Source organism: Stylophora pistillata, chromosome 13, assembly GCF_964205215.1.
Source record: "Stylophora pistillata chromosome 13, jaStyPist1.2, whole genome shotgun sequence".
Taxonomy (NCBI): domain Eukaryota; kingdom Metazoa; phylum Cnidaria; class Anthozoa; order Scleractinia; family Pocilloporidae; genus Stylophora; species Stylophora pistillata.
This window is the reverse complement of record NC_142531.1, coordinates 24,841,143-24,910,508: the sequence shown is the minus strand read 5'-3', so window position 1 is coordinate 24,910,508 and position 69,366 is coordinate 24,841,143. Positions and strand designations below refer to the sequence as shown.

The 69,366-nt window shown below is 39.2% G+C and overlaps 9 protein-coding genes, 1 long non-coding RNA gene and 2 pseudogenes across 12 annotated transcripts in view; 4 read left to right on the top strand and 8 right to left on the bottom strand.

The window, feature by feature from the left end:
- LOC148718273 (interferon-inducible GTPase 5-like) overlaps positions 1 to 1,906 on the bottom strand; it is a 3,789-nt gene extending 1,883 nt beyond the window's left edge. Inside the window, exon 1 of the mRNA XM_088743755.1 lies at positions 1,507 to 1,906. Within this exon, the coding sequence (XP_088599881.1) occupies positions 1,507 to 1,709 (203 nt within the window). The 5' untranslated portion in view covers positions 1,710 to 1,906. The remainder of the gene's footprint in view (positions 1 to 1,506) is intronic.
- Positions 1,907 to 7,871: 5,965 nt separating this feature from the next.
- Positions 7,872 to 9,628, top strand: LOC148718272 (uncharacterized; annotated as a pseudogene).
- A 17-nt stretch (positions 9,629 to 9,645) lies between these two features.
- On the bottom strand, positions 9,646 to 12,407 carry LOC148718271 (uncharacterized). Its single transcript, XM_088743840.1, has one exon. The coding sequence runs from the start codon at positions 12,283 to 12,285 to the stop codon at positions 10,678 to 10,680; it is 1,608 nt and encodes a 535-aa protein (XP_088599966.1). The 5' UTR covers positions 12,286 to 12,407; the 3' UTR covers positions 9,646 to 10,677.
- Positions 12,408 to 14,041: 1,634 nt separating this feature from the next.
- LOC148718270 (interferon-inducible GTPase 5-like) lies at positions 14,042 to 17,899 on the bottom strand. Its single transcript, XM_088742795.1, has 2 exons — positions 17,490 to 17,899; positions 14,042 to 15,503 (listed from the first exon to the last, which is right to left on the bottom strand). The coding sequence occupies exons 1-2, from the start codon at positions 17,690 to 17,692 to the stop codon at positions 14,483 to 14,485; spliced, it is 1,224 nt and encodes a 407-aa protein (XP_088598921.1). The 5' UTR covers positions 17,693 to 17,899; the 3' UTR covers positions 14,042 to 14,482.
- Positions 17,900 to 26,655: 8,756 nt separating this feature from the next.
- LOC148718269 (interferon-inducible GTPase 5-like) lies at positions 26,656 to 30,959 on the bottom strand (annotated as a pseudogene). Its single transcript, XR_015994539.1, has 2 exons — positions 29,933 to 30,959; positions 26,656 to 27,947 (listed from the first exon to the last, which is right to left on the bottom strand). The product of XR_015994539.1 is annotated as an interferon-inducible GTPase 5-like (transcript).
- A 732-nt stretch (positions 30,960 to 31,691) lies between these two features.
- LOC111332450 (uncharacterized) lies at positions 31,692 to 39,124 on the top strand. Its single transcript, XM_088742792.1, has 9 exons — positions 31,692 to 31,871; positions 33,705 to 33,733; positions 34,205 to 34,363; positions 34,692 to 34,881; positions 35,309 to 35,398; positions 35,548 to 35,634; positions 35,764 to 35,856; positions 36,547 to 36,639; positions 36,881 to 39,124. Exons 1-9 carry the CDS (start codon positions 31,856 to 31,858, stop codon positions 37,156 to 37,158), a joined length of 1,035 nt encoding a protein of 344 aa, XP_088598918.1. The 5' UTR covers positions 31,692 to 31,855; the 3' UTR covers positions 37,159 to 39,124.
- On the bottom strand, positions 33,420 to 35,426 carry LOC148718268 (uncharacterized). The gene is made up of 2 exons (XR_015994538.1): positions 35,385 to 35,426; positions 33,420 to 34,297 (listed from the first exon to the last, which is right to left on the bottom strand). It is a non-coding gene; the product is annotated as an uncharacterized LOC148718268 (long non-coding RNA).
- Positions 39,125 to 43,062: 3,938 nt separating the features above from the next.
- On the bottom strand, positions 43,063 to 49,638 carry LOC148718267 (uncharacterized). The gene is made up of 12 exons (XM_088742791.1): positions 49,540 to 49,638; positions 49,135 to 49,373; positions 48,579 to 48,757; positions 48,055 to 48,151; positions 47,255 to 47,590; positions 46,984 to 47,101; positions 46,599 to 46,690; positions 46,332 to 46,452; positions 45,645 to 45,932; positions 45,148 to 45,495; positions 44,676 to 44,740; positions 43,063 to 44,461 (listed from the first exon to the last, which is right to left on the bottom strand). Exons 2-12 carry the CDS (start codon positions 49,321 to 49,323, stop codon positions 43,487 to 43,489), a joined length of 2,808 nt encoding a protein of 935 aa, XP_088598917.1. The 5' UTR covers positions 49,324 to 49,373; positions 49,540 to 49,638; the 3' UTR covers positions 43,063 to 43,486.
- Positions 49,639 to 50,374: 736 nt separating this feature from the next.
- On the bottom strand, positions 50,375 to 52,480 carry LOC148718266 (uncharacterized). 2 transcript variants are annotated; one of them, XM_088742793.1, is made up of 4 exons: positions 52,283 to 52,474; positions 51,816 to 52,043; positions 51,615 to 51,692; positions 50,375 to 50,749 (listed from the first exon to the last, which is right to left on the bottom strand). In XM_088742793.1, the coding sequence occupies exons 1-4, from the start codon at positions 52,335 to 52,337 to the stop codon at positions 50,505 to 50,507; spliced, it is 606 nt and encodes a 201-aa protein (XP_088598919.1). In that variant the 5' UTR covers positions 52,338 to 52,474; the 3' UTR covers positions 50,375 to 50,504. The 2 variants fall into 2 exon arrangements, with proteins under 2 accessions (XP_088598919.1, XP_088598920.1); XM_088742794.1 differs by lacking the exon at positions 51,615 to 51,692 and having other exon boundaries at positions 52,283 to 52,480.
- Positions 52,481 to 53,356: 876 nt separating this feature from the next.
- On the top strand, positions 53,357 to 58,206 carry LOC148718265 (interferon-inducible GTPase 5-like). Its single transcript, XM_088742935.1, has 2 exons — positions 53,357 to 54,213; positions 56,277 to 58,206. Exons 1-2 carry the CDS (start codon positions 54,011 to 54,013, stop codon positions 57,295 to 57,297), a joined length of 1,224 nt encoding a protein of 407 aa, XP_088599061.1. The 5' UTR covers positions 53,357 to 54,010; the 3' UTR covers positions 57,298 to 58,206.
- A 3,295-nt stretch (positions 58,207 to 61,501) lies between these two features.
- On the bottom strand, positions 61,502 to 65,843 carry LOC148718264 (interferon-inducible GTPase 5-like). The gene is made up of 2 exons (XM_088742934.1): positions 65,058 to 65,843; positions 61,502 to 63,031 (listed from the first exon to the last, which is right to left on the bottom strand). Exons 1-2 carry the CDS (start codon positions 65,258 to 65,260, stop codon positions 62,011 to 62,013), a joined length of 1,224 nt encoding a protein of 407 aa, XP_088599060.1. The 5' UTR covers positions 65,261 to 65,843; the 3' UTR covers positions 61,502 to 62,010.
- A 929-nt stretch (positions 65,844 to 66,772) lies between these two features.
- LOC111338351 (flotillin-2a) overlaps positions 66,773 to 69,366 on the top strand; it is a 6,781-nt gene continuing 4,187 nt past the window's right edge. Inside the window, exons 1-4 of the mRNA XM_088742932.1 lie at positions 66,773 to 66,931; positions 67,242 to 67,323; positions 68,267 to 68,511; positions 68,899 to 69,101. Coding sequence (XP_088599058.1) covers positions 66,883 to 66,931; positions 67,242 to 67,323; positions 68,267 to 68,511; positions 68,899 to 69,101 — 579 coding nt within the window. The 5' untranslated portion in view covers positions 66,773 to 66,882. The remainder of the gene's footprint in view (positions 66,932 to 67,241; positions 67,324 to 68,266; positions 68,512 to 68,898; positions 69,102 to 69,366) is intronic.

Genomic DNA, 69,366 nt, shown 5'->3' with positions numbered 1-69,366 from the left:
TCCAATCTATCACTAAGACATAAAGGAAGGGAGAAGTGCCAGACAATACACCCAGATTTTATTTGAAATAGAGTTGTCTAGTTGTGAGTTCACCAAAAATTCACATGTGCAATCAAACCCCAACAATTCCGAGAAAAAGAAACAGACAGTCATGTCTTGATCTGTCACAAAACGATAAAACATTCTTTTTTTCTGGGCCCGGTTAAGACGCGGTACTTCCGCCCAACCGAATCGAATTCAACTGTGAAATAGGGCGTCTGAATCAATTCGGAACGGCTGATTTAATTTAGATCATTTAAGTCAATTAATCCCGCTTGGTTCAGCCGGGAAGAATGGCTGTAGACCAACTATGATTCAGACGACTATGGACGCCGTACTTCACGTGAGCCGAGTAAAATGCATAAATTATTTTAATGTATTTCTAAAGCTGTTTTTACATGAGAGCGTGCGCAAAGGAGTGGTGCAGATTGCAGAAGAAAAATGGTGGCTTTGAGGGTCGAGCTGATTGACAATACTGACATATGTAGTTCGTGTTTCGGTACGACCAAATATACTTGCTTGAAATGGGAAATTCTAATATGTAACAAATGTTCAATTTTTGAAGAAGACGAAGATCAATATGGATGAGTGGCTCGTGAAAGCGTCGCCTTTTGCGAGCCATGTGCGAAAGAAGTGGAAAAAGACGTTGCTAACGCAGAGGACAGCTAAATAAAACCCAAAGAACTATTCTGCAATTTATAACTACCATAAAAAACAATAACACACGAAAAATCAAACTATGCAGTGAAACCACTCGGTTGCGCCACGCAGTTTCACTTTAGTTTTGAACTTTGTTGACGTCATTTCTATTCTCAGTAAGGTAATAGCAAATGGAAAATTGTGCTCGATTTGTTAAAGTGAACTGTATTTTCGAATCCTCTACTAGAAAACCACATGACCTCAACACATGAGCTCAACACCGCCACACGTCCCTTCGCTGACTTATTGTAACCGCAGACAATTAGAGTGACTTCGTGTAGCCATCAGCATCAAAAGGTCTACAAGCAAAATGATATTCTGCGCCAATTTTTACCTTACAGTATTAGCTAAGTTGACTAAGCACAAGCTGATCTCAAAACGTTTATGCGACAAAATATGTTTCATTTGAAGGAGAACCGAATGTATTCTTTCGGCGCAAGGAATGTTAGCGGCTTCATGAAATGCTCGTATTTATAAACGAACGAAATTACGAATTACGCCGTTACCTTTAACGCCGGGAGTTACGGGATCTCTGAAACATAAATTAAAAATGAAAAACGTAGAAAACAGCCATATAACATTAACATCCGGCAGAAGAAGTGAATTCACTTCCTAAATAAGCTGTTTAGCGGCTACGACGGGACAGTGAAATTCGTGGGAATAATTCAACGTAAATTAACTGTGATGTCTACCGAGAAAAGTTGACATCACCAGTTCCTCAATTGTTACCATCTATTCGGTGTTTTCACAAACAAAGAGCATACTTACTCCCTAATCGCATTGATAAAACTCGATTTTCCAGCTCCGGCGTTACCAGTGATTCCGATGTTCACTTCCACTTTCTTCCATCTCTCCAAGCGTCCTTTGAAGAATTCTGCTAAACCCGACACACCATTTTCATCCATAAAATCTTTAATATCCTTCGCGTTAACTGCCTCCCAATCGCTCAGTGGCTCGGAAAAGTCGGCCATAGCAATCGATCAGTAGATAATTGCAACCGAAATTCTTTGTGCTAAAATGAAGAAGCAGTTTCGTAGAACTGCAAGTCCTACGGTCTCGGCTTTTCGAAACTGGCTTAAACTTCAGAATACCCGGCCACTCATTCACATGTCATTGAATGAGAATAGCATCTATTGTGTTATGCTTCATTCTTCAAAGCCTCCCGACACATGTATGTGATGTGCACGGGTATTCTGAACTTTATTTCAGGTTTAAAAGTGCATAACATTATTATTATAGTTAATTAGTCGTGGACATGCTGTTTTTGATCTGTGCGATTCTGCTCCTTTCAAGCCTTTCCCCAAGTCCTCCTCACAGAAATAGTTCAAGAAATGAGTATCTAACATCATGCTCTCCAGCATGTCAATTTTTTGCTTTGGAATTTGGAATGGTTCGTCTGCAAAAAGGATTTTTTGGTTTTCGACCTTGGATTGTGCAATGGTTTTCTACATCCACTCTTTGTATTTCAAACAATGGTTACTACAAGCCTGGTGGAATTCTGCATTCATCAACACTTCTTTGTGACACTGTGCCTTGTGAAGTGCGAAGCAATTCAATTCAACCTCGTACTATTCGTGCTTCCTTTGTCTCCTTAGACAATCGCTGCTCTGTACCATTATGTAAATTCAAGAAAAAATGGTTCAAGAGTAAAATCTCTTATTATTCCAATAGTTCGTCAACTTTTAATTTTTTGGAATTATCAGTCTTGCTTAGCGGTGATGTTCATCCATTGCCTGGCCCGGAGAATAGGAAATCTATTTCAGTTCGTATCTCTCAACGTACGCGACGTCGCCATGGTAACCATCACGCGGTGAAAAATAATCACAAAAGATCTGAAGTCCGTACCATCATTAACATTCCAACTATTTCAGAACAATCTCCTAACGTCAAAAATCATCTTAGGCTCTGCTGCTTGAATGCTAGATCAATTAAAAACAAATCTGCGGATTTTGTTTGCTATGCAGCATCCACCGGTGCGGACATTTACATATTTACAGAAACATGGTTGACGGAACGTGACATGGCACATAGAGCTGAACTTACTCTGCCTGGTTTCAAGCTGCTCGATCAACCACGTCTTGGAAGGACTGGTGGTGGACTTGCACTCTTAATAAAGAGCGGCATAGATGCCAAGAAAATGGACGGTGGTGAGCGTAGATCTTTCGAATTTTTTGAATGGACTCTGCGTTATGGTTCAAATAGCTTGAGAATTGCTGTCATCTATCGTATACCATATTCTCAAGCCCATCCAGTCACCACTAGTGTTTTCTTTGATGAATTCATAACTTACCTCGAGTCGATCATCATGTCTCCTGAGCCGTTGCTGATAACGGGTGATTTCAATATTCATGTCGACGTACATACTGACTCTGATGCTTCTCGTTTTCAAGATTTACTATCGTCTATGGGCCTTCAACAGCACGTGGATAAATCTACACATATATCTGGGCACACCTTAGACTTAATGATTACTCGTTGCTCGGATTCATTTCTTACAGCCAAACCTATGACTGACTACTTGTTTTCAGACCATTTTACTGTTCTTTGCGATCTTGCCTTAAGTAAACCATCTCCCAAAAATGAGCAAATATCATATAGAAAACTGAAGGCAATCAAGATTGAGGATTTTAAACAAGATCTGTCTACCTCTGAGCTTTGTAATTACAGTCCAGATTCGCTTAACGATCTCGTTGAATGCTATAACGATACCTTGTCCCAAGTGCTCGAGAGACATGCTCCACTTCGATCCAAAGTTATACGATCTCGACCTCTGGTTCCTTGGTTCAATGAAGATATAAAAAATGCCCGCCGTGAAAAACGGAAAGCAGAAAGAAAATGGCGACGCTCTGGCAAACACCACGATATGTTGTCATACAAAAAGATCAAGAATACGACAAATCGATTAATGAACGAAGCTCGAAGCCAATACTATCATGACTTCATTAGTGATAACAGTTCAAACCAAAAAAAGCTCTTTGCAGCTGCGAATACTCTTTTGAATCAAAGGAAAAAGAACACTGTGCTACCACCTTGCGATGATAAGCTTGAATTAGCTGATAGGATGGGCTCGTACTTTGTTCAAAAAATCACTGATATTGGTACAAGACTCGACGTTATGGCACACCATACCCGACACACCATTTTCATCCATAAAATCTTTAATATCCTCCGCGTTAACTTCCTCCCAATCGCTCAGTGGCTCGGAAAAGTCGGCCATAGCAATCGATCAGTAGATAATTGGCGCCGAAAATCTTGAACTGCTGAAATGACGAAGCACTTTCGCAGAACTAAAACTCCTTTGGTCACGGCTGTCGGAAACTTTATCTTTATTTATCTAAGTCTTGAAAGTGCTTGACGCCCTAAAGTTTGATTGGTTTATTTCATGCGACCTGTCTGTCATACTATGGAAACTGCATACGTAATATTGCGTGGATTATTTTCTAGGAAAAGGTCAATAGGTTAATCTCAATTCTGGGGAAGAAATGGAACAACCCTTTGTCCATCAGTGGCCGTCTTCAGTCAGGTGGAAGTTTTCATTACATCGTATCGCTATACGCTTCTGAAAGTGACTTCGACTCCGACTCGATAAGATTCACTCACCTGATTAATTTATGCATCAAACGTGGATCAAACGAGTTATTCCTTACTAAAGGTTGATTCTGTCTGCAATGTGTTGGAGCTTTCTTCTGTTCATATATCTTGGGGGTGGGACTAAGGCGGAAATTTCTCCCAAAGTACTTGGACTGATCATGGTCATGGCGCCGCACGCTAAAGCGGTTTTTTCTTCCTTTTGCTCCAACCTTGACCAATACACATCTTTGTGGACCTCACAAACGAAGAGGAGATATGCGAAAGAATATATAGCTGAAAAGAGCAGGGCTTCAAAGTCACAGTATAAAATTACAGTTTATATTTCCCAAGCTACGATGGCTGCCCTTTGATATCAATAAGATATAGCGGCGCTTGTCCACCGCTAGCTAAACCACACAAAATGCACTGGTAAATACAATACACCGTACCAAACTTCGTTGGGAACATCTCCTTCTTTATTATTGACATTATTATACTATACCGTGAGAGTAAAAATTGATTTAAGAAATTAGGGACATGCAGATAGATTAAGAAATGCATCAGGTACATCAAACTTACATTATTGTCGGATCAAGCGAGAGTTGAAATCAATCGAACCTCTCTTTACTTTCCTTTACTGATTTGTTTCTTCCGAGCACCTGCTTACCAAAAACTGTTCAATGGGCCTGTTATCGTCCTTATTGAATTACACTTAGGAGTGCGTGACGAGCCATCAAGTGTGTAACTAAATCAAACAACGAACAGAAACTCGTGCTTTAGGGGCACTTACAAAGAACACCTTCTATGTGGACAATAAAATATATTTCGGATTAGCGAGACTTTTTTATATCTATCCTATCTTTTAGTCAGTTCTTTTTTTTTTCTTTCTCATTACATGCTGAGTGTTAAACAAGACAATAAGTCGTTAAGAGCGAAGAATCAACGGCTTTCGGCGGCAGTATTTTTCTAGATGGGTGCGTATGGCGTTTCTGTGTAACATATCATTAATCAAACTCGATGTCAGCCATTCGAACTAAAAGCCGGCCATGTTCTTTTGTTCGTTACAAGAGAAATGATAAGAACGAATCAACAAATCCGAGGTTAAACTCAACGTTTTACTTTACTTTGACTAAGGACAAAACCTCCCTGGCGAACACTTGATCTACACAAGGCAAAAAACTCGAACGAAGTAAAAGTACTTGACATTTGATCCTTGTCACTCATTTTAAAAATACCATAATTGTAACGCAACGTCACGTTCTCCTGAACAGTTAGGAGCAACGTTATCTCATCAGTGCTGAGAGTAAATAGAAATTGAAATATTGGACAGACAGATGTTGCAACTATGAGGCGTTTTCACAGTAACTTCTCATGAAATAAACTGTTTCATAGCCGCGTCGTTAGTGGTAAATTAAAATACGTAGAGTAATTAAACAACAAACATATGAAATACATATATATGAACTGTGGTTCTGAAACGTATATGTGCACGATCCTTCGCAGTAAAGCACTATTTAAGCAATAGTGAAAATCAGACCTGAAAAAAATTCAGGCCTGTACGGGATTCGAACCACTGACCTCTGCGATACTAGTGCAGCGCTCTAGGATCGTGGACATATACATACGTAGAGTAATCGATCACGCTAATTTACCGCCTTAGGGCTTTGAGAATCGTTGCATGCAGTCATCTCTTCTTTGGTTCCATAAATAAACATACTTACTCCCGTATCGTGTTGATAAAACTCGATTTGCCAGTTCCCGAGACGCCAGTAATTCCGATGTTGACTTCCACCTCCTTCCATCTTTCAGTATTCGACATACCCTCTTTTTCAAGGTATTCTTTAATTCCCTCCGCGTTTACTTCCTCCCAATCGCTCATTGGCTTACTGAGAAACTTCGGCCATAGCAGTCTATCAGTAGATAATTGTCACCGAAAATCTTCGTGCTGAAAGGAAGAAGTAATTTCGCAGAACCGCAGAAACTCCTTCGGTCACGGGTGTCGGAAACTTTATGTTATGTTTAAAAAACTCGCAGCAGTGTTTTATCGGGTTTCAAAACACGAGGCAGAGCCAAAAGTTTTAAGAGCCGATAAAATACTTGCTGCGAGTTTTTTGAACGGCTTCAAAAACCCTTGTCTCTCTAAAGATATAGATAAAGGTGAGAAAAACACGTGATGTGAATTTTTCGGACGGCTTCAAAAACTCAAGCCTCTCTAGATATTTAGATAAAGGTGACATGATTGCTTTAAAGGTTAATTATATTCAGATAGGAAAAGTGCTCCATGTTCGGCCGCTAGTTGTCAAAGGTCCAGAGAGCTTTTACTTGAAATGCCACCCAAACGCGAGTTTCGAGAACCGGAAAGTGCCGAGGAAGAGAAGGAGTACTTGGATAGTTGTATCACAAAGTCTACGCGGTATGCCACAAATTAGACTTACTAATAGTTGGCGAGTGACAAAGTTCTAGAAGAAGCCGGTGAAGACGCCAACTTTGAGGAAATAGGACTCAAAGTCGAAGTGGACGCCGTTCAAAGCTTAGAAACAAATGTTGTAGATATGAGTGCTGAATCCTTGAATTTTTGTTTCACAAAGTTTATCGCGGAGAAATCTTGTACTCAACTGGTGTGGGAATTTGAGACAACAACTAATAGTCCCGGCCAGTGCTTCGCGAGAAACTTGCTGCTTTATAGCGATGGCGCCCCTTGACGCTGACTGGTAAATCTGAAGGGACCGAAAAAACCAAAATTGATGCTAAATTTTGGCGAAGAGATGTAGCAACATCTTGTCGCCGTTCAGTAATCTCTTCGATCCTATCGGTCGAGACTATCATTAGTCTGGATTATTTGGGCAGGGAAAAACCTAAGGCAACTTGGTTTTTTTTTTTTCTTTTTTCGAGAATGGCTGGCGTGATACTTGAAAAATCAGTCATCTACAGCAACTTGAGTGAATGACATAAAAAATTTGTACTCACTAGAAAAGATTTCGAGATCTTATCGGCTTGTCGCGACAGAAGAAGTAAGTTTTAATCATGCATGGAGGTAGAGAACCACGTATTTGCTCGCACTGGCTGAAATTTTATAAACTTGCGTATTATTTATTGTTTTTTCTGTGTGAGTATTTACATTCATATTGTCATGATAAACATGCGAAGTCGACCTGAACACCTGTAGGGTATAAGCACTTCGTAATATAAAGCTTTAATAAAACCTCACATTTGTAACCAGTGGTTAACTTCTGAGCATATCAAGTCATTGCTTCAACTGGTTGTTTTATACATGAGTTGATAATACGAATGAAGTTAAATGTATTTGTGACCTTTGTGGCTGTGGATAGTTGATCCAACAGGCCTACTTGCAAATAATAAAGGCCGATAGTTTCTAAGGAAACTGTTTGGGGCTGCGTCGGTGGGGCTAACGAAATAATTTGGATATATCAACAAAGTTGAAATGATAAATTGGCCACCGTAACGATTACTACGATGGCCCAGAAGGGTCACAGTCCAGTTTTATTTTTTGACAGTCCAGTTTTATTTTTTGACAGTCCAGTTTTATTTTTTTTTGACAGTCTAGTTCTATTTTTTTAGACAGTCCCGTTTTAATTTTTGACAGTCTAGTTTTATTTTTTTGACAGTCCAGTTTTATTTTTTGGGTCACAGTCCAGTTTTATTTTTTGACAGTCCAGTTTTATTTTTTTTTGACAGTCCAGTTTTATTTTTTGGGTCACAGTCCAGTTTTATTTTTTGGGTCCCAGTTCAGTTTTATTTTTTGGGTCACAGTCCAATTTTATTTTTTGAGTAGTCACCAGATCTCCCTCGATTGAACCTTCATCAACTGTACACTGAAAGGGCGGGAATTTTAATTTTCCGCCATTTTGATTCCAAAGTACAAAGTACAAAATGCCGTTACCAACATATACGCCATGCATGAGCGACAGTGATAATTCTGACGGAAATGAGCTGGAACTTATATCACAGTACTTCAAACAGGGTTACAGCAATCTGGAAATACTTGAATTTTTGAAACCCCACGACATAGCTATCAGTTTATCAACCCTGAAAAGACGTCTTCGATCCTTAGCCCTGTCGAGAAGATCCACCATATCTGATGATCAACTGAAGAATGCCATCGAGAAGGAACTTGGGAAAAGTGGTTGTTTTGTGGGATACCGTAAGATGTGGTCCAGGCTCAGAAAGAAGGGGGTTATTGTTAAAAGAGCAACCGTCATGAGGTGTCTCAGAGAACTCGATCCTGATGGCGTGAATAGCAGACGAAAAAAGAGGCTGCATTGAAGGGCTTACCACTCAAAAGGACCGAATTTCATATGGCATATCGATGGCCACGATAAAGTAAAGCCCTATGGCTTCAGCGTGCATGGATGTATCGATGGCTTTTCCAGAAGGCTTATTTGGCTGGAGGTGGGCTCCACAAACAAAAACCCAGAAGTGATTGCAAAATACTATTTGGACGCTGTAAAGCAGTCAGGTGGCGTACCAAGAAAGATCAGATCGGATGATGGAACTGAAAACAGTGTAATTGAGGCAATCCATACTTACCTTAGGTCTTCACACAATGATGATAATGCCGGTGAGAGATGTTTTGTCATTGGCAGATCAACAGCAAACCAAAGAATTGAAGCCTATTGGTCCCAACTTGTAAAAGATGGCCCTGGTTGGTGGATAACTTTTTTCAAAGATTTGTCAGACTTGGGCCTATTTAATGGCTCTGACCCTGTTCACCAGGATTGTATTCGATTTTGCTTCATGAACATATTCAGACAAGAGCTTTATCAAGTTGCTGAAATGTGGAATGAACATCAAATAGCATCAAGCAAATTTGGTAACAGCACTGGTCCTAGAGGAAAACCCGACTGCATGTATTTCCTGCCCCACCTCTATAACACAGAGGACTTCAAAGAAGACATTGATCTCCATGAACTAGAAGAGTTTAATGATAATTCAACCATGTGTTCCGCTGATTTTAGTGAAGAGTTTGAGGAGTTTGCTTTTATTGTTATGAATGTTCTTGGACTGAGCTTACCACAAGATGTTAACGAAGGACTTGATCTCTATCTGCGACTAATTCAAGAGATTGACAGGTTAACGTAATAAATGAGCTTTTCTGATGCAGTGCTAGGTTTCCAGACTTTCTTGGTTCAACTGACCTGTCGTAATTGGATAGACGTACAGAGGAGAGGTACTTTTAAGTATCTATTATCTCTCCTCTGCAAATCTATCTCAAAAACATCTTCATGGCCTGCTCTTTTGCCAAGAGTTATATCATTGTTGCACTTCTTTCTGTAAAAACAGAATGCTTATATTATGAAAATAAAACAAAACGCAAACACTGGAAAATCTCAATATCCTTTAATAATAGCATACACATCTTGAAATATTCTGTCCAAGCGCATACTGACAACTTAATAACCAAAATCCTAAAGAACTGGCACCAAGCCATCTGCCCTCACGTTTTCCCTCTCTAACTCTCCTGAACATTCAAGCTTTGCTTTGCTTAAGCCTTTTCAAGGCAGCAAATCATTTTTAACTGAAGCATTGTGTGATAGTCACATAAACTGGAAAGGGACAAGGCAAATGAATTGGGTCAGTTAATCAAATGTGAACTGAACATGTATAACATACTTCTTAGTTACCTAATTGATGAGCAAACTTAACCCAACATGTGAGGCATTGTTCTTGTGTTAATGATTACAGTAAGGGAACCGTAAAGAACATAAGGGAGTACAAATGGTTTAATTACAAACAGTGCTATCTATCTCAAGATTGAAAACCTGTCACATGCAGAAAAAATAAATGCTTCAGAACAATGTTTGTTGTCTTGTTTGCTTGTTTTTTTTTTTTTTTTGCATTTTTTAGAGTATGGACTGAAAGAATGTTGACATAATGAAGAGGATTGACTTGGGAAATAAATTCTTTAGTCAGTCCATTCTTTTCATGGTTAGCATTGTTTCCCTCCCAATCCTTAAACAAAACATGTAAAAAAACAAACAAAGAGCCAAACCAAAAGTAGGCAATTGAGCTAAGACAACAAGAGCAGATAAATAAATGCCAAGTTATTCATAATCATCACAGGCCTATGCAACCCTCCTTGGGTGAAGGTTGCAGAGGAAACAACACAACAATATCAGGTCATTTGGTCAATAACAGGCAAATAATTCCTACTATAACCAAAATTAACACAACCAGGTACAAATCAAGGAAGAAAATCAAGGTTCTAAACAAAATTTTCCCTCACAATTTGATAGTATGAATTCATTGAGGCGTTTCCCTTCCTCAAAGTGAAACTATAAGAAATATTTAATACTACATGTAGTCACGAGTGTGAATTTGCATGATGACAATGCGGCTTGAAGAGTTAACTCACATAATGTCCATTTCCCAGCTACTTTTTTCCAAAATACTATTGAACTGCTGTCTCAATTCAACAAAATTGGAATAAGTGGAAGGCAGTTCCAGAAGCGGCCCACACGTGTGAGCTATAGGTCTGGAACTAGCACCTTCCAGTCTGGTAAAGGAGACTTCAATCTTGTTGGTAATTAAGACATCAGAAGCTGTTGTGAACCTTAAGAACTGGACTAGTTTTGCATTGTCTAATCCTCGTATGTATCTTTGCAGAAATTTTAGCGCATCTCGTTCTGCTTCAGTGTTTGGCTGTGCTTCAAGTGAATTAAGAACTTTCTTGTTTGTTGGATTAATTCTATCATAAAAGCCTTGGATACCTGCAATAGTCTGAAACTGTGGATACTGTTTCAGCTCTTGGACAATAGGCTGCCAGGTGGCAACCATGACATGAGGTTTCTGTATCAGCTCCTGATTGGCAATCTCTACAAGCACTTTCTTGATATTCTCTGGACTGACCTGTGACCTACAATTGAATCTCTCTAGGAAATAAAACAAATCATCATTTTCATCTGCAAAGTCAGCTTTTCCAAGAAAATTTGTAACTAGCTCTTCTTCAACAGGAGACAAGTATTTAATGAAAGACTCAAGAACAATGCCTTCAGGAACTTCTGCATCAAACAGGCAGTAGCACATGAAAGCCTTTGATAAGAACAAAGGGAAGCAGGAAACTGATCTAAACCCCTTCACCAAAATTCGACCAATAGCTCTCCACTCCTTAATGAAATGATCATGCCTCATAAAGGGTACTCTTTCTCTTTCCCCTATTGTCATGCTATTTGCAAACTCCTTCCAGTATAAAGAGAAAACTTCTCTTGAAACTCCAATACCCACACCCTCTTCTTTTTGCCCCCTCTCATTGATAATTGTAAACACTAACTCAGATTGCAACATTTTCTCATCTTTAAAATGCTCAATCATATCTTTACAAATACATGAACGATGAACAGTTAGTGAAAGCCCCTGCCCGGCAATTTCACCATTTTCTGAAACTATGCATTCAGCTGATTCTCTTGCCATACCAACTGTACGTAATTGGACATAACCTCCCTCTTCAAGCACTCCACAAGGCCCGTCCACAGTGCTAGGGGACACTTCGTCCTCACTTGGTGAAACAAGCCTTTGATCTTGATTATCTTGACTTTGCACAGTTGGATGACAGGTGTCTCGTTGAAAATGGGCCAAACGGAGCTCTCTCATTTCATGCACAGACACTGGACTAATAAAGGAAGTCAACTGATCATTTGCATGAATGCTTTCGGGCTGAAACTCTTCAGGTTGTTCAGTGTCAACTGAATCGGCCATGAGACTTTGCTGGTACTCGAGGTCCTGCTCACAACGGACACAGTTTTGTCCTTTCTCAAAAGAACAGTTACAGACATTGCACACCTCCCTATCATCAGATTTAGTAGTACATGCCGTTACTGATACTGTGACAGAACTTACTTTTGTGGATGACGTGTTGTCTGTGTTCGTCGCCTCAACGTAATTGCTGTCTTCAAGTTCATCACCCATAAGATGTCGTGGTTGGGTGCATAGGTAAGTAAGTGGAGGAAGGATACAATCCATTACTCTTCAGGTAGTCTTCCACAGTTCCTTTGCCAGGAAAATCGAAAATTGCCACCCCCGTTGTGTCACAGATCCACTTGTTCATTTCGTCTATATGACCAGCAAAACTGTTCTTTCCACCCGGTAAAAACAACGCACACGCCCTCTCTACAAGCTCTTCCATCTTCAGTGGATCTGAATCAGTATATGTTATAAAGCGATTGCCACCGCCATTCTTTTGACGAACAATAACAAACTTTTTCTTAGTTTGGTCATAATGCATCCATCTTACTTGTACCCTATGCTGCTTTTCAATTTTCCGCTTCTTGTTTGAACTGCTTTTGCCTCTACTGCCATGCCGAATTCGGGTTCTGTCCTGGTGTACCGGTTCACAAGGGAATTACCATTGTTCTTTCTTTGTTTAGGAGTTATCGGTTAGCTATTGTGTATTGTTTGGTCTTTTGTATTGACTCTTGTGAACCGGTACACGAGGACAGAACCCGAATTCGGTTCAGAAGACCAGATAGTCGGTTGAACGTTCGCGATGAAAATGTATTCGGTGTCGATCCCGCCGAGACCGACCCTTCTTCAATTTGGCCACTATTATGTTGGCTAACAGAAGACACCGTTTCTGATTCAATAGAATTGGAGCGCCTCAACTCCTCCCGCACAGTTTGTCTTATAATAGCGTCCATCGTACAAAATGGCCGCCAAACAAACAACACGTGCAACATGCAACACATCGAGAGAGATCTGGTGACTACCCAAAAAATAAATCTGGACTGTGACCCAAAAAATAAAACTGGACTGTGATCCAAGAAATAAAACTGGACTGTCAAAAAAAATAATACTGGACAGTCAAAAAAAATAAAACTGGACTGTCAAAAAATAAAACTGGACTGTCAAAAAAAAAAAAAAAAAAAACTGGACTGTCAAAAAATAAAACTGGACTGCCAAAAAATAAAACTGGACTGTCAAAAAAAATAAAACTGGACTGTCAAAAAAAATAAAACTGGACTGCCAAAAAAAATAAAACTGGACTGTGAAAAAGATAAAACTGGACTGTCAAAAAAAAATAAAACTGTACTGTCAAAAAATAAAACTGGACTGTCAGAAAATAAAACTGGACTGTCAAAAAATAAAACTGGACTGTCAAAAATTAAAACTGAACTGTGACCCTTCTAGGCCATTGTATAAAAAATAAAACTGGACTGTCAAAAAATAAAACTGGACTGTCAAAAATTAAAACTGGACTGTGACCCTTCTGGGCCATCGTAGATTACAAAAGCTGACGTTTCGAGCGTTAGCCCTTCGTCGGAGCGAATAGAGGAATTGTGGGTTGTGTGTGCTTTTAAAGGCAGAAAATAGATCTACGTTATTGGTGGGAACATAGCAACGAGAAAAACACGGATAAATTAGTGGAATGGAAAGCGTTCGTTGATCCCTGTGGGAATTAGACTGCCGTTTTGAAAGATGAGCTTGCAAATACGTGTAGAATGCCTCTCACGCATGGCAAATTTTTTTCCTTTACCGAGTGTGTGCTTTATGTATTTACTCTCATGTTCGTTTCGCTCTTCCCACCGCTATGAACAGACCACTGTGCTCAGTTTTTGTGCTTGTACTCACTTCGCGTAATGGATAACCCTCAAACGCTCCACCAAAGAAATCAACTCTTGCAAAGGGGAAAAGTTTGAATTGTAAGAGAAGTCAGTAGGAGAGAGCCGGCTGCATCTGAGCGGTGTTTTTGAGCAATAGACTGAACATTTTCAACACCAGATTTCACTCAATCTCTTAAGTTTATTTAAACTAAGCTAAAAAAGTTGCTAAATAAAGTCCATTTCCTATCAGGATGCGAGCCTGATGCAAAATCTACCAATTGTGAAAAAGTAAATATTCTCAGTAACAGAGAGAATGTTCAGTTTATTGGAGGCAATCAATACCGAAGTTTTTACGGTCAGGTTCTTCAGCTTCATGGCAATCGCCGGTCATCTTTTCCATTATCATTATCATACACAGTCTTTAACCTCAACTTATAGCACCGACCCTGTTACTAGTCAGTGTTATGAAAAAAGTGAAAACAAGCTATCGTTCGGGGAAAGAAACGCAACTTAAACAACGAGTTTTTTTACAATTAAGCCTGGTGCACTGACAGCTATGAATCAAATAAAACCAAGGTTCATAATGGCTCCTAGTCCAATAAACCCGGATTTATACAAGTCTACTCAAGATCTAAATCGTCCACTGATTGTTGGGCAGCTTCCTCCAGGACTGCTAATGCTACTGCTTCAATTCTTTTTAAAGAATGGCGAAGAAGAATATATGTGCCACCGAAGGACAAACCGCTAGCTATAAAAGAACCAACGAACGGAATAAAACGAGCGAATTCTTCCGCGACACCTTCAGCGGCGGCTTCCTTTGCAAATAAAGAGGCAATTCCAGAGACAGTGGCAAACTTTATGAAAAGGTCGAGAATCTCCCGCTGGGTGGTAGAACTTAGCCTCCCAAATCTTTGGGACCCTTTTTCAGGAATGCCAAGCTGCGTTATGTACTCTCTAACTTCTTTCAAAAGGAGACCGGCATCTACGGCAAAAGATAGCCCAGGGATCGGAATCGCCGCTGCTAGAGCAGATGCCCCTGCAACATACATCATCCGCCCTTCGAGAACCTTAACTTTTCTCTTCAGCATATCTTTTGATAAGGTGGTGAGGGTATTCAGAGACAAGGTAAGGGTCTCTCGCTGATATCTTGGCAATGCATCAAGAATCGCTTGGGTAAGTCGACCAAAATCCCATTTGTCTGGATGATGGTTGCTTATCAGGAAGATGTGGTCTACACTGCATATAGGCTTGGCAGCCTCGTCAACCAGGTTTTCCATACAATTGCGCCGGATGTTCTCTAACATAGCAGCTTCACTGAAAGATTTCTTTCGCTTCTCGGCTCGCACATTGTCATCGATTTTTGTGCGAATGAAAAAAAAAGACTTTCCCCGTTTCTTGATCTCTTTGGCCAATACGATGTCGTTCTCGGTGAACCGGCTGCTTGAAAAAATGAGGAATGTATGATACTTGTCGAGCTGTACTTTTTGGCGGTATGTTTCCAGGTCAGGGTAATTCGGAGTTCCAATTCCTGGTAGGTCCCAAAATTTTATGTTTGGATACTTTGGATGATTAAAGGACGTGGGCTCTGTAGTGCACTCAGTGACGTCAACGGGGGCAGCACCATCGTCGTCATCAGCAAGTCTAGAAAATGGAATGGATAGTTTAATCTGAATTGCTTAGTTGTCGTTGTTTTATAATAGGTTTATGGGTTTATTCAATATCATCAGTTCTGGCAATACAAGTATTGAAAAATGACTGATTTACAAGCATACTAAATAATAGTAGATAAATAAAATAAAAAATAAAAAACATATCCTAATAAATTAAAAACGAGGCAATGTACACTATTTCTTGTCTAAAAATCATAGATGGAATAAAGGTACGTTTGAAACGCTCGGGAGTGTAAAATTAGAAGAGTTGCGCAAAGGAATAGCGGAGTCATTAGCATCATGGCGCTGGCTGGGGAGGAGGAGGAGCATCAAACGTGGATTAGCAAGACTAGTTAACTTGGAAAGAATTTTAGAGCACAAGGACTCACGACGCAGAAGAAGACTTGGTAAATTTAGTGCCTCTAAGGCTGATGCATAGGAGTTGTGAGGAAGGATAATCTTAAGGGCTCTTTTCTGAATAGACTCCAATCTATCACTAAGACATAAAGGAAGGGAGAAGTGCCAGACAATACACCCAGATTTTATTTGAAATAGAGTTGTCTAGTTGTGAGTCCACCAAAAATTCACATGCGCAATCAAACCCCAACAATTCCGAGAAAAAGAAACAGACAGTCTTGATCTGTCACAAAACTATAAAACATTCTTTTTTTCTAGGCCCGGTTTAGACGCGGTACTTCCGCCCAACCGAATCGAATTCAACTGTGAAATAGGGCGTCTGAATCAATTCGGAACGGCTGATTTAATTTAGATCATTTAAGTCAATTAATCCCGCTTGGTTCAGCTGGGAAGAATGGCTGTAGACCAGCTATGATTCAGACGACTGTGGACGCCGTACTTCACGTGAGCCGAGTAAAATGCATAAATTATTTTAATGTATTTCTAAAGCTGTTTTTGCATGAGAGCGTGCGCAAAGGAGTGGTGCAGAAGAGAAATGGTGGCTTTGAGGGTCGAGCTGACTGACGATACTGACATATGTAGTTCGTGTTTCGGTACGACCAAATATACTTGCTTGAAATGGGAAATTCTAATATGTAACAAATGTTCAATTTTTGAAGAAGACGAAGATCAATATGGATGAGTGGCTGGTAAAAACGTCGCCTTTTGCGAGCCATGTGCGAAGGAAGTGGAAAAAGACGTTGCTAACGCAGAGGACAGCTAAATAAAACCCAAAGAACTATTCTGCAATTTATAACTACCATGAAAAACAATAACACACGAAAAATCAAACTATGCAGTGAAACCACTCGGCTGCGCCACGCAGTTTCACTTTAGTTTTGAACTTTGTTGACGTCATTTCTATTCTCAGTAAGGTTATAGCAAATGGAAAATTGTGCTCGATTTGTTAAAGTGAACTGTATTTTCGAATCCTCTACTAGAAAACCACATGACCTCAACACATGAGCTCAACACCGCCACGTGTCCCTTCGCTGACTTATTGTAACCGCAGACAATTAGAGTGACTTCGTGTAGCCATCAGCATCAAAAGGTCTACGAGCAAAATGATATTCTGCGCCAATTTTTACCTTACACTATTAGCTAAGTTGACTAAGCACAAGCTGATCTCAAAACGTTTATGCGACAAAATATGTGTCATTTGAAGGAGAACCGAATGTATTCTTTCGGCGCAAGGAATGTTAGCGGCTTCATGAAATGCTCGTATTTATAAACGAACGAAATTACGAATTACGCCGTTACCTTTAACGCCGGGAGTTACGGGATCTCTCAAACATAAATTAAAAACGAAAAACGTAAAAAACAGCCATATAACATTAACATACGGCAGAAGAAGTGAATTCACTTCCTAAATAAGCTGTTTAGCGGCTACGACGGGAAAGTGAAATTCGTGGGAATAATTCAACGTAAATTAACTGTGATGTCTACCGAGAAAAGTTGACATCACCAGTTCCTCAATTGTTACCATCTATTCGGTGTTTTCACAAACAAAGAACATACTTACTCCCTAATCGCATTGATAAAACTCGATTTTCCAGCTCCGGAGTTACCAGTGATTCCGATGTTCACTTCCGTTTTCTTCCATCTCTCCAAGCGTCCTTTGAAGAATTCTGCTAAACCCGACACACCATTTTCATCCATAAAATCTTTAATATCCTCCGCGTTAACTTCCTCCCAATCGCTCAGTGGCTCGGAAAAGTCGGCCATAGCAATCGATCAGTAGATAATTGGCGCCGAAAATCTTGAAATGCTGAAATGACGAAGCACTTTTGCAGAACTAAAACTCCTTTGGTCACGGCTGTCGGAAACTTTATCTTTATTTATCTAAGTCTTGAAAGTGCTTGACGCCCCAAAGTTTGATTGGTTTATTTCATGCGACCTGTCTGTCATACTATGGAAACTGCATGCGTAATATTGCGTGGATTATTTTCTAGGAAAAGGTCAATAGGTTAATCTCAATTCTGGGGAAGAAATGGAACAACCCTTTGTCCATCAGTGGCCGTCTTCAGTCAGGTGGAAGTTTTCATTACATCGTATCGCTCTACGCTTCTGAAAGTGACTTCGACTCCGACTCGATAACACTCACTCACCTGATTAATTTATGCATCAAACGTGGATCAAACGAGTTATCCCTTACTAAAGGTTGATTCTGTCCGCAATGTGTTGGAGCTTTCTTCTGTTCATATATCTTGGGGGTGGGACTAAGGCTGAAATTTCTCCCAAAGTACTTGGACTGATCATGGTCATGGCGCCGCACGCTAAAGCGGTTTTTTCTTCCTTTTGCTCCAACCTTGATCAATACACATCTTTGTGGACCTCACAAACGAAGAGGAGATATGCGAAAGAATATATAGCTGAAAAGAGCAGGGCTTCAAAGTCACACAGTATAAAATTACAGTTTATATTTCCCAAGCTACGATGGCTGCCCTTTGATATCAATAAGATATAGCCGCGCTTGTCCACCGCTAGCTAAACCACACAAAATGCACTGGTAAATACAATACACCGTACCAAACTTCGTTGGGAACATCTCCTTCTTTATTATTGACATTATTATACTATACCGTGAGAGTAAAAATTGATTTAAGAAATTAGGCACATGCAGATAGATTAAGAAATGCATCAGGTACATCAAACTTACATTATTGTCGGATCTGGCGAGAGTTGAAATCAATCGAACCTCTCTTTACTTTCCTTTACTGATTTGTTTCTTCCGAGCACCTGCTTACCAAAAACTGTTCAATGGGCCTGTTATCGTCCTTATTGAATTACACTTAGGAGTGCGTGACGAGCCATCAAGTGTGTAACTAAATCAAACAACGAACAGAAACTCGTGCTTTAGGGGCACTTACTAAGAACACCTTCTATGTGGACAATAAAATATATTTCGGATTAGCGAGACTTTTTTATATCTATCCTATCTTTTAGTCAGTTCTTTTTTTTTTCTTTCTCATTACATGCTGAGTGTTAAACAAGACAATAAGTCGTTAAGAGCGAAGAATCAACGGCTTTCGGCGGCAGTATTTTTCTAGATGGGTGCGTATGGCGTTTCTGTGTAACATATCATGAAATCAAACGGTTGAGTCCTGGGGTACCGGTTAACGAAAATGTGTCCTGGTGTGCCCGTTAACCAAAATATGTCTTGGCGTGCTGGTTATCGAAAATTGAGTGACATCGGCCGATCGCGGAATGATAGCGTGACAGCTAGTTCGTTTCATGAATAATAAATGCTTGAAGGGTTAATTGGGCCAGTCGGGTCATTTGGGCCAGCGGGGTCATTTGGGTCATTTAGGCCAGTTGGGTCATTTGTGCCAATTGGGTCATTTGGGCCGGTTGGGTCATTTGGGCCGGTTGGGTCATTTAGGCCAGTTGGGTCATTTGGGCCAATTGGGTCATTTGGGCCGGTTGGGTCATTTAGGCCAGTTGGGTCATTTGGGCCGGTTGGGTCATTTGGGCCGGTTGGGTCATGTGGGCCAGTTGGGTCATTTGGGCCGGTTGGGTCATTTGGGCCAGTTGGGTCATTTGGGGCAGTTGGGCTATTTAAATCAGTGGGTTGTCAGTTAGCTATTAAACCGGGTGAGTTTTTCGCAGTCAGTGTAACAATTGGGCCAGTTGGGTTATCTGGGCCAGTTGGGTTAATTGAGAAATTCCTGATTTATCTTCATTCTTCAAATAACCCAACTGGCCCAGATGACCCAACTGGTCCAATTGTTACACTGACTGCGAAAAATTCACCCGGTTTAATAGCTAACTGACAACCCACTGATTTAAATAGCCGAACTGGCCCAAATGACACCGCGGAAATACGTTTTTTAGGGGACGATACAGTATTTTACTGGTCAGCGGACACCTCAACGAAACCATGACATGCCGATAACTTTTACAAAGTTTTTCGCCGTGAGTCAAATCGACAACGTAAAAAGTCAAAACTTAGAAAGAATACTGTAAACTTAGCTTTGAAACTCGGCTCACCTTTTGGATAGTTCTTAAGTTCAATTATATAATTTGCCAAAGCCGAACTGAAGTTGCACACGATATGAAATTGTTGTTTTTTGCTGGCAGCTCCGTGGCAACTAAGTTTTGTTTATAAAAGAGCTTAAGCACTAAGGCTAAAAATGAGACGATTTTTGAAAGGTTGAAGCGGTGATTCGAGGACGCTACACTATCAGGTTTTATAAAGCAGTGGCTTGAACCGTATAAATCGGCATGTCAACGGCATTTCGGTCAGATTCGCCGAAAAGAAGATAAAACATGCCCGTGTAGCACGGCCACCCTATCCCCACTAGTTACTGTATGTATCATAGTTGGCCAAAAAACCTACGACTGTAACATGCATAGGACTGAAGCCCCAAAAAGTATAAAGGCTGGCTCAACTAGAGGAAGAATAAACCGTGGTATGCTTTAAGTACAAAATGTCTTTTAAAATGATAATAAAGAAGTCTTCACTTTCCATCTTAGTTTGTAATTTTTTTTTCTGACAAGCTGTAATTTTATTTCTGAGCAATAGTTTTTACTTTCCCAACAAGTATTTCTCATTACAATTATGAATTATTTGTAGTATGTCTATTTTTTAAGCTGCTTTTCCCTCACTAATCATTTTATTTTATTTATTTTTGCTTTTTCTTTTCTTTCTTAACTAACTTAATGCCATCTGCCACATAAAATGTACTGAGCTAACAGAATACTTCTGCTTTATTTAACTTCCTGATTCACAAAGTAACATTACCATCTTGGTACTACTAGAAAACAAATTTTTAAGAAACAAAACTACTGCAAGGTAAAATAATTATTATAATATAATTTAATCGATGTGAATAAAGCACTGCATTGTCTTTTCTCATATTGCAACAGCCTTGAATGAATCAACTATCCTCTAAACTTGATTTCTTATATTCAGAAGCTGCATGCCTGAGTTATAAACAAAGAATTCTTGTTGGGTGTTTATGGACGTGTAAAGAACATAGTGATTATGATGATTAATCTTCCAAATTAGAAATATCAGAGGGAAATTATCAGAAGTATTTTCTGAAGTCGAACAAATGAAGTTAAAAAATGTTCAGGAGAAAATTGATTAGATTAAGTCAGCTGTCAATTCCCAGTTAACAGTAAGTCATGAGGAGTAACTAAAAGCTTGTAATTAGCCTGTGTACTGCTGTGCCCATCTAGTTAAATAAAAATCAGTGATGGGATATTCCCAAACATGAACGATGATAGCACCATGCAGATGTCCTTTTCCCAACTTATTACAGGGAAGTGGAGCACTGGTATGGCTACGCTAGTTGTAGTCAATAAGAAATTCTCAACGAGTTTCAGCAATATACATATATTTTGCCACCTTGAAAAAAAATGGTTACAAGTCAAATAGGAATGTTTCATAATGATGTTCTCAGTGTGGGGATATGATGTAATATTACTGATGGGGATCATAAATATATCTTATTAACCAAGCGGGAGGGCCATACTAGGAGAAAATCGGCACGAGGTCTTGACAGTACGGACCGGGCTATGCTCGGTCCGTACAAAAAAGGCCAAGGGCCGATATTCTTCCAGTATGGTCCTCAGCAAGCTTGGTTAATAAGAGATTTATTTTAAGACTGAAGTTCAAAGGGACACAAGTGCGGTATCATTCGGGACCATTCAGGACAGTGCCCGGTCCAATACTGAGAGAATATTGACCGGCAATAGAGCATTTTGGTTGGTTGATTTTAGTTATTGGCCCTCTGACTGCCCGAGTCGTGTAATAATTATCCTTACAGTGCTTCAGAGCATGTGATGTATATGATTCCTTAAGCATATGGAAACTATGTAAAGCTATGCAAAGCTAATCTAAAAAAAAATGAATTGAAGAAGAAGAGTGGTTGATTATTTGCATAAATTAATGCAATGCACATGCAAGGTAGTGGAATATACTTCAGGTAAACATACATGTGCCTGTAAAAGTTTCAAATGACTGAGTTATAAAAATATAATAATAATAATAATAATAATCATAATAAAAAAGTGGGTTTCATTGAAAATGCTTTCATGTAAAACAAATAGAGCTGTTTGGGAAATTAAAGTAGCACTTGTACTAACAAGTACAAGCAAACGTACCAAAGACAAGTAAGGGAGTTCAATAATCGATTAATATCAATAAAGACTTAATTCAAGATAAATTGTAAATAAACCAATCATGCTGGACGGTCTCAAATACAAACAAATCACAATTTCTTCGATTTCCACTCGCTTTGTAAACATCACCATTATATGAGCTTAAGTCAGACGTTATTCTGTTCATGAGAGATAAGTTGTTGATAAAACTGCAAGTATATGAAATGAACAAATGTTTTCATATTTTAATTTGGATCTATCAACAAAGTTTAAATGGTAAATTGGCAACCGTAGCGATTACAAAAGCTGACGTTTCGAGCGTTACGGACACCCGTTCTTAAAGGCACAGAAAATCAGAAAGGTGGAATGGCGAAAAATCAGTCTAGAAAAGTAAAAATTCTCAACCAAGCGAATGATTTCCCAAATGAAAAGGCACCGCACGTCGGCGCAAAGTGAGTGTGAATATTTTCACAACTCAATAATTACGTGTATCGCTTCATGCTAATAACACTTAAAAATCCAACAAGTCTTCAGACTCGCTGGAAAATTATCTTACAGAACTAATCTCTTGCTTTGTCTGGATAACTATCGCTGTTTTTGACAATTCTGAAGGCGAGGGCGACTGACGAACCACGATCGCACTTCGTAACGACGGCCAGCTAAAGTCAGCAAACAGCACAAAACTCCAAACAAAATGACTCCCCTGTACCGCTATTTGTTAAGACGTGGTTTTAGTATTAAAAACCCATTCAAAGGATCAACCATAATAAACAAGGAGAAGTATCATGGATATTTTCCGACTTTCATCGAACTAGTCCACATACACATGGAAGCACTCGGCAGCCTACAGTTGATGACCACTGACCACTGTGACGTCACAAAAACGTATTTCCGCGGTGTCGGCCCAAATGACCCAACTGGCCCAAATGACCCAGCCGGCCCAAATGACCCAGCCGGCCCAAATGACCCAACTGGCCCAAATGACCCAACTGGCCCACATGACCCAACCGGCCCAAATGACCCAGCCGGCCCAAATGACCCAACCGGCCCAAATGACCCAGCCAGCCCAAATGACCCAACTGGCCCACATGACCCAACTGGCACAAATGACCCAGCCGGCCCACATGACCCAACTGGCCCAAATGACCCAACTGGCCCACATGACCCAACTGGCCCAAGTGACCCAGCCGGCCCAAATGACCCAACTGGCCCAAATGACCCAACTGGCCCACATGACCCAATCGGCCCAAATGACCCAACCGGCCCGAATGACCCAACCGGCCCAAATGACCCAAGCGGCCCAAATGACCCAACTGGCCTAAATGACCCAACCGACCCAAATGACCCAATTGGCCCAAATGACCCAACTGGCCTAAATGACCCAAATGACCCCGCTGGCCCAAATGACCCGACTGGCCCAATTAACCCTTCAAGCATTTATTATTCATGAAACTAACTAGCTGTCACGCTATCATTCCGCGATCGGCCGATGTCACGCAATTTTCGATAACCAGCACGCCAAGACATCTTTTGGTTAACGGGCACACCACGACACATTTTCGTTAACCGGTACACCAGGACTCAACCAATCAAACTCGATGTCAGCCATTCGAACTAAAAGCCGGCCATGTTCTTTTGTTCGTTACAAGAGAAATGTTAAGAACGAATCAACAAATCCGAGGTTAAACTCAACGTTTTACTTTACTTTGACTAAGGACAAAACCTCCCTCGCGAACACTTGATCTACACAAGGCAAAAAACTCGAACGAAGTAAAAGTACTTGACATTTGATCCTTGTCACTCATTTTAAAAATACCATAATTGTAACGCAACGTCACGTTCTCCTGAACAGTTAGGAGCAACGTTATCTCATCAGTGCTGAGAGTAAATAGAAATTGAAATATTGGACAGACAGATGTTGCAACTATAAGGCGTTTTCACAGTAACTTCTCATGAAATAAACTGTTTCATAGCCGCGTCGTTAGTGGTAAATTAAAATACGTAGAGTAATTAAACAACAAACATATGAAATACATATAAATGAACTGCGGTTATGAAACGTATATGTGCACGATCCTTCGCAGTAAAGCACTATTTAAGCAATAGTGAAAATCAGACCTGAAAAAAATTCAGGCCTGTACGGGATTCGAACCACTGACCTCTGCGATACTAGTGCAGCGCTCCAGGATCGTGGACATATACATACGTAGAGTAATCAATCACGCTAATTTTCCGCCTTAGGGCTTTGAGAATCGTTGCATGCAGTCATCTCTTCTTTGGTTCCATAAATAAACATACTTACTCCCGTATCGTGTTGATAAAACTCGATTTGCCAGTTCCCGAGTCGCCAGTAATTCCGATGTTGACTTCCACCTCCTTCCATCTTTCCAACCGCTTCTTGAAAAACTCTGCAATATTCGACATACCCTCTTTTTCAAGGTATTCTTTAATTCCCTCCGCGTTTACTTCCTCCCAATCGCTCATTGGCTTACTGAGAAACTTCGGCCATAGCAATCTATCAGTAGATAATTGTCACCGAAAATCTTCGTGCTGAAAGGAAGAAGTAATTTCGCAGAACCGCAGAAACTCCTTCGGTCACGGGTGTCGGAAACTTTATGTTATGTTTAAAAAACTCGCAGCAGTGTTTTATCGGGTTTAAAAACACGAGGCAGAGCCAAGTGTTTTATGAGCCGATAAAATACTTGCTGCGAGTTTTTTGAACGGCTTCAAAAACCCTTGCCTCTCTAAAGATATAGATAAAGGTGAGAAAAACACGTGATGTGAATTTTTCGAACGGCTTCAAAAACTCAAGCCTCTCTAGATATTTAGATAAAGGTGACATGATTGCTTTAAAGGTTAATTATATTCAGATAGGAAAAGTGCTCCATGTTCGGCCGCTAGTTGTGAAAGGTCCAGAGAGCTTTTACTTGAAATGCCACCCAAACGCGAGTTTCGAGAACTGGAAAGTGCCGAGGAAGAGAAGAAGTACTTGGATAGTTGTATCACAAAGTCTACGCGGTATGCCGCAAATTAGACTTACTAATAGTTGGCGAGTGACAAAGTTCAAGAAGAAGCCGGTGAAGACGCCAACTTTGAGGAAAAAGGACTCAAAGTCGAAGTGGACGCCGTTCAAAGCTTAGAAACAAATGTTGCAGATATGAGTGCTGAATCCTTGAATTTTTGTTTCACAAAGTTTATCGCGGAGAAATCTTGTACTCAACTGGTGTGGGAATTTGAGACAACAACTAATAGTCCCGGCCAGTGCTTCGCGAGAAACTTGCTGCTTTATAGCGATGGCGCCCCTTGACGCTGACTGGTAAATCTGAAGGGACCGAAAAAACGAAAATTGATGCTAAATTTTGGCGAAGAGATGTAGCAACATCTTGTCGCCGTTCAGTAATCTCTTCGATCCTATCGGTCGAGACTATCATTAGTCTGGATTATTTGGGCAGGGAAAAACCTAAGGCAACTTGGTTTTTTTTTTTCTTTTTTCGAGAATGGCTGGCGTGATACTTGAAAAATCAGTCATCTACAGCAACTTGAGTGATTGACATAAAAAAATTTGTACTCACTAGAAAAGATTTCGAGATCTTATCGGCTTGTCGCGACAGAAGAAGTAAGTTTTTATCATGCATGGAGGTAGAGAACCACGTATTTGCTCGCACTGGCTGAAATTTTATAAACTTGAATATTATTTATTGTTTTTTCTGTGTGAGTATTTACATTCATATTGTCATGATAAACATGCGAAGTCGACCTGAACACCTGTAGGGTATAAGCGCTTCGTAATATAAAGCTTTAATAAAACCTCACATTTGTAACCAGTGGTTAACTTCTGAGCATATCAAGTCATTGCTTCAACTGGTTGTTTTATACATAAGTTGATAATACGAATGAAGTTAAATGTATTTGTGACCTTTGTGGCTGTGGATAGTTGATCCAACAGGCCTACTTGCAAATAATAAAGGCCGATAGTTTCTAAAGAACCTGTTTGGGGCTGCGTCGGTGGGGCTAACGAAATAATTTGGATATATCAACAAAGTTGAAATGGTAAATTGGCCACCGTAACGATTACAAAAGCTGACGTTTCGAGCGTTAGCCCTTCGTCGGAGCGAATAGAGGAATTGTGGGTTGTGTGTGCTTTTAAAGGCAGAAAATGGATCTACGTTATCAGTGGGAACATGGCAACGAGAAAAACACGGATAAATTAGTGGAATGAAAAGCGTTCGTTGATCCCTGTGGGAATTAGACTGCCGTTTTGAAAGATGAGCTTGCAAATACGTGTAGAATGCATCTCACGCATGGCAAATTTTTTTCCTTTTACCGAGTGTGTGCTTTATGTATTTACTCTCATTCGTTTCGCTCTTCCCACCGCTATGAACAGAACACTGTGCTCAGTTTTTGTGCTTGTACTCACTTCGCGTAATGGATAACCCTCAAACGCTCCACCATAGAGATCAACTTTTGCAGAAGTGAAAAGTTTGAATTGTAAGAGAAGTCAGTAGGAGAGAGCCGGCTGCATCTGAGCGGTGTTTTGAGCAATAGAATGAACATTTTCAACACCAGATTTCACTCAATTTCCTAAGTTTATTTCAACTAAGCTAAAAAAGTTGCTAAACAAAGTCCATTTCCTATCAGGATGCGAGCCTGATGCAAAACCTACCAATTGTGAAAAACTAAATATTCTCAGTAACAGAGAAAATGTTCAGTTTATTGGAGGCAATCAATACCGAAGTTTTTACGGTCAGGTTCTTCAGCTTCATGGCAATCGCCGGTCATCTTTTCCATTATCATTATCATACACAGTCTTTAACCTCAACTTATAGCACCGACCCTGTTTCTAGTCAATGTTATGAAAAAAGTGAAAACAAGCTATCGTTCGGGGAAAGAAAAGCAACTTAAACAACGAGTTTTTTTACAATTAAGCCTGGTGCACTGACAGCTATGAATCAAATAAAACCAAGGTTCATAATGGCTCCTAGTCCAATAAACCCGGATTTATACAAGTCTACTCAAGATCTAAATCGTCCACTGATTTTTGGGCAGCTTCCTCCAGGACTGCTAATGCTACTGCTTCAATTCTTTTTAAAGAATGGCGAAGAAGAATATATGTGCCCCCGAAGGACAAACCGCTAGCTATAAAAGAACCAACGAACGGAATAAAACGAGCGAATTCTTCCGCGACACCTTCAGCGGCGGCTTCCTTTGCAAATAAAGAGGCAATTCCAGAGACAGTGGCAAACTTTAGGTAAAGGTCGAGAATCTCCTTCTGGGTGGCAGAACTTAGCCTCCCAAATCTTTGGGACCCTTTTTCAGGAATGCCAAGCTGCGTTATGTACTCTCTAACCTCTTTCAAAAGGAGACCGGCATCTACGGCAAAAGATAGCCGAGGGACCGGAATCGCCGCTGCTAGAGCAGATGCCCCTGCAACATACATCATCCGCCCTTCGAGAACCTTAACTTTTCTCTTCAGAATATCTTTTGATAAGGTGGTGAGGGTATTCAGAGACAAGGTAAGGGTCTCTCGCTGATATCTTGGCAATGCATCAAGAATCGCTTGAGTAAGTCGGCTCGCACATTGTCATCGATTTTTGTGCGAATGAAAAAAAAAGACTTTCCCTGTTTCTTGATCTCTTTGGCCAATACGATGTCGTTCTCGGTGAACCGGCTGCTTGAAAAAATGAGGAATGTATGATACTTGTCGAGCTGTACTTTTTGGCGGTATGTTTCCAGGTCAGGGTAATTCGGAGTTCCAATTCCTGGTAGGTCTCAAAATTTTATGTTTGGATACTTTGGATGATTAAAGGACGTGGGCTCTGTAGTGCACTCAGTGACGTCAACGGGGGCAACACCATCGTCGTCATCAGCAAGTCTAGAAAATGGAATGAATAGTTTAATTGAATTGCTTAGTTGTCGTTGTTTTATAATAGGTTTACGGGTTTATTCAATATCATCAGTTCTGGCAATACAAGTATTGAAAAATGACTGATTTACAAGCATACTAAATAATAGTAGATAAATAAAATAAAAAATAAAAAAGATATCCTAATAAATTAAAAACGAGGCAATGTACACTATTTCTTGTCTAAAAATCATAGATGGAATAAAGGTACGTTTGAAACGCTCGGGAGTGTAAAATTAGAAGAGTTGCGCAAAGGAATAGCGGAGTCATTAGCATCATGGCGCTGGCTGAGGAGGAGGAGGAGCATCAAACGTGGATTAGCAAGACTAGTTAACTTGGAAAGAATTTTAGAGCCCAAGGACTCACGACGCAGAAGAAGACTTGGTAAATTTAGTGCCTCTAAGGCTGATGCATAGGTGTTGTGAGGAAGGATAATCTTAAGGGCTCTTTTCTGAATAGACCCCAATCTATCACTAAGAGATAAATGAAGGGAGAAGTGGCAGACAATACACCCAGATTTTATTTGAAATAGAGTTGTCTAGTTGTGAGTTCACCAAAAATTCACATGTGCAATCAAACCCCAACAATTCCGAGAAAAAGAAACAGACAGTCTTGATCTGTCACAAAACTATAAAACATTCTTTTTTTCTAGGCCCGGTTTAGACGCGGTACTTCCGCCCAACCGAATCGAATTCAACTGTGAAATAGGGCGTCTGAATCAATTCGGAACGGCTGATTTAATTTAGATCATTTAAGTCAATTAATCCCGCTTGGTTCAGCCGGGAAGAATGGCTTTAGACCAGCTATGATCCAGACGACTGTGGACGCCGTACTTCACGTGAGCAGAGTAAAATGCATAAATTATTTTAATGTATTTCTGAAGCTGTTTTTGCATGAGAGCGTGCGCAAAGGAGTGGTGCAGAAGAGAAATGGTGGCTTTGAGGGTCGAGGTGACTGACGATACTGACATATGTTGTTCGTGTTTCGGTACGACCAAATATACTTGCTTGAAATGGGAAATTCTAATATGTAACAAATGTTCAATTTTTGAAGAAGACGAAGATCAATATGGATGAGTGGCTCGTGAAAGCGTCGCCTTTTGCGAGCCATGTGCGAAAGAAGTGGAAAAAGACGTTGCTAACGCAGAGGACAGCTAAATAAAACCCAAAGAACTATTCTGCAATTTATAACTACCATGAAAAACAATAACACACGAAAAATCAAACTATGCAGTGAAACCACTCGGCTGCGCCACGCAGTTTCACTTTAGTTTTGAACTTTGTTGACGTCATTTCTACTCTCAGTAAGGTTATAGCAAATGGAAAATTGTGCTCGATTTGTTAAAGTGAACTGTATTTTCGAATCCTCTACTAGAAAACCACATGACCTCAACACATGAGCTCAACACCGCCACACGTCCCTTCGCTGACTTATTGTAACCGCAGACAATTAGAGTGACTTCGTGTAGCCATCAGCATCAAAAGGTCTACGAGCAAAAGGATATTCTGCGCCAATTTTTACCTTACAGTATTAGCTAAGTTGACTAAGCACAAGCTGATCTCAAAACGTTTATGCGACAAAATATGTGTCATTTGAAAGAGAACCGAATGTATTCTTTCGGCGCAAGGAATGTTAGCGGCTTCATGAAATGCTCGTATTTATAAACGAACGAAATTACGAATTACGCCGTTACCTTTAACGCCGAGAGTTACGGGATCTCTCAAACATAAATTAAAAACGAAAAACGTAAAAAGCAGCCATATAACATTAACATCCGGCAGAAGAAGTGAATTCACTTCCGAAATAAGCTGTTTAGCGGCTACGACGGGAAAGTGAAATTCGTGGGAATAATTCAACGTAAATTAACTGTGATGTCTACCGAGAAAAGTTGACATCACCAGTTCCTCAATTGTTACCATCTATTCGGTGTTTTCACAAACAAAGAGCATACTTACTCCCTAATCGCATTGATAAAACTCGATTTTCCAGCTCCGGCGTTACCAGTGATTCCGATGTTCACTTCCACTTTCTTCCATCTCTCCAAGCGTCCTTTAAAGAATTCTGTTAAACCCGACACGCCATTTTCATCCATAAAATCTTTAATATCCTTCGCGTTAACTGCCTCCCAATCGCTCAGTGGCTCGGAAAAGTCGGCCATAGCAATCGATCAGTAGATAATTGCAACCGAAATTCTTTGTGCTAAAATGAAGAAGCAGTTTCGTAGAACAGCAAGCCCTACGGTCACGGCTTTTCGAAACTGGCTTAAACACGAAGGCGCGCTATATAAAGAAGTCTTCCCTGGGGAGACTTAGGCTCATTTGTCACTCACCGTTAACGTGTGCGAGTCAAATTTAAATGCTGGTAGACAAACAAAAGGAGCTAATGAGATATCTATTGTTTACTTCCACCAGCATGGTGGCATGAGGTAACGTGCGAACCATCTACTTCGATCTCAAATTTACCGCCACAAATAAAGACAGTTTCTATTGGAGAAAGGAAATACAAATCTCAAAAATTCTTGTATTGTGATGAAGACATAAAACATTTTGGGGAATACGCCCGCTGTTCACTGCTTTGATGTAGCTGTGGCTCAGGCTGACTTGACTCTAAGAGTTCTACATCACACGACGGTTGATTGACAAATGGTCCAGTGGGACCTAAGGCTCCTTTTATCGTGCGCCTTCGTGTTTAAACTTCAGAATACCCGGCCACTCATTTACATGTCATTGAATGAGAATAGCATCTATTGTGTTATGCTTCATTCTTCAAAGCCTCCCGACACATGTATGTGATGTGGACGGGTATTCTGAACTTTATTTCAGGTTTAAAAGTGCATAACACCCCAAAGTTCGATTGGTTTGTTTGATGCGAACTGTCTGTCACACTATGGAAACTGCATGCATAATTAGGTGGACTATTTTCTTGGAAAGGTAAATAGATCAATCTCGATTTCGGCGAAAAAATGGAACAACAATTTGTCGACCAGCTGCCTACAGTCAGGTGAAACTTTGCACTACATCGTATCACTCAGCGCTTCTGAAAGCGATTTCGCCTAATACTAGTACTGCGACTCAGAGATAAGATTCACTCACCTGATTAATTTATGCATTAAACGTGGATCAAACGCGGTATCCCCTTCTAAAGTTTGTTTTTGTCCACTATATGATTAGAGTTGGCCTCAAAGTCTTTAACAAAATCGACTATGACAAAAAGTCCCATTGATCGATAAATTTCAAATTATCCTTCGCGAAGCGAAAGCGACTTTTATTCATGTCTTCAAATTAAATCACTCTTCTCTTTGGCTGCCGTTTGCTTATATTTAACCCACATTTGGAAACTGATTTACCATGTTCTGAGGTTTCGCAGATTTCACTGGATTTGACCTTTCTTTGTGTCATAAGTAAGGCCACTAGAGACGACGCCCACGAAAGTAGAATAAAATTTCCCTATTCTTTTAAGAACTAGTGTTGGATTGAAGGTTGTTTTCATTTTGATCAAGAGTTCCTCAAGCTGATGAGGTTCACGGATTTATGCTTTTATTATTGTTTTGATCTTCATTGAAGGATAACGTGCAAGTGAAACGCATCGGACATTTGAAAGATTTGAAGTATTCCTTCAATCCTTTTTCCTTCTCGAGATTTGTCACGTGATCAAGAAACCATCTGTTTCATTGCTGATTTGGAGTCTGGGCCGACTTTCAGAACAAGGGGCGTTCGCCATAATATTTGTGTTGCAACATGATCTCGAGACCGAAATAATGATTATCGTTACTTCTTAATTGGCACCAAATTAATGATTATAGTAATTTCACAAACAGGCTAGCAGAAATCTATGTTCCAGGAATGGCCGAGCCGGTGCTATGAGTAATTTATGCGAGAATGGCTGACACGTCCGGTAAGCTAATTTAGCTTTTGTCTTCGTCTCTTTTTAGGTAAAAAAATCAATATAAAGGTCACGCTTGGGTGAATAACTAGTTGTGACATCGGACTAGTGCTATAAAGCTTTGTCGAGCCAAAGAGGTCGCCTTTTATTAAGATATCTTGGATGCATTTCGAAACTGTTTGGTGAGAGTCGTATCCTACTTGCGCAGTTCACGTGCTTCAGCTGGCACCGTTCAGACCATTTTGAGGGGCAGAATATTAAAGAGCTTAGGCGGAGATATGGGCTACGATCACATGGAATGTCTTTGTAATTATAAATTGTCTACCTCTCATTATTAGCTGAAGAGAAAAGGCCTTTAAATTGAGCTTTACTTCTATTATCTGTGTGCGTAGGAGATACTGCAGTCCACACTCTTTCCAAAGACGACTATTTCAGCCCAGAAAAATAGACACTTAGAGTAGTGCAATGCGGTTTTAGGTGTGTTTTTGCGTGTATGATCGTTCTGTGTTCTCCTTCATATATCAGTGGATAGTTTGGGCGAATGATACGCCATGATCTTTGTTTGCATGGTTCTCTTCTGCTTGTAATTTGAAAGAAATCTCTCAGCCTTCTGTCTCGACTTGTGATCGTAACTTATTCTTTACTGAGTAAAATAAGCGATATGCATGAAAGAATTGTTGGTAAAGTTTCCATATAACCCCATACCTATCAAAAACAAAGCAGAAGACAACAAGAATTGTATGCATGTATGCATAATGAGGTATGGGGTTATATGGAACCTTACGTATGGTAATTAATCCTCCATTGACTTTTAACTGTTCAGAGGGCTTGTGAAGCAATTCATAGCGTTTGGTTTGTACCTAGATTAAATTTTTTTTGTTCTCTCAAAAAGAGGCATTTGATGTAACTTTGCTAAGTATTACCTTTTGAAAGCTGGGGTTATTCAATTAGAACTTACATGTTAAGGGCAGAAATGAGATGACAGAACTAAAGTAAGTCCTTAGGACATGATAGTAATAATTACATCTTTAGCCAGGGTAAACCTGTCAGCAATTGCTGATATCCTACTGCCCTAGTTCTTGTGAGACTGATCTGAAAGCTTGTGAAAAGTCATAGACTTAATGAGGTTTCTTTCTTACTTGTGCATACTGTCTCACATGAACAATGACACTGTGGTAATTAGAACAACGAGCATTGCCTTATTTTGAAAAACTACAGACACAGGATAGTAATTTTCAGAAATAGCATAATGTCACAGACTTATTACTTACTTACTTACTAACTGGATTTTAACATAGAGGATTTGTATAGATACCCTAGCTGCTAAAACTATGATATTTGTGCTCTTTCTATGGATGCATTTTATTGTCGCAGAAGTTGAGATTTTCTTGATAATGTTAGTTGTATAATTTGGGCACACCTGAACTCATGCTAAAGATCGTTAACCCTTATGAGGTATAGTATAATCTCCTAGATTATACTATACCTCAAACATAGTTTGTTAATTGGCATTAGATTTCTGTTACCCAGCACTCACATACATAGAAGACACGATACTTACCTGACATGGGTAAGTGTCCCATTTCTATTCAGTTTTTCTGCATCTTGGGACTCGTTGCCCAACAGCAGTCCTTGCACACCCAATGTTGGCGTACTTGTGTACCCTCCTTCAGGCATTACTTGGCAGATCACTCTAGCTCTGTTAAGTATAATGTCATTCAGCTATAGCACTGACCATTGCACTAGTAATAAAATAAGACATACTACTACTAGATAGAAACTTTGTCAATTTGTGGGCTGTTTGTGGCATTGAAACTTTTACTGCTTTCTAACCTCTCCATCTAGGAACTTCAAGAGTGAAGAAGGGAAGAAAGGCAAGTGCCATATGTTTATGTACTTGTGTGAGCTTAAGATCACAAGATCTAAAGGCAAAAATCAGGTAGCCCAATGGGAGGATAAACTTATTTTAGCCAATTGAAATAGATCATCAAAGGTAATTTTACAGTTGTAAGAAATTCAAAGCAGACACAAAATAGTTAGGGAAAGGTGCCTAATGATTAGACAAAAAGTTATTATTTGCAATTCAATTAAAGGACAATCTATTGATGAGTTTGGCGAACAGGTTAGGTACCAAATTGTATTCTCATCTAAAAAATGGGATTAAAAAATTTGATTTCTTGGTTGATCTTGACAGTATGATATATTTTTTTTTTTTTTTTTTTCTGAATAGTCTTTTCTAAGCACCATTCTCATCATTCACGTTCCACATTTTTATATGTAAATCCTTTTTTGAGGTATTGTGAGAAATATTTTAACTGTTTTTAGCTTCCCTTTTTGGTCGATAGGCATGCTCTGATTGTGGTGCAGAGCAGCCTTCGGCTCGGAGGCAATGTGAAGAATGCTCAGCCATCTTTCCTAAGATCAGGAAGTCTGCACAACTAGAAAAGATTAAAAAAATGGGACAAACAAATCTCACAAACCAGAGGCACTTGATGGAAAAGCGTGTAAGCAGCATTAAATGTAATATACACTGCATTAAAAATATAGGTCATATTCTTGTTGATATCATTACTTTGTTAGATAACATGAGTTACACAACCTTTTTCCTACATGTATGATATTCTACCCTACATGTATATGTGTAGGAAAACCAAGAAAAGTTCCTCAATGTTCTCTTGTAAAATAAAACATGTGAAGCTCAGTTACACACCTGTACTGGTATAACCCTGTCAAATTTGTTATAAGTGTGTATTATATGCATTAGCAGATTTTATGATACTAGGTCTTGACACTGAACACAAAAAGCTAGCTTTGATCTTCATTGTACTCCAGGCTGATATTCTAAACATGAAGCACAACTGTGATGTTGTCATCATGATGCAAAACAGGCATGGTGATGGTCACACTGTAACTGTGTATGGCACTGCTGGTGCAGGGGTTGCCTTCATTGGAAATAGGAATGACGTTAAGATTTCAGAAGGTGGAGATGTGGCATTACAGCTGTTTATGAAGTTCATGAAAGGTGCTCTAAACCAACACTTTTCCATTGATAATATAGAAGCCAATCAGATCTACATACTGTATGAATTACCAAAACAGACACTTGCATTATACTTATTGAATACCTATGTCAAGTTACTATTTTATCATTATGATATTTTTACTGGGGTTGACAAAAAAAATTTACAAAACAAAAAAAAACAAAATAAAGCAAACTGATTGGCTGCATTAATTTTGTAAACATCATCACTTTGAATGTTAATGATGTTTATTAATAAAAGTGAATTGGCAACGAGAAATGTATTCCACCATCTCAGCATGTACTCATGTTGTTTTCCAGTAGCAGTTTTGCAAGTTATGTTATTCCAGTTTCTATGTAATCAGACGTGACCTTCCTCATTGTATATAAGTTTGTAATGTGACTATTGGCTAACTTCTTCTTTATTTAGATTACTATTCAAGGTCTGGCAGTGAACATTTAACAACTGCATCTACCACTAATGACTTTACAAGTGAATTGCTTACCTCTTCCCAGGAAGGTAGTTGAACTGTTTGTTCCTAGGCAATAAATTTAATGTTTCAGAAATATTTCAAATGTTAGAGTGCATCTAATCAGGTTTTACAATAATTTACAGTGTTTGTTACACCCCATAGCTATCTCTTAGGCATTTTTTATTCACACATTTAGATCATTCTGAAAGTTCTAGCAGTTGTGAAACTCCCAAAGATTTAAATGAGGTGTTACCTGCAGCCCCATCTACTCTCTGCAATGCAGGTTTGTTTTGTTGTTGATTGTTTTTGTTTCCTCGTTTCTACTTTTGTTTGGTTTGTTAAAGGTGCTCTTTTTTGGTTCCTATTGAGCACCATCTACACAATATGTTCAATATAACTACCTGATACTCAGATACCATGTCTGAAAGTGAAGAGGCTGGAGCACTAGATCAAGTGCAAGACAAAACAGCTGGGGCAGCAGTGGAATCTAGTCCCCCAAATAATGGTTTGTAATGTTTGTTTGTATGGATTTTAACAACTTATGCAAAAGTATCTACAAAGGTAACATTTTAGGATTAAGTTATTTCTTAAAAAATTATAGGTGATAATGTAGTTTTTGCACGTATATCAAATTTTGCCTTCATATCTCTGATTCCATGAAATCTTCAAATTGATGTCCCATTAAAGGTAATTGAGATAAGAAATTATGAGCGAGTGGAGTCACAAAGGGTCACTATGCTACTGATCATTTTTTTTCATAATATTAGCACAAAGTTCAGGGTGCACTCTCAGTTGTAATTTAGGAAGCTAGGGTAAGAAAAGAGTCAATAGTAGTAAAAAGTTTAAACATTCAATTTTTCTAACATTCAGAGAACATCTCACAAGCATTGCATGTTTGGCTGTAAAATCATCCTTGTTTTGTGTAACAAGACTTGAGTATGCACCATAAATACCCTATTAAAAAACACATCATTTGAATTGCCAAGATATTCAATTTGGTCAAAGGGAAGTGTAAGGGCAGTTTTGGTAATTTGAAGAGTCCAAAACAAGGTAATGCCTGCTTTACCGATATTGTGAAGTGGGGTTAGTTTCATTTGCAATGCAAGCTATTTTTTGGCTTGTTTTTGTTGTGTTTCTGGATTTTGTTTGAGCACCCCAAATGGATTTGGAACAATCTAATATACTTGATTCTCAGATACAGAGTCTGAAAGTACAGAAGGTGGAACACTAGAGAGTGTGCAGGACAGAACAGTTGGGGCAGCATTAACTTCCAGCTCACACAATAATGGTTTGTTTGAATTGTTTGTTTTTCTTTTTTGTAGTGAAGTAAGTACAAGTCGCTGTGAATGCATAGCGGTATTGTTTTGCAGGACTTTCTGATGTTTTCATCAAAAACTGAAATTTTATTTCAAGACCTGTGTACATGTACATGTAAAGTTGATCTAGTAAATAGTATGCTATGAAATCCCTGTTGGTTGCATACTAATTTTTGTTCTTAATTTTATGTTCTGTTTTCTTGATTTCAACAGTCATGGTGGTGTACAGACGTGACTCAGTTGTCCTGGCAGGTGGCCGTTTAGAGGAAAGTCGACGAGAAATTCATGGCAAGAGAGTACCAACAGATCATGTTTGTGTGCTGTTAACAACAGCAAAGCCTGATGTTATTGCACCATTTATTGCTGGCGATCCAGATGAAAACTCTTTTTTGGAGAAAGGAAAGTTTTTTGCTTTCCCTAAACAATTCATATACCGAGCAAGTCTTCTGAATGGATCTCTCCAGTTAGCACCATATAATGCTCCACCTTAAAGGGACAGGAATGGCTAGTAATCATCAATTTTTGTGTCAAATATAGGGTCCAAAAACATAATTTGAGAGAAGTGTACACAAAACATGTCATTGATAAAAATACATGGTCTCTACATTCATTTTGAGAGATTCTGCATTAGAGTCAGGAAGGTGATATTGCAACAGCAAAGTGAGGTGAGAACATGAATCATAAATTGTCACTAAAAAGCTGTATTTTTAGGGTCAGAAAATGATGTAACATGACACAAAAATGATTATTTTTAAGCCTTCCTTGTCCCTTTTCATGCATCTGCCATTTTTTTTCTGAAAGAAACTGTCTAACTGCAAATATTTCATTCTCATCATTTCCTATCTTGTGTATCAAGTCAAAATTTAGCAGTATTTTGAATCACTAACAATCAGTTAAAAGAACAGTATTATGAAGATAGTTTTTGAGGAATTAGTTTTTATTTAAAACCACCATAACCAGATTGTAATCAAGTATGTCAGATTTTATTTAAAGCAAGAAAGTGGTATTTTACTCACTCATTGCTGTTGCAGAGGTGACTTGCTCTAACTTCTGAAATGCTTAGTAATAGGGCATATGAATGGCTAAGCAGGTCTATGTTTCTGTTCTCAGTTACGTAAATGTAAATATACATGATAATAGTACCAGCAATAATACTTTCACTTTTCTCAAATTTGATGGTATTTTGATTTGCAGAACTAGAGTAGTTACAGTTCTGCCTAAGCATGTTCTGTCATCAATAACACGGATAACCAATAATCTTTATTTGTACTCGCATTCATACTTGCTCTAAGCAAAAAGGGTACAAAATTGAAAGAAATTATTAGAAATAACATTGGAGGACTAGCAGTCTGGAACAACCATAGGGATTAGCAAGGAAGAAAACAAATATTTTTGATGCTACTTGTTGTAACTAATTGCCTGTCTAATTCAGTTGCACGTATGTATGCCGACGATACTCACCTGACCTTTGCCCGTAACAACATAGAAATGATCAATGATGTTATGAATCACGACCTATCCAATGTTAACACATGGCTCACTGCAAACAAATTGACTCTAAATTCATCTAAAACTGAATTCATGTTAATTGGATCGCGGCAAAGGATAGGTACCTACGATACTTCCCCTAAACTAATCATAGGTGGTGACATAATTAAACAAGTTAGCTCAGTCAAATCTCTGGGTGTACATATAGACGAAAACCTTTCATGGAATATGCACATTGAAAAAATAGCCAAGAAAATCGCATCGGGCATTGGAGCAGTTAAACGTTGTAGGCCTTTTGTTAATCGAACCACGCTTGAGTCCGTTTTCAATGTCTTAGTTCAACCGTACTTTAATTACTGCAGCGAGGTCTGGGGGCATTGTAACAAGGGTCTTTCGAATAAGCTCCAAAAGTTGCAAAACCGGGCTGCCCGTATTCTGACCTTCTCCAGTTATGACACAAGCGCTGATCCTCTTTTTGTGCAACTTAACTGGAGACGGTTAGATACTCAGCGACAAATACAAGTGGCCACCATGGTCTATAAATCTATACATGGTCTTGCGCCCGACTATCTTGGTTCTCTTTTCACTAAATATGATCCTCCATATAATCTAAGGAACTCTGAAAACAAACTAGCTGTTCCATTGCCCCGCACCAATTTCCTGAAAAATAGCTTTAGCTATAACGGTGCGGTTATCTGGAATAGCTTGTCCCCTGAATTGCGGCAAGCAAAATCACTTCAATCCTTCCGAAATGGTTGTCGCAATTTCTTCGTCTGAATCGGCAAAACACACACGGCATCTATGTAAAGCAGAATTTCTTTATTTTTTTCTATTTCACTTTTAAATTTTAGATCATGTTTATATAGATTAAAATAGATTGTAACTGTAATAATAGATTGTAATAATATTATTATTTTATCTGATAGATTTACCGTGTCTAAATAAAAATAAAGTTCAAGTTCAACTGTTTTAAGTCACATATGGGATTACTAAGGTACAACCTCAAACCATAACCGGTCTAGAAAGTCTTCCTTCTCTTGCATGTAAGTGGACATCCAAAAGAAGGACTGTTGAGTGTTCATACATCAGTTGTACATCTGAACTCAATCGGTGTTATTTCTCACACATTCTTTCACAGAGGAGAGTGATTTTAGGTAGGGAAGGTGTTCTGTAATCCTCCTGGCATCTGTCACTGGGTAAGACATCAAAACAAACACTGGATGCAATTACCAGCAAAATGAATACACTTTCTGCAGTTGTATGCCTATGAAGACTGGTGTCAGCAGAAGACATCTAATGTTTCCAGACGAACAGAACATTGACAGCTCCCTCTTTGTGTTGCACCACATGTAAGGCACCTTTGTCAGGGTAGAGATAATGCGTCCTTATCCTATAAAAAAATGGTTGAATGTTTATGATGTTAGTACCTAGATATCTTGAAAGGTGGGAAAAGGCATTTTCCTGAACACTACCTGACAACTCTCGACCGATGAAATCCAACCAACCTTCATTTTAATTTCGTGATCGCTATTGAAACAAAAATCATCCCATCTAATGAGGTGTTGTGTATTAAGTATCAGAAGGGCCCATCATCACATTGACATACGTGGGAGTCAATCGACAAGCAGTTGTTCTGAATTTGAACTTGACACTGACACAGCATGTTCCCGTGATAGCACGCCCAACGCAATTAATGCCATCCCCAGAGATGATGCATTCATGTCGTTCCACAAGTACTTCATTTGAGTGGCTCTCATCCTTTTCTTCACCTGACAGCCATTTGCACTTTCCATTCTGATTCCTTTCCCTCTCCATGTCCATTGTAATCAATTTTTATCAGTGTGGTGAGTGATATCCGTTCCCCCTCCCTTTTTATCTGTTCCAACCTTGGAACGATACACACTAAAATGTAGTGGATAATTTTTGGGTGTTAAGAGAAATGGATGACCTTTTTCTAACATCCAGGCAACAAGTCTAGGCTTCGGCAAACTTTCCAAAACATGGATATGTGGCTGATCACTAATAACACCTTTGTGGTCCTTAAAGATATGAGCATAGTCCCTCAGTCGGCGCCCCTTTAAATTTTCAATGTTACATGAAGCTACTCAGAGAACTCATTTGGAACAGCACCACAGATATCTCTGGATAGTAATGACGAAATTGAATTGAATACACTTTAATGCTCCTTACTTAAATTCCACAAAAACCCTCGTATTGTTTACAATTTGTATCTGTGGATTTGTCCAGCGATTGCAAGAGAGAATTGTTATAAACAGCTGCGACACCCTAAATAACATTTCTCAGTACTCAATAGAAATGTTGGCTTACCTTTGCTAGAAATTTTCCATGCTTCCCTCATCTCTTTTCGATCTCTTAAGTAGATATCTTTTTCCTTTTTAAAAAAGATATTAAAAATGAAATGCCCAAAAAGCATAGATGAATAATTAATTCCTTTAACTCAATAACTAAGTTAATATATACTAAATAATACATGCACATTAATATGTAAATTGATTAATAAATACTTAAGAAATAATTAAGTAATTATAAACAACTGCCTCGATAACAATTCAACAATTTAATAATTTTAATTGAATGGTTTGATGCCTTAAAAACATTGAATAGCAAACTAATGCATTTTAGAACATAGCTAGCAGAGTCGCGCAATCAAATTCATTATACGTGAGCGTGCTAAAAATCCAGATAGTGCACGCTGATAGCGTCAGCAAATCTGACTTCGCCAGAAATTTTTCTTTTCGCGCGAGCGGCCATTGTTAGCGCGGGGAAAGATAATATATTTCGCGACAATAATGGATACAAACAGAAATTCGGCCTACTAGTCCGAAAACGAAGACAATGTTTCGACCTTTTCCCTTGGGCTAGAGTTCTTAAATGAGGCAGAAAGAGAGAAAAACAAAGAAAAAGGAGACTCGGCTCGGCGCCGTCACGATTCGCTTCAACTGATATTGTGGTCCGTTTTTCGCGTCGGATTTGCTGCACAATTCCACCGGCTATGTTCTAAAACAATTGGTTCATGCTTTCAGCTGTGCACTATCGAGTTATGGAGCACGTGGGAAGTTTGGAGAGCACTCAAGAAGCTAGAGTTTCCCTCGGCTATCGCCTCGGGCAACTCTTACGCTTCATTCGTGCTCTCCAAACTTCCCGCGTGCTCCATAACTCGATAGTGCACGCTAAAGCATGAACCAATTGTTAAATTTTGTTATCATAATAATAGATAAATAATTGAAAACTACATAAATAGAAATTAACAATTTGATTAATAACAAACTGATAAATACCTCGTGAGCAATAATAAATTGATGTCAATTATTTAAAAATTTAACAGATTGACAATTTAATACTTACTTTATAATTTGACTAATTAATCGATTTTTGATTAGTAATAACTCATAAATAAAAAAAATACACTAACCAACAAAAATTGATAAATGATGGACAAGTATTATCAATGTGGTTCTTATTTTTCACATACCAGCAAAACGGGATGGATTTCGCGAATTTACCACACCAACTAATAAATAATTTTTCGTAATGTCCCTTTTGGGTCCCATATTTCATTGACAGTGATATATAGAAATTGAAAAAATTATTATTTATTATCACTATCAGAAAAATGGGGTGAATTACGCGAAGTAAGTAACTCTTTTGTATATGTTCCGTTTTGGGACCTATGTTTTTTAATTACTAGAAAAATGGGGTGGATTATGCGATTTAAGCACATCAACCAGTAGTTTAATTTTAGTTATGAACGTGGAACAATAGAGTGCAGGACAGAACAGTTGGAGTCGCATTAACTTCCAGTACACAAAGAAATGGTTTGTTTGAATTTTTCGTTTTTCTTCATTGTAGCAAAATGGGATGGATTAAGCGAGTTTAGCATATCAACTACAAGATTCTTTTTAGTTATGTACGTTTTGTCCTATTTTTCAATTACCAGCAAAATGGAATGGTTAAAGCGAGTTTAGCACATCAACTAAATGATTCTTTTTATTTGTGCACATTTTGTGTTCCATTTTTCAATTACCAGTAAAATGGAATGAATAACGCGAGTTTAGCACATCGACTAAATGATTCTTTTTATTTATGTACATTTTGTGTTCTATTTTTCAATAATCAGCAAAATGGAATGAATAACGCGAGTTTAGCAAATCAACTAAACGATTCTTTTTATTTATGTACATTTTGTCCTATTTTTCAATTACCAGTAAAATTGAATGAATACCGCGAGTTTAGCACATCGGCTGAAAGGTTCGTTTTAGTTATGTACATTTTGTATCCTATTTTTCAATTACCAGCAAAATGGAGCGTATTACGCGTGTTTTGTACATCAGATAAAAGATTCATTTTAGTACGTTATGTACAATTTGTGTCCTATTTCTTTAATTATAATCAAAATGAAATGGAATAGGCGTGTTTAGCACATGAACTAATAGATGTCTTTTAGTTGTGAATGTTTTGGGTTATTGTTCAATTACCAGCAAAATAGGGGTTGATTATGCGATTTTGGCGCAGCAAATAATAGATTATTTTCCATGTTGTCTGTTTTGGGAGTTATCTTTCATTTACCAGCAAATTGAGGTGGGGAGCTGGGGGGTGGAGGTGGGGGGGTTAGGCGAGTTTCGCACATCAGCTCATGAATAGATTCTTTCTCGAATGGTCAATTTTGGGACTCATATTTTATTATTAAAATGAGATTGATTCGCTCAGACTCTTCCAAAGTGTCTATTTTAGAATCTATTATTCACTTAACAGGACATTGGATTTAAGAAGGATTTCGCAGGTTTAGCAGATCAACTAATAGAATATTCTCCCTTCCGTCCATTTTGGCTCCTACTTTTCACTTATCAGCAAAATTGCATGTTTACAATCACGAAGCACACGCTGAATACGTAAGTAATAGACCAATTTAATATTTGCAAATGTTTCAGAATCTTTTTTTCTAAACTAGATTCGTTTTTCAGACACCTGACGAACACGCTTGCTTTAATCTTTACATTTTCACAGAGGATACATAGCAGGATAAATTTAATTCACTAAGGTACATTGGTTTTCTTTCGAGTATGAGTCATGGAAAAATTGTTAGAAGGATATGGTAAAAATCCATGTTTAAAATTATGCTTTAAGTACCTTAGAATGTTGTTTGGTAACAAAAGAGTTCTCAATTTGAGTTCAGTTGCCACTAGCCACACATTTAAAAAAAAGCCTTATACGCTTAAGTTCCACTGTGTAATCCTTATTTACATGGTCCTCTGCTTCTTTCCGTGGCACTTTGTACTACTGGAGCTACTTTTTTCTTTTATTAATACAGTATCAAAAATCAACAAATACCAAGTTTCCGTAAGTAGACTCGTCGTTGCATTCTAGTTCCCATACATTGGTACAGAACGAGTCAAGCTCCTTTTCCTCAGCTACGACTACTACGGCACCGCTTGGGCCATGGCAGTGAGTGTCAATATACATTACGACACTACCAGTGAAATAAAACAAAGAAGTTTTATTGTTAAGAATAAGAAACGCCGTGAACGCATTGCACGACGAGATGGCCTCTTTTAACTGACCAGAGACAGTAGACATCACGTGGTGGTCTTTTAAACGCACAGGTAAATTGTCACCAACATCCATCGTGCACCACATCTCTAGCACACTAGCAGCCTCTTGGATAGAGAGGTACCTTGAAGGTAAACTCTCCCGAAAGAAATCGTAAACTCGGTTGCCAATTTCGATGCAAATGCACAATACGTCTACGATGGCACTTGTAATACATGATTGGCACTCCGGGGGCGCAACTTTCTGGAAACTTAAAGCATATCCTAAAAGGATACTAATTAGGCTACAGGCATTACTTCCGTTTCTGCCTTTGTAGAGGCCTTGACTTATTTCTTTTGGAAATTTCCAGCAAGACACACCCGGAGTTAGAACCTCTGGGAATACAGAATCCAACACCGGTACACTTAAAGTACTAAGTGCCTGAAGGATAAGATTTCCAGTTTCGCTTCCGACTGCCAAGTCACTGGCATTACCACCGATCAGCTCAATAATGTTTTCATTTTCATCTCCATCTCCATCACCGTTCAAGCTTTCTTCGTCATCAACGTCTTCCTCCTCTTCTACCTCGTGCGTAAGGAGATACTTACGAAAAACATCTAGCTCTTCAGTTAACACAGGAGCAAACGCACTTATTCCAGCGGCGATTTGTTTCGTAGCGAAATTCATACCCTCCTTGATAAGGGCAAGTTTTGCCATTATGACTGGCTTCTGGGTTGATGCGGTGGCGTACCGACGAATCTACAGATTTGTGGGACACAGAAAGCATAACAGGAGTGACATTTGCGAATATTATCTTAAAAACCCAACTATCTAATTTTACCACACAAACAGTATATTAGTTCAGTAGAAATAACGCACATTAGAAATACACTTGAGTGCATGGACCTGCTACAACAAGGCCAACCATGTCCGATTGTCCACCTGGTTGTACTGTGTATATCTCGCCACTTACCGAAATCTCCTCCGAAGATCTTTCCGGTTCAATACCCAGTCCTCTGTTGCCATCTTTCACACATACTGTATGAAACAAAAAAAGTAGCGTCTAATAACTCCAAAGAATCGACATGACAAAGTCCACCCATGACTTCTCAGCTCAATGGAAATGTGCACTGAGGGCCCTGAAAATTTGTCACTTTACTGATTATGACTTACACGCCTACAGAGAGAACAAAATCTGGTGAACTGTGGCAATTAGTGATTGACGGACCGACCTACAGATTGGGCGTGTATGTGTTTTAGAGTAGATAGGTCGATAAAACAAAAATGAGAATTTTTACACAGGTGTCTAATTGGATGTGTGGTTTGAACTCGAATGTCATCGTGTTACAATCGGTTTATTTACATCTACTCATCCACTTCTGTCAATTATTGGGCAAAAAGTGATCACAAAGGTAGCAGACCAGTCAAACGGGCAATTAAACTACCTTTTAACACTTCCTGCAGTTTCTCCTGTTCTTTGAACAAGTATGGTAAAAGACTGTTCTTGTAGAACTTCATGAATCGTAGCATTTCCTTTTCGAGAAGTTCTATTTCCTCTTGAAACCTGGATGCTTCCATCTGTTTCTCAACAACCAACCGTTTTGTACGGATAGGTACACCTGTGCAAAACGGTGTATCTGTGTCGGCTTTCCAAGGAAATGTACCATTCTCTATCTCATGCAGTTGGACAGAATCAGCGATTGAAAGTCGATTGTACTTAGCAATCACTTGCTCCAGCTTTGTCTTCTCTGCCGATATTTTTGTGCGTAGCCTTTGACGTTGCTTTGATCCATCTACAGAAAAAGCATACCATTGAACAAGTATTACTGCGAATAACTTCATTAACAGGAGAAAGGGCACTCACAATGAGCAAACTACAAATACTGAGGCATTCCATACGAGTATTTAGATCTAACAATCTTTATATTGAAACAAAAGTCACCTGCCAGCTTTCCCATATTAAATGCCAACTGAGTAATCGAGAGGTGGAAATGCTCCATTTGCTTCTGGAAATATGCAACCCCCTTTTCAATTAACACGACTTCACCAACACTGACATTGTCACAAGGTTTAGCTTCAAGCTCTCGGAACTTCTTCCCAAACAGGTGATCGGCAGTCTCAAGAAGCAACTTTTGTTTCGGAGTGCAGTTTTGCAATGTCAGCAAATTACACAGATATAGCTTCTCCTCGTCAGATAGTTGAGGCTTTTTTAGGTAGGAAATTTCGTCCTCTGATCAAATTTGAAAATAGATAAACAAACAAAAAAGAAAAACAGAACAATTACCATGCAGTTAAAAACCTGTTAGATATTCGAAACAGTTAAGGTACTCCAAATTATGTAGACCTACATTTATGAACGGTGTTTATTCTCCATTTTTCCTCTGTTTTGAGAGGCAGTAGGCTTCAAGGGACACAAGAGATGCCAACATGATATGGTTATGCTTGCCACTATCTTTTTTTTAAACTAATTTAAAGAATTGCATAGAAGCTAAACTGTCTCAGCAATATTTCCTGGGATGGAAAAATATATTCAGAAGGTCACGCAAGTAACTGCAGCAACAATCAGATCAGTGATAAAAATGGAAAAACAACTGTAAATTATATCAGTGGCCCATGTGTATAAATTAACCTTTTGCGGCCTGATAAACATCGGATTTCCATCTTTCTAGGCACACATCTCTTTGGTTCATTAGACGATTTTTCAACAGCTCTTCCATCTCTTTGTTCACCTGCTTGAGCTGATTCTCTGCCTGAAACCAGAGAAGCAGAAGGGTCACAAGTCGAAATTGATAATTATAGCCTATAGTTGTTATTCCAATTCATAACCAAGAACCAAATGAGTGGAAGAACAAATGCAACACTCAAATCTGTATAGGAAATAAAATGCACTTTATACCTTGGCATATCGTTTTGCAAGTGAGCCAGGAAGTCCTTCAATTTTCCGTCTGTTCCAATAAAAAGAATGCTCAGTGAGAAGTTCCTCCCTACCTGTCAGATTGTCAATGAAAAGAAATTTTCAGACCAACCAGCAACACTACAACCATTCCAAGTTCTCACCATTTATGTAAAGTTTCTCTGTGAAACCTTAGCCAATTCAGCATTTGAAATTTTGCTGTTATCACGCTGTTTTGGTTCCTTGGATACAGGGTAGTACATTGCACTAGAATAAACCCTCTGGTGTGTCACCTTGTACCTTTGCTAATAGGAGTTTGTTACAGAACATACATTTAGCATCCTCTAACTGCTGACACCATTTTGTGGATGGAAATTGGGTGATGTACCTTCAGGAAGCATATGCTTTGTAGAAGAGCCTAATCTTGAGAAATGGCTATTGATGTGCTCAACCTCCTCCCCAGTAGTTGCAGCTGCCCCACTCTGCCAACGGCCACCCCACAAGACCTACATGAAAATTACACTTACTGACGTACACAGAATGCTATCCAGCAGATATAAATTAGGACACAGAAAAATTTCACGATTAGAACAAAACCAAATTGTATTCATGTAAAAGAATTCATATGCAAGCAAAATTGGACATAATCATACCAGTACCTGACAAGACCAATCATGAGCTTTTGCATGCATAACTGACAATGCAGGACTCATTTTCTTGGAAGTTGCCAGATCATTCTTTTTTAACCAGGGCCAGTACTTGCAGATGACATCGTACCAGAAAAACTCCACATTCTTGGGAACGTAGTAGTTCACTTGGAGATAATGGGCATATCCATAAACTTCTCCATACATCATGTTGATGGCATGTTGTGCCAAACCATGCCTACATCCAGCAATCTCCAGACCACACTCACTCAGATTCTTCCGTTTTTTGACAGTATTTCCTGCTGCTCGCCAGTTGGACTCTCCACACTTTCCCTGCTCATCTGATTTCTGGATTAAAAATAATGTACATCCAAGTGTACAGTGTATAGATATCTGATGCTTGTTGAAAAATCAACAAGTTGTAACTTAGTAACATATGTCTAAACATCCTATTGCTTAATAGGAATGCCTGCCAGTGTTTTAATAGCAAAAGGTAGGTTTCAAGAGATTTGGTCCAATAATATTGCTACATGATACTACCTTTAAGTTAGCATTAATTGCTCTGTGAGTAGAGTATCAGAGATATTGACAAGTCTTTGCCTTACAATAATGGATGCTGAATCAAACCATAGAATTTTTTTCAAATGACAATTAATGACTATAATTTCCACATGTAAACTACAGTATCTTTGATTGTACCTTGTGTTACGTTTTATGACAAAACATTGCCTATAAGAAACCAAAATGAACATTGCATGTACCTTTTTAAATCTAGTAGATGCTTAATGATTACACATGCTCACAGCTCTTACCCTTTGCTTTGAACCTTGATAGACCTTATGAATGTGACTATCAACTTTCTCATTTGAGACCACAAAGGTTTCTCCATAGTAACACTCTCTTTTCCTTCTGAATACAAATGTAAATAGGTATTCTTTAATAACCTAATACATATAACCAAGTCTTCTACATGCACTCCGGTGTAAAGATGAGTGTATGATAGTGGTACAGGCTCTTCTTATGTCCAAACTTACCAAGCTTCTTCAGTAGTGTTACCTAATGGTACTTTAGAATCATTTTGAATTTGGATTAGTATTGATCCCTCAAAAAATACTGTTCAGAGATCAATTATGAAGAAAGTTAGCATGATTTACAACTTGAGGATGATGGTAATACTGAAACCGTCTGGTAATGATGATTTCATTGCACAACTCCAACCGATGTTGATTGTACAACGAGCCAACTACCCAAATATTGCGGTTGATAAACAATCAAACTCATTAATCTAAGCAGAAACAAATTGTCTTTGAGTTTCAAATTAATATCTGGAACTTACATCCCTGCAGATTTAAAACGGTAAAGTTCCATGTTCCCATCAACATGAACAGAGTGCTGATGTTGGCTACATGATGGGCATTCCATCCAGTCAATGCACCGCAGTTTATCAAGTTCAACTTGACAATATTTCCACTCCTTAAATGACACTCTGAAGGCTGTGGCATTAACAGTTGCAACCTGTAAACAGTAAACAAATATCCATGTTTTCTCTGTTGCACCATACTACAGTAAAATAAGTGATAAAGTTAAGTTTGATTAAGACTTCTTTGGCTCAATGACTCTCCACATCAACAGGGCTATTATTTGTTTATGGATATGAAAATTTTAGCAATGATTGTGCAACCTATCTATATTCAGAGGTCTTATAAAATAAATGATGCTCACATAAGTTGTGCTCTTTGGGATTCTAACTTGAAGATTTGTTTATAGCATTAGTAGTGCTAATTAATATAATTAAAAGTGACGATATTTTCCACAAGCTGTTCTCCTCTTTACAAAACTTCCAAACCAGAATTAGATGTTGAAGGGCAGTGTTCTCTGATAAAAATACTCACACGTCCTTTCCGCTTTGAAAAGAGCTCAAGTGACTTGAGAAATGCACCTTCAGACACTCCAGGGAGCTGCTTCTGAAGAATGTCCCAGAATAAGAAAAGCTCCTTATCAAAGACATAAGTCATATCTTTGATACTCCCTGGCCAAAAGCCAGACTGGACGATGACAAGTGGTTCTGAGGTGCAAAGCATTTTCCCACACTGAAGGCACTTATATCTTCTATGGTTTACATCAAACCGACCTGAAATTTTGAAATATATGTACTGTACAATTATATAGTCTGTTAAGAAGGGCAAACTGGTAATTGCAAATTGTATCACCAACAAATTCAATGTAAAAATATTTCTTTAAATTCCATACAATTAATCTTACAGGAATGTCTCACGAAAATCCATATTAGTCAATACCTCGAAGGGAGACCAAAATGCAGTGAGTATTAGGTAGAATAATGTCTGTTTCACAGTTTCCGCCACACGTAGTGCAACAAAGGTCTCTAAGAGGTAGAGTTTTGGCTAGAAAAGAAGGAAAGAAAATCCACCACACTTAGTGTGTATATACACATATATAAATATATGTTTATATATACATAGATTACATATCTATGCATATATGTGTATGTATATATGGGTGCATGTATAATGTATATATAATTATGTATTTAACTGCAGACACTCTGGACTTACTGTTTCGGCCTTCTGGGCCTCATCAGTGCAGTGCTGATGCTAGGATGGGGGAGAACCGATATGGTTACCCCGAACGATCCCACATTTGTGGTATCGTCTGAGCCATGCCAGAGTGCTCAAACTAGGAAAGCCTAGTGAGCTAAGCGCAATGCTAGTGGCAATGACTCACCCCAAAGTGCTCAATTTGTATGCCAAAAGAGCTATATCTAACTGCAGACATTATGTATTTATATATATATATACATATACACACACACATATATACATACATATATACATACATTGAGACAGAGAAAATTCTAAGAGACTGTACTATCATCCCTACAAGGCTGTTTACCCACTCATCAGGGTATTTTATTACAAAATCCTCTGATGATCGAGTAAGTAAGCACATAACAGGCTTGTAGGGATGAAGTATAATCTCTCTTTTTTCCCATCTCAATATACATCACACTCTATTTCTATGTATCAAGCACTGTATAATGAAAAAATCAATGAGGAATTTCTTGATCCTACGAATATACAAATACATTGTAAACAACTGAAAGATTACCAACTATTTCCCACTGTCCACTACTGCTCCATGTCGTTGTTGTAGGTATTGGGAAATAGTGCCCATTAACTATGGCATCCCTGTCATGAAATGGCCAGCATTCATGAACTTGCTGGTCACATTCAGAGCACAAGTGTCACATGGTGGAACACATGTCACATCTCACAACTGCAGCTTTATCTAAGCATCTGCTGCACATGATATTTTCAGGAACAGCATAAGTGGCTTCCAGTAATTCTTTAAATATTGATGACCGTTGCTCTTCCCAGCTTTCAGTCAAGAGTGTCTGCCTTTCTGCCCAATTTTGTCTTTTTGGTGGGTTGCTTTCTTGCAACCTCTGCAAAAGCTCCTGTGCCTCCAGCAGGATTTCTTTCATTTCTCCTTTACCAAAATGACAAAAACATGTTTATGTTGTAGTAACAGCTCAGGAAATACAATCAACAAGGACAATGATTATGACAACAAAATAGAAAGTGTAAAATCATATTGTTACACTTAGAACTAAAAGAAGCTTTAACCCTTTACACCAGAACACCAGTATGCAAACTCTCCATACTATGCTCTTTACATTTCCTAAGGTGCTGTCAAGGAGAATTGTTGCAAAATAAAGAGCCTCTTGAGTTGATGATCATTTCCTTTATTCTTGTGACCTAGGTGTGTGTTCTAGGGATGATAGTTTAATGAGAAATTAGGTGCTAATCACTCTTAGAGGTTAGAGGGTTAAGCCAAAAGCACCGGACATCCCTGTTCAAGGAAATGTATGATTAGATCATCAGGTTTTTAGCAACAAAATCTCTTCACCCTCCAACCGACTTAAGGAGGTTTAAATTCCTCTTGCCTTGCCACAACAACTCCGACCTTTTATAACTAAAGTAATGTGGGACTGAGTGACCCTACTGTATTTATTTTCTATCCTAGACCTATACTAATGAGCCACCACGTAAATAATCTGACATTATCCCTTCCCACCCTCACATCAGTATACATGTTCTCCTTACTGTCCCCTATACATTCCCATAGAGGCTGATGAGGAGACATTGTTTCATAATCCACAGCTTCCCACTAGTTGGTGACCATTTCCTTTATCTAATTACCTTCATGTGTGAATTGGGCGTGATATTGTAAGGAGAAATTAGATGCTAGCTAGTCACTCTTAGTGGGTTAAAAGGTTAGTTGAATTACTCCACAAGTAACTCCGCCACAGAAGCGCACATTAACATCAACCTCGATATTGATGATTACAAACCTCCTACTGTACTGGACGCGCGCGTGGTTTGATCCGCACTTTCATGTCCATAACTTGCACTCGCATTCTCTGAAAGGTCTTCAGATAAAGAAGAAACACGATCGACTCAGAGCTAACAAATTATTTTGAGCGGAGAAAAAGTTGATGTGGCATGTTCATTCATGAAAGCTGACATGATGATTCACCGGAAGATACGCTTACCATCACGTTCATGAGGAACTGAGGTTTCAAGGATAGAATTTGTATCTTTTCGTCTTCTTTTCGACTGACCAGAGTATGTTCCCTTATTATTACGAAGTCCTGAAACGGGGTCACTAGCAAATTCATACTGTCGAGCTTTCCGCTGTTTCTTCTTTGACAAACCCAACAATTCTTTCCCTTTACTGAGAAGCTCGGACATTGAGGGCAGCTTTCTCTTTCGGTTTTCCCCTAGGAATAATTAGACGAGAGTAAGACTGAGGAAGACAAGCAGTATGCAGACTGTCGAAACGTCGCGATTCACATCAAAAGTGACAACATCGTGAGACAAACGATAATACTTTATCATTAATGAGACTACAGCTTAAAAAGGGTCGAGGAAAAGATTGATTCTAAATTAGTAAAGTAAGAGTTACGGTAGCGACTGAAGTAAAGACTTTCACAACATAATCCATCACAACTGAACGCACCTTCTTCCGCCATGTTGGATGCTGTAAGAGTGTGGAACTGAAGCCTCCTCTTCATTTTAAAGCGTCAAGAACGCATGTCATGAAATTACCATAATCATTAATTTGGTGCCAATTGAGAAGTAACGATAATCATTATTTCGGTCTCGAGATCATGTGTACAAATATTATGGCGAACGCCCCTTGTTCTGAAAGTCGGCCCAGACTCCAAATCAGCAATGAAACAGATGGTTTCTTGATCACGTGACAAATCTCGAGAAGGAAAAAGGATTGCAGGAATACTTCAAATCTTTCAAATGTCCGATGCGTTTCACTTGCACGTTATCCTTCAATGAAGATCAAAACAATAATAAAAGCATAAATCCGTGAACCTCATCAGCTTGAGGAACTCTTGATCAAAATGAAAACAACCTTTAATCTAACACTAGTTCTTGAAAGAATAGGGAAATTTTATTCTACTTTCGTGGGCGTTGTCTCTAGTGGCCTTACTTATGACACAAAGAAAGGTCAAATCCAGTGAAATCTGCGAAACCTCAGAACATGGTAAATCAGCTTCCAAATGTGGGTTAAATATAAGCAAACGGCAGCCAAAGAGAAGAGTGATTTAATTTGAAGACATGAATAAAAGTCGCTTTCGCTGCGCGAAGGATAATTTGAAATTTATCGATCAATGGGACTTTTTTCATAGTCGATTTTGTAAAAGACTTTGAGGCCAACTCTAATCATATAGTGGACAAAAACAAACTTTAGAGGGGGATACCGCGTTTGATCCATGTTTAATGCATAAATTAATCAGGTGAGTGAATCTTATCTCTGAGTCGCAGTACTAGTATTAGGCGAAATCGCTTTCAGAAGCGCTGAGTGATGCGATGTAGTGCAAAGTTTCACCTGACTGCAGGCAGCTGGTCGACAAATTGTTGTTCCATTTTTTCGCCGAAATCGAGATTGATCTATTTACCTTTCCAAGAAAATAGTCCACCTAATTATGCATGCAGTTTCCATAGTGTGACAGACAGTTCGCATCAAACAAACCAATCGAACTTTGGGGTGTTGTGCACTTTTAAACCTGAATTAAACACGAAGGCGCGTTATAAAAGGAGCCTTATGTCCCACTGGACCATTTGTCAATCAACCGTCGTGTGATGTAGAACTCTTAGAGTCAAGTCAGCTTGAGCTACAGCTACTCCAAAGCAGTGAACAGCGGGCGCATTCCTCAAAATTGCCTGATGTCTTCATCACAATACAAGAATTTTTGAGATTTGTATTTCCTTTCTCCAATGGAAACTGTCTTTATTTGTGGCGGTAAATTTGAGATCGAAGTAGATGGTTCGCATGTTACCTCGTGCCACCATGCTGGTGGAAGTAAACAATAGATATCTCATTAGCTCCTTTTGTTCGTCTACCAGCATTTGAATTTGACGCTCACACGTCAACGGTGAGTGACAAATGAGCCTAGGTCTTCCCAGGGAAGACTTCATTATATAGCGCGCCTTCGTGTTTAAAGTTCAGAATACCCGTGCACATCACATACATGTGTCGGGAGGCTTTGAAGAATGAAGCATAACACAATAGATGCTATTCTCATTCAATGACATATAAATGAGTGGCCGGGTATTCTGAAGTTTAAGCCAGTTTCGAAAAGCCGAGACCGTAGGACTTGCAGTTCTACGAAACTGCTTCTTCATTTTAGCACAAAGAATTTCGGTTGCAATTATCTACTGATCGATTGCTATGGCCGACTTTTCCGAGCCACTGAGCGATTGGGAGGAAGTTAACGCGGAGGATATTAAAGATTTTATGGATGAAAATGGTGTGTCGGGTTTAGCAGAATTCTTCAAAGGACGCTTGCAGAGATGGAAGAAAGTGGAAGTGAACATTGGAATCACTGGTAACTCCGGAGCTGGAAAATCGAGTTTTATCAATGCGATTAGGGAGTAAGTATGCTCTTTGTTTGTGAAAACACCGAATAGATGGTAACAATTGAGGAACTGGTGATGTCAACTTTTCTCGGTAGACATCACAGTTAATTTACGTTGAATTATTCCCACGAATTTCACTATCCCGTCGTAGCCGCTAAAAAGCTTATTTAGGGAGTGAATTCACTTCTTCTGCCGGATGTTAATGTTATATGGCCGTTTTTTACGTTTTTCGTTTTTAATTTATGTTTGAGAGATCCCGTAACTCCCGGCGTTAAAGGTAACGGCGTAATTCGTAATTTCGTTCGTTTATAAATACGAGCATTTCATGAAGCTGCTAACATTCCTTGCGCCGAAAGAATACATTCGGTTCTCCTTCAAATGACACATTTTGTCGCATAAACGTTTTGAGATCAGCTTGTGCTTAGTCAACTTAGCTAATAGTGTAAGGTAAAAATTGGCGCAGAATATCATTTTGCTCGTAGACCTTTTGATGCTGATGGCTACACGAAGTCACTCTAATTGTCTGCGGTTACAATAAGTCAGCGAAGGGACACGTGGCGGTGTTGAGCTCGTGTGTTGAGGTCATGCGGTTTTCTAGTAGAGGATTCGAAAATACAGTTCACTTTAAAACATCGAGCACAATTTTCCATTTGCGATAACCTTACTGAGAATAGAAATGACGTCAACAAAGTTCAAAACTAAAGTGAAACTGCGTGGCGCAGCCGAGTGGTTTCACTGCATAGTTTGATTTTTCGTGTGTTATTGTTTTTCATGGTAGTTATAGATTGCAGAATAGTTCTTTGGGTTTTATTTAGCTGTCCTCTGCGTTAGCAACGTCTTTTTCCACTTTCTTCGCACATGGCTCGCAAAAGGCGACGCTTTTACCAGCCACTCATCCATATTGATCTTCGTCTTCTTCAAAAATTGAACATTTGTTACATATTAGAATTTCCCATTTCAAGCAAGTATATTTGGTCGTACCGAAACACGAACTACATATGTCAGTATCGTCAGTCAGCTCGACCCTCAAAGCCACCATTTCTCTTCTGCACCACTCCTTTGCGCACGCTCTCATGCAAAAACAGCTTTAGAAATACATTAAAATAATTTATGCATTTTACTCTGCTCACGTGAAGTACGGCGTCCACAGTCGTCTGAATCATAGCTGGTCTACAGCCATTCTTCCCGGCTGAACCAAGCGGATTAATTGACTTAACTGATCTAAATTAAATCAGCCGTTCCGAATTGATTCAGACGCCCTATTTCACAGTTGAATTCGATTCGGTTGGGCGGAAGTACCGCGTCTAAACCGGGCCTAGAAAAAAAGAATGTTTTATAGTTTTGTGACAGATCAAGACATGACTGTGTTTCTTTTTCTCGGAATTGTTGGGGTTTGATTGCGCATGTGAATTTTTGGTGAACTCGCAACTAGACAACTCTATTTCAAATAAAATCTGGATGTATTGTCTGGCACTTCTCCCTTCCTTTATGTCTTAGTGATAGATTGGAGTCTATTCAGAAAAGAGCCCTTAAGATTATCCTTCCTCACAACTCCTATGCATCAGCCTTAGAGGCACTAAATTTACCATCAGCCTTAGAGGCACTAAATTTACCATCAGCCTTAGAGGCACTAAATTTACCATCAGCCTTAGAAGCACTAAATTTACCAAGTCTTCTTCTGCGTCGTGAGCCCTTGTGCTCTAAAAGTTTTTCCAAGTTAACTAGTCTTACTAATCCACGTTTGATGCTCCCTCCTCCCCACCCAGCGGCGTGATGCTAATGACTCCGCTATTCCTTTGCGCAACTCTTCTAATTTTACACTCCCGAGCGTTTCAAACGTACCTTTATTCCATCTATGATTTTTAGACAAGAAATAGTGTACATTGCCTCGTTTTTAATTTATTACGAAATGTTTTTTATTTTTTATTTATTATCTACTATTATTTAGTATGCTTGTAAATCAGTCATTTTTCAATACTTGTATTGCCGGAACTGATGATATTGAATAAACCCATAAACCTATTATAAAACAACGACAACTAAGCAATTCAGATTAAACTATCCATTCCATTTTCTAGACTTGCTGATGACGACGATGGTGCTGCCCCCGTTGACGTCACTGAGTGCACTACAGAGCCCACGTCCTTTAATCATCCAAAGTATCCAAACATAAAGTTTTGGGACCTACCAGGAATTGGAACTCCGAATTACCCTGACCTGGAAACATACCGCCAAAAAGTACAGCTCGACAAGTCTCATACATTCCTCACTTTTTCAAGCAGCCGGTTCACCGAGAACGACATCGTATTGGCCAAAGAGATCATGAAACAGGGAAAGTGTTTTTTTTTCATTCGCACAAAAATCGATGACAATGTGCGAGCCGAGAAGCGAAAGAAATCTTTCAGTGAAGCTGCTATGTTAGAGAAAATCCGGCGCAATTGTATGGAAAACCTGGTTGACGAGGCTGCCAAGCCTATATGCAGTGTAGACCACATCTTCCTGATAAGCAACCATCATCCAGACAAATGGGATTTTGGTCGACTTACCCAAGAGATTCTTGATGCATTGCCAAGATATCAGCAAGAGACCCTTACCTTGTCTCTGAATACCCTCACCACCTTATCAAAAGATATGCTGAAGAGAAAAGTTAAGGTTCTCGAAGGGCGGATGATATATGTTGCAGGGGCATCTGCTCTAGCAGCGGCGAATCCGGTCCCTGGGCTATCTTTTGCCGTAGATGCCGGTCTCCTTTTCAAAGAAGTTAGAGAGTACATAACGCAGCTTGGCATTCCTGAAAAAGGGTCCCAAAGATTTGGGAGACTAAGTTCTACCACCCAGCAGGAGATTCTCGACCTTTTCATAAAGTTTGCCACTGTCTCTGAAATTGCTTCTTTATTTGCAAAGGAAGCCGCCGCTGAAGGTGTCGCGAAAGAATTCGCTCGTTTTATTCCGTTCGTTGGTTCTTTTATAGCTAGCGGTTTGTCCTTCGGTGGCACATATATTCTTCTTCGCCATTCTTTAAAAAGAATTGAAGCAGTAGCATTAGCAGTCCTGGAGGAAGCTGCCCAACAATCAGTGGACGATTTAGATCTTGAGTAGACTTGTATAAATCCGGGTTTATTGGACTAGGAGCCATTATGAACCTTGGTTTTAATTGATTTATAGCTGTCAGTGCACCAAGCTTAATTGTAAAAGAACTCAGTCGTAGTTTAAGTTGCTTTTCTTTCCCCGAACGATAGCTTGTTTTCACTTTTTTCATAACATTGACTAGTAACAGGGTCGGTGCTATAAGTTGAGGTTAAAGACTGTGTATGATAATGATAATGGAAAAGATGACCGGCGATTGCCATGAAGCTGAAGAATTCTGCTAAACCCGACACACCATTTTCATCCATAAAATCTTTAATATCCTCCGCGTTAACTTCCTCCCAATCGCTCAGTGGCTCGGAAAAGTCGGCCATAGCAATCGATCAGTAGATAATTGCAACCGAAATTCTTTGTGCTAAAATGAAGAAGCAGTTTCGTAGAACTGCAAGTCCTACGGTCTCGGCTTTTCGAAACTGGCTTAAACTTCAGAATACCCGGCCACTCATTCACATGTCATTGAATGAGAATAGCATCTATTGTGTTATGCTTCATTCTTCAAAGCCTCCCGACACATGTATGTGATGTGCACGGGTATTCTGAACTTTATTTCAGGTTTAAAAGTGCATAACACTTTTAAAGTCTCGTCACGCAACGCTTCTGGGGGAGAAGCGTTGCGTGACGAGACTAAAAACGGCTGCGAGGGAGACTATTAGTGGGAACCTGGTGACGAGAAAAACACGAATAAATTAGTGGAATGAAAAGCGTTCGTTGATACCTGTGGGATGAAGAGTGACGATTTGAAAGATAAACTTTTGTTCACGAGTTTTGCGGCTTTCCGTGTTGCCTAAATGTAAGGAAAGACCGCTGATTGCCATATGTTGTTTAGAATGACTAGGTAAATTAAAGTGTCTAGCGACTGGTTTTGCTGCTTCCTTATCATTCCTTTCTACGTCGCGAAGGTTTTCTCAAAATCGGTCACCGGTCATCGGTCACGGCCTTGTGGATTATAGTTTTAATATTTTAAGAAATTCTGACCTCCAGAGATATAATACAAGAAGAAAGAACGATTTCCGCCTCCCTCGTGTAAAAACGAACTATGGAAAACTGAGACTTTTATATATGTGCGCAGGAGAATGGAATCTCTTAGACACTTCTATTAAAGAAATCGACTCCTTTCTCATTTTAAGCATAGAGTGAAAAATCATGTATTTAGTTAGGGTGGCTGTACCAGTTTTCATCTTTTTGAGGGTTTGTAACTTTGAAAGAATACAACAAAAAGACTGACCAAGGCCAGTTGGACACTTTTACAGGGTTGAATTATATAATCATTGGTTATTCAAAAATAGGTGTTATTTCGTCACTAGCAGTTTCCATGGCAATGCTATCATAGGCTTATTCAGATGCATTTTTTAGCTTATGGCTTAAATAATTCGAAAACTAACCCGGTGGCCTCCCTGTTTTTTCTCAGTGATTGCATTTGGCACTTGAAAAGGCAAATGCACAAAGATTTTAAAAAAATTATACGGAACGGAATTTCAGAAAATCTAGAAAAAAGGCAATTTTCACACTTCGCAAATTTCCTTCCGTAGAATTGTCTAGTCTTTTTTCTGATGATTCCTTTCGACGTTATTATCATATTGGAACAATAAAAAGAAGGGGTCACCTGACTTGTTTTCATGCAGTAGCTTTTGTGAGTTTAGCAATTTCCACGTGCGTTCTCACGCATTTAAAAATCTGGATTCTATAAGATCGACATTTGCTCATGATCTGTTGTAGCTACCGCTGACAACTGCGTGTGCTCGCGCGAGCGCCTACGAACTGATGTTTACAGACGTTTATTACTAAGGAAATCATTAAACAGCTGTCAAAGAGAGCCTCCCAGGCTCATCTTAAAAAATCCTACACACGACTTCTGGCTACATCATATTATTTTCCTTTAAGTTTCAAAGTCTTCTTCCACTTCAGGTAGATTATCCTTCACTTGAGTTCTTTTTTCGCCGTCGCAAGATTTCATATCGGTTGATTATTTCTTTTAGATGTGAAGTAAGGCAACCTTTACTTCTCCGAAAATCGTCTTTTTTATCTTAGTTTCTATCTCCTGCATTCACAGTGCCCGCTCAACACATCAAATACACACTCTTAGGTGAACTTCTCGCAAAAGTAGAAAAAAAATCCTCGCGCCGCCATCTTTGTTGTAAATTTTCGTCTTTTAATCTCGCGCGTCTTTCGCACGTAGCGCGAGATAAAAGACGAAAATTTAAAACAAAGGTGGCGGCGGGAGGATGTTTTTTCTACTTTTGTGAGAAGTTCACCTAAGAGTGTGTATTTGATGTGTTAAGCGATTTGCCAGTTCCTGAGTCGCCAGTGATTCCGATGTTGACTTCCACCTCCTTCCATCTTTCCAACCGCTCCTTGAAAAATTCCGCAATATTCGACATACCCTCTTTTTCAATGTATTCTTTAATTTCCTCCGCGTTTACTTCCTCCCAATCGCTCATCGGCTTGGAAACTTCGGCCGAAAAGCGAAACCGAAAATCTTCGTGATGAAATGAAGAAGCAGTTTCGCAGAACCGCAGAAACTCTTTGGGTCACGGCTGTCTGAAACTTTATGTTATGTTTAAAAAACGAACAGCAGTGTTTTATCGGGTTTAAAACACGAGGCAGAGCCGAGTGTTTTTAGAGCCGATAAAATACTTGCTACGGGGTTTTTGAACGGCTTCAAAAAACCTTTGTCCCCCTAAAGATATAGATGAAGGTGAGAAAAACACGTGATTTTGAACGGCTTCAAAAACTCATGCTTCTCCAAAGATTTAGATAAAGGTGACATGAACGCTTTAAAGGTCAATCATCTTCAGATAGGAAAAGTGCTCCATGTTCGTCTGCTGTCAAAGGTTCAGAGAGCTTTTACTTGAAATACCACCCAAACGCGAGTTTCGAGGACCGGAAAGTGCCGAGGAAGAGAAGGAGCACTTGGATAGTTGTATCACAAAGTCTACGCGGTATGCCACAAATTAGACTTACTAAATATTTGGCGAGTGACAAAGTTCAAGAAGAAGCCGGTGAAGACGCCAACTTTGAGGAAATAGGACTCAAAGTCCAAGTGGACACCGTTCAAAGCTTAGAAACAAATGTTGTAGACATGAGTGCTGAATGCTTGAATTTTTGGTTCACAAAGTTTATCGCAGAGAAATCTTGTACTCAACTGGTGTGGGAATTTGAGAGAACAACTAGTCGTCCCGGCCAATGCCTCGCGAGAAACTTCCTGCTTTATAGCGATGGCGTCCCTTGAGGCTGACTGGTAAATCTGAAGGGACCGAAAAAACCAAAATTGATGCTAAATTTTGGCGAAGAGATGTAGCAACATCTTGTCGTTCAGCAATCTCTTCTATCCTATCGGTCGAGACTATCATTAGTCTGGATTATTTGGGCAGGGAAAAACCTAGTGCACCGTGGTTTTTTTTTTTTTTTTTTTTCGAGAATGGTTGGCGTGATACTTGAAAAATCAGTCATCTACAGCAACTTGAGTGATTGACGTAAAAAAATTGTACTCACTAGAAAAGATTTACGAGATCTTACTGGCTTGTCGTGACAGAAGAAGTAAGTTTTAATCATGCATGGAGGTAGAGAATCATGTATTTGGTCGCACTGGTGGAAATTTTATAAACCTGCATATTATTTATTGTTTTTGCTGTGTGAGTATTTACATCATATTGTCACGATAAACATGCGAAGTCGACCTGAACACCTGTAGGGTATAAGCCTTCGTAAAGCTTTAATAAAACCTCACATTTGTAACCAGTGGGTAACTTCTGAGCATACCAGGTCATTGCTTCAACTGGTTGTTTTGTACAGAAGTTGATAATACGAATGAATTTAAATGTATTTGTGACCTTTGTGGCTGTGGATAGTTGATCCAACAGGCCTACTTGCAAATACGTGATAGAATGCCTGTCACGCATAACAAAATTTTTTCCTTTATCGAGACTGTGCTTTATGTTTTTACTCTCATGTTCGTTTCGCTCTTCCCACCGCTATAAGCAGACCCCTGTGCCCAGTTTTTGTGCTTGTACTTACTTCGCGTGGTGGGTAACCCTCAAACGCTCCACCAAAGACATCAACTCTTGCAAAGGGGGAAAGTTTGAATTCTAAGAGAAGTTAGTAGGAGAAGAGCAGCATCTGGGTAGTGTTTTGAGCAATAGATTGAGCATTTTCAACACCAGATTTCACTCAATTTATTTATTTATTTATTTAATCACTTTCACCAGAGTGGGGTGAGGGTCGCACAACAGAGCGAGGCTCCAAATTAAGTGCGCCCAATATCCCACCCCAGCTAAAAGAGTTGCTAAACAAAGTCCATTTCCTATCAGGAGGCGAGCCTGATGCAAAATCTACCAATTGTGAAAAAGTAAACAGAGAGAATGTTTTATTGGAGGCAATCAATACCGAAGTTTTTACGGTCAGGTTCTTCAGCTTCATGGCAATCGCCGGTCATCTTTTCCATTATCATTATCATACACAGTCTTTAACCTCAACTTATAGCACCGACCCTGTTACTAGTCAATGTTATGAAAAAAGTGAAAACAAGCTATCGTTCGGGGAAAGAAAAGCAACTTAAACTACGACTGAGTTCTTTTACAATTAAGCTTGGTGCACTGACAGCTATAAATCAAATAAAACCAAGGTTCATAATGGCTCCTAGTCCAATAAACCCGGATTTATACAAGTCTACTCAAGATCTAAATCGTCCACTGATTGTTGGGCAGCTTCCTCCAGGACTGCTAATGCTACTGCTTCAATTCTTTTTAAAGAATGGCGAAGAAGAATATAGGTGCCACCGAAGGAAAAACCGCCAGCTATGACAGGACCAACGAACGGAATAAAACGAGCGAATTCTTCCGCGACACCTTCAGCGGCGGCTTCCTTTGCAAATAAAGAAGCAATTCCAGAGACAGTGGCAAACTTTATGAAAAGGTCGAGAATCTCCTGCTGGGTGGTAGAACTTAGCCTCCCAAATCTTTGGGACCCTTTTTCAGGAATGCCAAGCTGCGTTATGTACTCTCTAACTTCTTTCAAAAGGAGACCGGCATCTACGGGAAAAGATAGCCCAGGGAACGGAATCGCCGCTGCTAGAGCAGATGCCCCTGCAACATACATCATCCGCCCTTCGAGAACCTTAACTTTTCTCTTCAGCATATCTTTTGATAAGGTGGTGAGGGTATTCAGAGACAAGGTAAGGGTCTCTTGCTGATATCTTGGCAATGCATCAAGAATCTCTTGGGTAAGTCGACCAAAATCCCATTTGTCTGGATGATGGTTGCTTATCAGGAAGATGTGGTCTACACTGCATATAGGCTTGGCAGCCTCGTCAACCAGGTTTTCCATACAATTGCGCCGGATTTTCTCTAACATAGCAGCTTCACTGAAAGATTTCTTTCGCTTCTCGGCTCGCACATTGTCATCGATTTTTGTGCGAATGAAAAAAAAAGACTTTCCCTGTTTCACGATCTCTTTGGCCAATACGATGTCGTTCTCGGTGAACGGGCTGCTTGAAAAAGTGAGGAATGTATGAGACTTGTCGAGCTGTACTTTTTGGCGGTATGTTTCCAGGTCAGGGTAATTCGGAGTTCCAATTCCTGGTAGTTCCCAAAACTTTATGTTTGGATACTTTGGATGATTAAAGGACGTGGGCTCTGTAGTGCACTCAGTGACGTCAACGGGGGCAGCACCATCGTCGTCATCAGCAAGTCTAGAAAATGGAATGGATAGTTTAATCTGAATTGCTTAGTTGTCGTTGTTTTATAATAGGTTTATGGGTTTATTCAATATCATCAGTTCTGGCAATACAAGTATTGAAAAATGACTGATTTACAAGCATACTAAATAATAGTAGATAATAAATAAAATAAAAAATAAAAAACGTATCCAAATAAATTAAAAACGAGGCAATGTACACTATTTCTTGTCTAAAAATCATAGATGGAATAAAGGTACGTTTGAAACGCTCGGGAGTGTAAAATTAGAAGAGTTGCGCAAAGGAATAGCGGAGTCATTAGCATCACGGCGCTGGGTGGGGAGGAGGGAGCATCTAACGTGGATTAGTAAGACTAGTTAACTTGGAAAAACTTTTAGAGCACAAGGACTCACGACGCAGAAGAAGACTTGGTAAATTTAGTGCCTCTAAGGCTGATGGTAAATTTAGTGCCTCTAAGGCTGATGCATAGGAGTTGTGAGGAAGGATAATCTTAAGGGCTCTTTTCTGAATAGACTCCAATCTATCACTAAGACATAAAGGAAGGGAGAAGTGCCAGACAATACACCCAGATTTTATTTGAAATAGAGTTGTCTAGTTGTGAGTTCACCAAAAATTCACATGTGCAATCAAACCCCAACAATTCCGAGAAAAAGAAACAGACAGTCATGTCTTGATCTGTCACAAAACGATAAAACATTCTTTTTTTCTGGGCCCGGTTAAGACGCGGTACTTCCGCCCAACCGAATCGAATTCAATTGTGAAATAGGGCGTCTGAATCAATTCGGAACGGCTGATTTAATTTAGATCATTTAAGTCAATTAATCCCGCTTGGTTCAGCCGGGAAGAATTGCTGTAGACCAACTATGATTCAGACGACTATGGACGCCGTACTTCACGTGAGCCGAGTAAAATGCATAAATTATTTTAATGTATTTCTAAAGCTGTTTTTACATGAGAGCGTGCGCAAAGGAGTGGTGCAGATTGCAGAAGAGAAATGGTGGCTTTGAGGGTCGAGCTGACTGACAATACTGACATATGTAGTTCGTGTTTCGGTACGACCAAATATACTTGCTTGAAATGGGAAATTCTAATATGTAACAAATGTTCAATTTTTGAAGAAGACGAAGATCAATATGGATGAGTGGCTCGTGAAAGCGTCGCCTTTTGCGAGCCATGTGCGAAAGAAGTGGAAAAAGACGTTGCTAACGCAGAGGACAGCTAAATAAAACCCAAAGAACTATTCTGCAATTTATAACTACCATGAAAAACAATAACACACGAAAAATCAAACTATGCAGTGAAACCACTCGGCTGCGCCACGCAGTTTCACTTTAGTTTTGAACTTTGTTGACGTCATTTCTATTCTCAGTAAGGTTATAGCAAATGGAAAATTGTGCTCGATTTGTTAAAGTGAACTGTATTTTCGAATCCTCTACTAGAAAACCACATGACCTCAACACATGAGCTCAACACCGCCACACGTCCCTTCGCTGACTTATTGTAACCGCAGACAATTAGAGTGACTTCGTGTAGCCATCAGCATCAAAAGGTCTACGAGCAAAAGGATATTCTGCGCCAATTTTTACCTTACAGTATTAGCTAAGTTGACTAAGCACAAGCTGATCTCAAAACGTTTATGCGACAAAATATGTGTCATTTGAAAGAGAACCGAATGTATTCTTTCGGCGCAAGGAATGTTAGCGGCTTCATGAAATGCTCGTATTTATAAACGAACGAAATTACGAATTACGCCGTTACCTTTAACGCCGAGAGTTACGGGATCTCTCAAACATAAATTAAAAACGAAAAACGTAAAAAGCAGCCATATAACATTAACATCCGGCAGAAGAAGTGAATTCACTTCCGAAATAAGCTGTTTAGCGGCTACGACGGGAAAGTGAAATTCGTGGGAATAATTCAACGTAAATTAACTGTGATGTCTACCGAGAAAAGTTGACATCACCAGTTCCTCAATTGTTACCATCTATTCGGTGTTTTCACAAACAAAGAGCATACTTACTCCCTAATCGCATTGATAAAACTCGATTTTCCAGCTCCGGCGTTACCAGTGATTCCGATGTTCACTTCCACTTTCTTCCATCTCTCCAAGCGTCCTTTAAAGAATTCTGCTAAACCCGACACGCCATTTTCATCCATAAAATCTTTAATATCCTTCGCGTTAACTGCCTCCCAATCTCTCAGTGGCTCGGAAAAGTCGGCCATAGCAATCGATCAGTAGATAATTGCAACCGAAATTCTTTGTGCTAAAATGAAGAAGCAGTTTCGTAGAACAGCAAGCCCTACGGTCACGGCTTTTCGAAACTGGCTTAAACACGAAGGCGCGCTATATAAAGAAGTCTTCCCTGGGGAGACTTAGGCTCATTTGTCACTCACCGTTAACGTGTGCGAGTCAAATTTAAATGCTGGTAGACAAACAAAAGGAGCTAATGAGATATCTATTGTTTACTTCCACCAGCATGGTGGCATGAGGTAACGTGCGAACCATCTACTTCGATCTCAAATTTACCGCCACAAATAAAGACAGTTTCTATTGGAGAAAGGAAATACAAATCTCAAAAATTCTTGTATTGTGATGAAGACATAAAACATTTTGGGGAATACGCCCGCTGTTCACTGCTTTGATGTAGCTGTGGCTCAGGCTGACTTGACTCTAAGAGTTCTACATCACACGACGGTTGATTGACAAATGGTCCAGTGGGACCTAAGGCTCCTTTTATCGTGCGCCTTCGTGTTTAAACTTCAGAATACCCGGCCACTCATTTACATGTCATTGAATGAGAATAGCATCTATTGTGTTATGCTTCATTCTTCAAAGCCTCCCGACACATGTATTTGATGTGGACGGGTATTCTGAACTTTATTTCAGGTTTAAAAGTGCATAACACCCCAAAGTTCGATTGGTTTGTTTGATGCGAACTGTCTGTCACACTATGGAAACTGCATGCATAATTAGGTGGACTATTTTCTTGGAAAGGTAAATAGATCAATCTCGATTTCGGCGAAAAAATGGAACAACAATTTGTCGACCAGCTGCCTACAGTCAGGTGAAACTTTGCACGACATCGTATCACTCAGCGCTTCTGAAAGCGATTTCGCCTAATACTAGTACTGCGACTCAGAGATAAGATTCACTCACCTGATTAATTTATGCATTAAACGTGGATCAAACGCGGTATCCCCCTCTAAAGTTTGTTTTTGTCCACTATATGATTAGAGTTGGCCTCAAAGTCTTTAACAAAATCGACTATGACAAAAAGTCCCATTGATCGATAAATTTCAAATTATCCTTCGCGCAGCGAAAGCGACTTTTATTCATGTCTTCAAATTAGATCACTCTTCTCTTTGGCTGCCGTTTGCTTATATTTAACCCACATTTGGAAACTGATTTACCATGTTCTGAGGTTTCGCAGATTTCACTGGATTTGACCTTTCTTTGTGTCATAAGTAAGGCCACTAGAGACAACGCCCACGAAAGTAGAATAAAATTTCCCTATTCTTTCAAGAACTAGTGTTAGATTAAAGGTTGTTTTCATTTTGATCAAGAGTTCCTCAAGCTGATGAGGTTCACAGATTTATGCTTTTATTATTGTTTTGATCTTCATTGAAGGATAACGTGCAAGTGAAACGCATCGGACATTTGAAAGAGTTGAAGTATTCCTGCAATCCTTTTTCCTTCTCGGGATTTGTCACGTGATCGAGAAACCATCTGTTTCATTGCTGATTTGGAGTCTGGGCCGACTTTCAGAACAAGGGGCGTTCGCCATAATATTTGTAAGTGCTGAGGTGTATTGGTGAACAAATACTTGCTGAAGTTCAACTCCGCCATGGGAAACTGTTATACTGTTGGACCGAATGAAGCCTTAGTTCGTTCAGGTGAGCTTATTTTTGTATGATATCTTTCTGCGTCATCTCGAACGATGCGTGACAAGTGTAGGTTGTAACCAACAAATATTGACCTCGATTCGTACGGTTTTTTTCGCTACAATTTTACTATTTTCCAACTAAAGCCACCGATCTTTTATGCTTTTAAGGGTACTGATGCACAGTTAAAGTTTATAAGTATCTATCATGCGTTTTGTAGAAGATAAAAGTGCCTTTGATTCTGTATAACTCCGCACCGATCGTGATAAAAACACGCATGTTCCGCATTCTAATCATGTTGCATACAACTCATGATTTTCAGGTGGCTGTTGTGGTAATGATGCAAAGAAAACCGTTATAGGGAGTTGGGTATGGGCTTGGTGGCTCGTCACAGACGTTCAGTCGTAAGTACAAGTAAAATAAATTCTAGTTTTGGGATCAGAGCGTGTGATCTTCTCTCTTACAAATAATTGTCTTTCCGTTCAGAACAGGTGCCTAGCATGATACGAAATATGCTGCACTTGGACAGTTTATGACAAAGCAGAATGGTTATTTCGGAATCAGATCGTCTAGAAATCGTGTAGAAATAAAACCTACAAAGCTTTACCAGGTTTCTGTTAAAATTTAAATGTAATTCCTGTGATTGTGTACAAAATGTCACTGGCTCTTTGTCTAGGTTTAACTTTTTGCCGACGTTTCATTTTGTAGTCACATCATGTCATCCCTTTTATAAAAGCGTTGAAATTGCAGAAAGTTTTATATTAGATAACTTATTTTGTGGAAAATGGAAATTTCATGTTTTTTTGATTTGAATGCAACTTTCAGTCACCCATGACCAGTATTCATGGTATTACAACCGTATAGTTTTTATGTTTGTAGGTATATGTTTATATCTTGACCTGTTAAAATGTTCCTCTCCCCTCGTCAGCGACTACACTCGCTTCAGTAATGCATTCTACCTAAATATCTCATCAAAGATCTCCAAACTTCTTTAATTATTTTTCACTGCTTAATAATTTTTGTTTTAAAATCCCAACCAAAGAAAGATAATTTGATTCTTAATAACTGTACATTTATTTTGACTGATACTGAATATTGTTAGGGGTAGAGTCATATCTACAATGTTTACTTGTAGACAAAGTATTTTAAGTACAATTAAGAATAACTTGGTGCAAGAAAAATTTCTGAATAATATAAAAAAAGATCTATGACTTTGTACTGCCTTTCAACTTTCAGTAAAGTGGTAGAAAATACTAGTTATATAGCCCTTGAAAACTCAAGGCTTGCATTATGTTGGATAATGTTTAATTTTTTGGCAGTTTTTTCAAAAGTGATTTTCTTTAATAGCATAACATTGGAAGTGATGACACTCAACCCAAAGTGTGAGAAGGTGGAGACAGCGCAAGGTGTTGCTGTTACTGTGACAGGTGTCGCTCAAGTAAAAGTCATGACAGAACCTGAACTCCTCAAGACAGCTTGTGAACAGTTTCTGGGAAGAACAACCAGACAAATTGAAAACATCATCCTTCAAACACTGGAAGGACATCTTCGAGCTATTCTTGGTACTCTGTCTGTGGAAGAGATTTACAAAGGTACAATGGCAATCTTTTTGCTGACAGAGTGTAGACCTGGTCTTACCTTAGCTTTGATTAAGAGAAGTTAAAATGGTTACAGTAAATACAAGGGTGTCACAGTGATGTAATGTGTTGTTTATTGTATGGGCTCAGGGTATATCAAGCCAGGATGATCTCTCTTTTTAATTTGTTACCCCCAGACTCTCAGACACTGACAGTGTGTTATTTCTTTTTTAGTGTAGTTACATTTACCAAAGATACAGGTGCTGACAATGCAGTTAAAAAAATATTATTAAGGGATGTAGTGTGGCAGTCAGTAGAGAGAATTTGTTGTGAGATTTCAGGAGTGAATGATTGTTATCGTCATATATAGTTTTTCTTGACATCCTTCTACTTTTTTTAAAGATCGTGAAGCATTTGCTGCTCTGGTCCGTGAAGTGGCATCTCCTGATGTCGGAAGGATGGGGATTGAAATCCTCAGCTTCACCATCAAGGACATTGAAGATCATGTTGATTATCTGGACTCACTGGGTAAAACTCAGACAGCCAAAGTGAAGAGGGATGCAGACATAGGTGTGGCTGAATCAAACAGAGATGCAGGAATAAGGGTGAGTTTTTTTTTTTTTTTTAATTAAAATTGAACTCCAGGGTTCTTAGACAAGGATTGTTGTAGATGAGCTTGTTGGCTGGCTTTTATGCTATATTTGTTTGTTTGTCTTTTGTATCAATAAAATCACATTTAGAAGATGGTATGAACTTTTATTTTAGAGCCAATTTTAACTAGTCTTTTTGAGGTACTTTTGATTTTTAGTGCCATGATAATACACGACTATATTAAAACTAAAATTCTTTTCCACAAGGATAAAATTATGG

Coding starts and splice junctions, on each gene's coding strand:
- LOC111332450 (XM_088742792.1), top strand. Junction 35,635..35,763: donor ATCTACTCTCTGCAATGCAG/GTTTGTTTTGTT, acceptor CCTGATACTCAG/ATACCATGTCTGAAAGTGAA. Junction 36,640..36,880: donor TTCCAGCTCACACAATAATG/GTTTGTTTGAAT, acceptor TGATTTCAACAG/TCATGGTGGTGTACAGACGT.
- LOC148718264 (XM_088742934.1), bottom strand. CDS start 65,260: ATGGCCGACTTTTCCGAGCCACTGAGAGATTGGGAGGCAGTTAACGCG. Junction 63,032..65,057: donor TTTATCAATGCGATTAGGGA/GTAAGTATGCTC, acceptor TCCATTTTCTAG/ACTTGCTGATGACGACGATG.
- LOC148718266 (XM_088742793.1), bottom strand. CDS start 52,337: ATGAAGAGGAGGCTTCAGTTCCACACTCTTACAGCATCCAACATGGCG. Junction 51,693..51,815: donor AGTTCCTCATGAACGTGATG/GTAAGCGTATCT, acceptor CTTTATCTGAAG/ACCTTTCAGAGAATGCGAGT. Junction 50,750..51,614: donor CGCGTCCAGTACAGTAGGAG/GTTTGTAATCAT, acceptor ATTTTGGTAAAG/GAGAAATGAAAGAAATCCTG.
- LOC148718270 (XM_088742795.1), bottom strand. CDS start 17,692: ATGGCCGACTTTTCCGAGCCACTGAGCGATTGGGAGGAAGTTAACGCG. Junction 15,504..17,489: donor TTTATCAATGCGATTAGGGA/GTAAGTATGTTC, acceptor TCCATTTTCTAG/ACTTGCTGATGACGACGATG.
- LOC148718271 (XM_088743840.1), bottom strand. CDS start 12,285: ATGGATTGTATCCTTCCTCCACTTACTTACCTATGCACCCAACCACGA.
- LOC148718267 (XM_088742791.1), bottom strand. CDS start 49,323: ATGCTTTGCACCTCAGAACCACTTGTCATCGTCCAGTCTGGCTTTTGG. Junction 48,152..48,578: donor CGTTTTAAATCTGCAGGGAT/GTAAGTTCCAGA, acceptor ATTTGTATTCAG/AAGGAAAAGAGAGTGTTACT. Junction 47,102..47,254: donor CTCATGATTGGTCTTGTCAG/GTACTGGTATGA, acceptor ATTTTCATGTAG/GTCTTGTGGGGTGGCCGTTG.
- LOC148718265 (XM_088742935.1), top strand. CDS start 54,011: ATGGCCGACTTTTCCGAGCCACTGAGCGATTGGGAGGAAGTTAACGCG. Junction 54,214..56,276: donor TTTATCAATGCGATTAGGGA/GTAAGTATGCTC, acceptor TCCATTTTCTAG/ACTTGCTGATGACGACGATG.